The sequence below is a fragment of the Fusarium oxysporum genome, chromosome 6 (genome assembly GCF_000149955.1).
Source record: "Fusarium oxysporum f. sp. lycopersici 4287 chromosome 6, whole genome shotgun sequence".
Taxonomy (NCBI): domain Eukaryota; kingdom Fungi; phylum Ascomycota; class Sordariomycetes; order Hypocreales; family Nectriaceae; genus Fusarium; species Fusarium oxysporum.
In genome coordinates, this window is record NC_030991.1 from 3960070 (window position 1) to 4030510 (window position 70441).

The following is a 70441-nucleotide window of genomic DNA, read 5'->3' on the forward strand; positions in this document are numbered from 1 at the left end:
TCCAACTCGCACGACTTCGTGCTTATCAGCTTGAGTGTTACGGTAAACAGAAGGCTTTCATTACACCAGCCATCACTCGTTGGGGAACACAACTCGGAGCTGTTATGTCTTCACTGGCGAACAAAGATGCTCTTCGAGCATATGCACGTGATGCTATGGTCCTCAATTCCCTAAAAGCTAAGGCTATCAAAGGGGAAGAGGAGGAAGAGGAAGATCAACAAGTCCTAAGGGCAATACTCTCGTCCATCAACAACTTTGAGTTTTGGCATGAGGTAGAGATGTTGGCTAAGATCCTTCGGCCTATCGAAAACGCACAACGTTGCTCGGAGCGAGATCGCTCATGCGTTGGAGAGGTTATTCCCCGTTGGTTGACTATCCAGAGCAGATGGGATGCCCTTGAAGAGGCTAACCAAGATCCTCTTATCAACTACTCGGAGCTGAGGCAATGGCGAGTCCAAAGGATGAAAGGTCAAACGACAGACATCCACCACTTCGCATTTGCCTTGGACCCACGGACAACAATAGGGGAGGGCCTTGGGCTTGACACTATGGAGAGAGCACATCGCTTCCTAGAAGAAAACACTAGTAACGAAGAGTACCAACAGCTCTTTGGGGAGTTTTGTCGATTCCGTGCTCGCGAAGGTGCTCTCTTTGGCCCAACCTCGCGGATCTATCGAGAACAGCCGAAGACTCCTCATACGCCTTCTCACTATTACATCCTAAGCGCGTGGGGATACTTTGGGTCTATGGGAGTCAAGTTGGCTACATTGGCAAGGAGAGTTCTAGGATCCTTGGCAAACTCTGTTCCTTCAGAGCGTTCCTTCAGTGCTACGAACTATCTTCATTGTAAGCTTCGGAATCGGCTTAGTCCGCTTAGCACTGACAAGGTCACTTTCATCTATATGAACAGTCGGGTGCTCAAGAGGCTCAAGACGGTCAAAGATAATCCGGCAGAACCGATGGTCGTCAAAAACTGGGAGACAGTTGATGTTGCTCGGTTAGTAAAGATAGAAAACGCATTCCAAGACTCTATTGTTGTCGATGGCTGGCGTTGGGAAGAGACCGATTTGGAAAATAGTGGAGATGATATGGACATCGGCCAATGAGAGGTTTTTGACATGTAAAATACCAAGAAGTTTCAGACGTCAAAAACTTTGGTCAGATAGGTAAATTACCATTCGGTAAATTACCTCGACGGAACCCTACTACCAACTCGATGCCTCCTCATGATGAATCAGCTGCAGTAACTTCATCGCACCTCTTCTCAGACTCTACTCCGTGGCATTGAGCGGTTTTTCCCAGGTCGAGATCACGTTTCTTTCGACAGGAGCGACATTGTTATATAGCTTGAGGGACTGTGAATAATATGAATGGAAAGCCCTTGGAACCTTGTGTTGCTCAGCACCAGGAAGAGTGTTAACTGCTGCATGCCAGGGCGCAGAATTTTAGAATAAGGTTGGAATACACGTCTAGAGCCATGTTCTCGCTCTATCTATCGCCACTTCGTATGTAAGGGATGTGATAAGCATTAGCTCTCCGCTCGGTCAGAATACTGAAAACTTCGCATCGGATAATGAGCAAGCAGATATCGGGACACGGCTTACTGCTTGTGGTGATTGACTAATAGGCTGTCTGGCGCAGACCTTGATCAAGCGCGGAAACTTGCCTCTTGCTTTACATTGATGCATCATGTGATGAAACGAGTTGTTTATATTTCATGGCTGAAAGTAGAAGAACGTATACCTAGATGCTGACTAAAGTAACTACTCAAGCGAATCTTTTCTTATCACCTTCGTCTAATTTCTATCAGAGGTTCCAGTACCATGCCTTCTCCTTCACTGGTAGATCTTTGTGATTGCCGCATGCCTTGGGTCAAGTCTACTAATGATAGTGAGAGTTTTGTTGTAGAAGAGTTAGAACTTCTAACTGTACTGTTGTACAAAGAGGAAACAGGTGAGGATATGATTATTCGTGATGAAGAAGCCACTGTTTCCACTACGAATGGGAATGAGCTTTTCCACGCGGATAGTTATCTTAACCAGTCCCGTAGTGATGAGTATAGGAAATCAAGTGAAGGATATTTTCCGGATCAGCCGTCAGCGTGAATCTATCCAACGCATAAGCGGCCAACACTCGTCGATCGTAGCCGTCAGGCGTTGCTAGCCCAAAATAAATACAAATAATAAAGAGATTGGCTAGATCGATAAGTCCAATTCCGTCCACTTTAGTCTGCTTATTCCAATTGCATCAAAGTGTCCAGCTACGGCTGCTTCAAGTAGCATAACACTACAAGGCTGTGTGCTCTTGTGATCATGGCATCTAGAGTACTGCTGATATTCCGACTAGAAAGACTGCTCATCCTGATCCAATCAAATTGAGCCCCCTCTCCTATCTTTGAGGGAGTATCTCTGCGATACCTTTTACTTCCCTCCATCAACCTTCGCTCCGCTTAGACGCTCTCTTTGTACCACCAAAGGTGTCAAAGGTCGGTTCCAATATTGGCCGCATTGCTTTCCAAAAACATTCAAAGTGGCTATTTCGGATTCGGAATTAGTAATGGGGGCATTCCTAATGTTGGATTCGGTAGCGAGAATAAGCTGTGCCAACGTGGACATTTTGGCATTGTAATTGCAGTTTGCTGCGGCAGATTTTAATATTCAGATGAACGCTTTCAACTGTTTACCTACTTGCCCGGGCAGAGGGGGAGCCATGTACCTTCATCCAAAGAAGCGATTTTGGGATCCGCAACGCGGTTCCTTGCTTTGCGCTTCCAAAGGCAAAGTAGAGTGACCTCATAAAAATTTGAATACTATTTAAATACAGAGTTAGCCTAGAATCTGGTAAAAGATTAACTAGATCGATTACATCTCGAACAGGAATAGCGCCGAGCATTTACCCAAAGAAAGGCGCTAGATAATGCCTCAATCAAAGCAGTGACTCAGCGTCGCACGTTCCAACGAGTTTAATATCAGCCCCCAACGTATTAGATAGGTAGTTGGCTACGAACTCTAATGGATTCGGTCCCTCTGTTTTGACCCGGCGTGTGAATTGTTAAGCCTTAGCGCTCACAGCTGGTTTGACTGTGTTGCCAGCCTCGACGAGAACATACACGGATTTCGACTTTAATAGTTAAACTATTAATCTATCATAGCTATCTTACTATAGCTTTAGTGTAGTTCTAGCATAGCTGGCATAAGTAGTTTAATTTCTCTTCTTTGTTTATATATAGTGTTAAAATTAAAATGATTAAGCTTATGTTATCGTGTTAACTATTTTTACAAAGCTTATTTAATATTAACGTAGTTGATAAGCGAGTGTGACAGACAAGTGAGTGTGACACTACTTTATACACCTTAAAATCTAGTTTTTAAAAGCTTACAAAATACCTAATTTGAGCCTAAAATAGCTATAATTTTAATAGCTTATATATAAGTTTTAAAATAAGCTATATGAATTTTTTTAGATTTTTAAAAAAATCCTATATAGCTAGTATATAAAAACTTTATTTACACTGTATAATTAAGCTTTTTTATATAAAATAAAATAGCTAAAAATTTAACAAAAATACTTTTTAATATAGTTAGCTATACTATTTTCAGAATAATTTTATTAGATTTTTAACTATTTTATTTAAGTACTAAAATGCTATAGGGTAAGCTATTTTTAGCTACACAGTATACTGTCACACTCGCTTGTCTGTCACACTCGCTTATCAACTACGTTATATATACTTGCTTTATAATTTCAATGGATAGATAAACTTCTTTCAAGTCATTATTGTTACGATTCGTGCCCGTAACAGCGCTGTAAGGCTTCTATAAGGCAGCTGTAGCACACCCATGATTGCTTGCATAGCGATTATGGCCCGATCTTTTGCCCTGTGGTTTAACGGCTTGTGCAACCGTTACACGATAATCGCTGTTAGCGGGTGGCCCGAAGGTCAAGGGTTCGATTCCCCCTTGCAGCCTTTGGTATAGCTGCTCACAAGGGTGCCTACGTAACGCAGAGGGGCACTGCGGGGTACGCCTTGGGAGGTTGGCAGCTGCACCGCACAGGGCTTGGTTCCCCCTGTGGCGGCCGGCTTCAGCGGGCTTCGAGGACGAAAGCCCCTGAAGAGGGAGCATCGTGTTACGATTCGTGCCCGTAACAGCGCTGTAAGGCTTCTATAAGGCAGCTGTAGCACACCCATGATTGCTTGCATAGCGATTATGGCCCGATCTTTTGCCCTGTGGTTTAACGGCTTGTGCAACCGTTACAATTATAGCCATTGAAATGGAGAATTCAAGGTTTAAAGAGCATCTACCAGAAGTCATGAACTACAGTAACAAGGACAAAATAGATATAACGAAGCCCGAACCCGCCTACTCCAGTATTACTACAGCATTCTCCTCTCTTATTGACATCTGGTGCTGTGGCACTCTGTTTTAGAGCGTTACACTTCCTATTCTGAATATTAGACATATTCTACCCTATTCACCAACCTGTATGTATTGATATTCGGAAAGATGCACGTTTAGACCAAAGCCTACGCATCTCGGTCGAATGATTTTCAAACTTATAGTCATTAAACCGACAGTATTACATCTTGGCCCACAATAGTGACCTTGGTATATAGGCTAAACTCTTTACCATTTCGTAGCTCCTAATTCATTCTCATTAATACAACTTCTTTTTAACTCGTGTCTGGCATTCAATCTCGAAGTTACAACGATTAAAAAGATCCAGATTATTAACCAACAGAGTCCCATCGCTCATATGCATTTTCTCCATTTTCATCCCAGAAGTAAGGAACTTATACTTTGGAAGAAAATAATATATCCTCGTTATCTATATCAGCAGCCCGAAGTTCAACTTTATAGGAAGTAATTAGTCAACTAGGGCTAAAAGCGATATCGTGGGTATTAAATGGGCATTCCGAAGATCGTGCCTTGGAATATGTTAAATGGTAGCCAGGATAGCCAAGACCAGAAGCAGGGTTCTTCAACGAGAACCGAGATGTTTCCTGGCAAAGGAAGAAGAACATAAGAGTAACGCCATCAGAAAATAATCAACTAAGGATATTAAAATTAGACATGGCGCGAACTCGGCCGCACCTTTTGGTTTAGCGTAAGAAGTTAGCGTTAATATTTGCCTTTAGCATATGCACTTGGCTTCCGGCAAGCATGGGCACAGTGTCCCGGCGCTTGCCTACCTTGTCTTGGGATAAGAAACGAGGTGATAGAATTTGGCTCTTGGTCATGAAAGATTAACGCTAAGCAAAACAAGAGAGAGAACATCACTTGAGTAGGGGATAAGCTAGTTTCTGAAAGCCTGCGTTGGGCATGGAGTCACAATCTCGGCACAAAGCATAGGGTTATAACGGATTTCTCCAGAGGGATGCAATCATCATATCGACCCCTTTTGCAGTAGATAATACAGCCCTTAAGGGTCTTGAATAGAAACAGTTTACTTAGAAGGAATTACTTCCACATACTGGCCTCTTAATATATATATTATAACTGGATAAACAGGGAGCGGGTAAAATATAAGAGATCTACATACAATTGTAACAGGTACATGTTTTTTTTTTGGCATTAAAGCTACAGGAAAGTGAGTCTTGCAACTTTGCCACAGATAACGCGCTAACATTGGAGATGCATGCTCTACAAACTTCCCAGCAAAAGCCATGCCACTGATAGGAAAGCTAGGTGGGGATAAAACACGAGAGTGGAATTGGTGGTAGATCGGTGGATTTTGGTGTAAGCCAGTCTCATGTATTTTACCCCCCTGGAGAGGCAGATTTCCGAGAACACGGGTTACCCTAAATTCCCGGATGAGTCTTTCCATTCTAGGGTCGACAGGATGACGAGACGCAGGGGATGATGAGAAGCCCCTTCCTTTAGCTGTTCATAGAGATCAGGCATTGCATTATCTCAATCGTTTGAGGGAATCATATAATTCTTGCCCTTTTTGCTGTTCTGTGGAATGTGTTACTCAACGTATCCCATAAATATTATAAAACATAACGTATTAATTGAGTGTTTCTTTCTATTATTGCTTCATTACAAGCTGCTATTACACAACTTCTATAAGATAATAAACTCCTTGCCTACTACCCTAATTACTGTCTGGTAGGAATCTGGAGTTATGCCTTAAGATAAGGCACTACAACATAAAACATTAGTAAAAATGGTGTAGTCGCGACCTATTTTACGTATTAGCTAACCTCACCTTCTCTTAAATAGGACTTTATAATTACCAGCTGTCTTTACGACGCTTCTTAGCCTCGATTGTATTTTGTAACCCAGATAACTCCTCGACCTTTTCGTGATTCACCTGCTCATGAGCCTCTGCCAGACCTATTGAAAGCGTTAGCTAGCCTCCACTTTCCCTTAAAAGAATCGTACACTACCATCTTGAGACGGCTGGTTTGATACGTTTGGCTTTCAGACACATGGGGTGCTGCTAACCGAGGACGTGCTTGATCTAGAACTTGACCGTGGACCGTTAATGCTGCAGTCGCCATACAGCACTACCTCGTCGAGGCCTGCTCGTACTGAAATTGATAATAACCTGCCTATCCCACTGGCTGTCGAGTTTCATTCCGGGTTCTGGAACGCTGCTGAGCCGGGTCGGCCGGATGACGTGATTAAGTTTCTCAAGCCCACAGGGCTCAAACGATGGTACTTTGAAGGGGCCCGAAACGCCCATCATTCAACAGCTCGAATGATAGTCTACCACCAAGTCCGATGATGCCACTCGTGGCTGACGGCGGCAGCGCCATTTCATACAATGTACCCATGGGTTACAACATCGGCCATGACCGCAGAGATTCTTTTGACGTGGCAGGAGGAAAAGCTTGTTTGTGTTTAGCATCCTACACCAAGACTGATATCGTTCGCTCGTTTTCCTGAGTTTTAAAATGTCGCTGGCTATCCTAGATTGGAACTTTACTTTCCCCACTTGGATGCGAAGCCTCACACATATTCATGTGTCCGTACAAAGGCTCCTGAGGTGTCAGGCTGGCTAGGACACAGCGTTTTCATCAACGCCAAGAGGGTTAAATCGGGTTCTCAAAAGAAAACCAGCTCCCAGCTGTTTGGTCCTTCCTCTAAATTGAGGATAAGGATGTGATATCCAGCTGTTCCTCCGAATGATTACAGATTCGTTCCAATCTCTCCTTCAGATATTTCGAAGCTGCTGATACAACGTCATAGACAGTCGAAAGCCACTCCTCAGCCCTTCAACTTTGGACAGGCGGCATAAGACCTTGGCCATCATGGTGTGAAGCAGCTCGCGCGGAATCGGGGCTTGGTGCGCCACAAGGAGCACCTGTGCCATTACGTAGGTCACGAGGCGTTTGTGTATATCATTCGAACCACCTGAAAGGTAGCTCATGGTGAGCTTTAGATCGACGCGGGCTTTTTAGTGTTAGCAGGGTTAACGCAAGGACTAGTAGTGGAATGGCACTGTATACAAGGATAATTGGGGGATGATAAAGAGAGCATCGCGGCCATCCGGAGTTGGCGAAGTTCTTTTGTTAGCTCGTAACATCCCCACCTTAAAAAGCCAGGATATCTCTATTGTTCGAACACTTTTATATATTTTATTTTGACACCTATAAGATAAATAATAGACTTATTATAAATATCATTTCATTCTTTTTCTTAAGTTAAAAAAGCTGAATTATGATACTGAGTAAGGAAATTTATTTACAAGCCCTGTACCTAGGGATCGCGGTAACAATAATTGAGGGATTAATATGGGAGCAGAGGAAAACACTGACCAAAGTCGTGGCAAGACTTTAGCATTGTGAAGCTGGTGGAGAATACAGGACGGTTGTTTTTGGGATGACAATTTCTGAGCAGTATGGCAATCTGTCGATACAGCTGACGCCGCTGCTCGCCGAGCGCCTTGACCTTATGCAAGCGACTGCAGGAATGGCCCTCCTTGTTGGGTTACCATCTTCAACCGAGCTAGTACAGCATCCAGGCGCCAAGACAATTATGTATCTAAAGCGATATATATAAACTGCTATACATAGCTTATAGTGAAATATTTGTATTTATTATATAAAGACAAGGCTTATTTCAATAAGGACAAAACATCTCTATGCAGCTCTGGCCGATTAAAATGCGTGATACTAAATGGGATACTACTGTCAAGGAGCTTAAGCATCTCTTGCTTCCAAACCAGTATTATGTTGAACTTAGTCTTGACGGATGTCATTGTTTTTCACCATATAATGAAAACTCTAAGAGAGACTGCGAACGGGGAGCAGACTGCAACGCAGTAAGCCCGGGGCTTTCTGTAATGAGAGGAGATAAAGAAAGTGATCCTTGCGAGTCGGAACCATTCAACAAGGAGGATTATGAACTCCGACCGATCCCATATCTTGAGTATATCATCCATGAGGCCCCGAGCAGAATGGCAAACATATTCGCAGCCTTGGAATATGACCCTCTACTGACAGTAGGCCTGTGGAACGAACGAGAGGGTTCATTTCGCGGTGAAAAGGTACCATATCTACAACGCCGACGAGTAAACTCAGATGATGCCTGGAAGACGTTTCATCGGGATACGAATGATCTGTCGCTAAAAGCCTTGGGTCTCGACAATGTGAAAGCTTTAGAGGATAAGGATATCTTTATCTGTGCCGTTGCAATGAACCTAAACGAGTTTTTAAAGACGAGCAAGGCTCATAACGAACTAGGCCTGGCAAAGACAGTGTCCAACCATTTTAAAAGACTACCTACTATGGTGGACAGGGAAAAAAACATGGCCAGATCTCCTGGAGCATAACAGAAAGTTCCTTACGGGTAGTCATGAGAAAAGAAAGTGGGCTTCTTCCGACTCGCCATACTTAGGTTCACTTAGGCAAGACTGCGAAAAGGAAGAGGAATATAGATCATTGGTTCATCTCACGGATAATGGATTGTTGGTGCTTGGCGGGCAAGGACCGGATAGAGGCCCAGATTGGCGCGGTGGCCACGAATTCCGGTCCACGAACAAGGAGTACCGACGACTTCCTTGTCTTGAATTTATTGTCCAAAACGACCCAACATCCGACTTTATCTCGAACCTGCTAGCTGATGAAGAGCTCGCCGTAAATATTCACAGAGGAGATGGCTCGGTATATCAGACAGATCCGAATTGTTGTGAACATATACAACGGGGGTTGGAGCCACATGGAGTCTGGGAACAGCAGCGAATATCAAAGAGATCTCTGCGGCATTTCTGTCTCGATCACCTCCTGGTACTAAGGCGGAAAGAAGTACTTATCTGCACTGTTGCAATGAAGATCACCAAAAATACAAAGGACATACTTATGGGGAAAGTGGAAGATTTCGTTGAAGCCACTACAGCGTTTGACCTGATACACAGAATATCCATGCATATAGATAAGCTAAAGAGCTTAAATTATGTGAAAAACCTTCACCAGCTCTTTGAGGTGTATGATAATTTTATCGATCACAACTTCAATCGTCAAGACGTTGAGGATTTAAAAAGGCTGCGAAAAAATGGTCTGTTGGTCCTTAACGATCTGAAACCAGATCCACTAGCGATTGAAATGTGGAGGATTCCTCGGCTAAAGATGGCCTTCCTAAGAGATCCAAGTAAAGAAAGGTTTATCTCTAAAATATCCCGGGATCCGAAGCTCGCAGTAGGGTCTTGGAATGGGCAAGATGGCTCATTGAGAGACATGAATACCCAGAGGATATATGGAACGTCAAGCATAGATTTTGATGATTATTATAGTTCTAAGGCTAATGGCAATTTTCCTTTCGGAAACGTAGATTATGTTGACAAACATTGGAAGATATCCTTGAAAGGTACTGTTCTTGAACGTGTGGAACCACTGAAGGACCAAGATGTCATTATCTGCATAATAGCAATGAGGGCCCGTAAGCTTATTCACGACAGGGACAAGACAAAATTGATCACAGCAATTGAGAATTTTGACATTGCAGAACGGGTGGCAGCCCATATAGAGGCTGTCAACTCTGCAGATTCAGTGTCAGAGGTTGTTTCATCTATAAGATTGGATGGCTCAGATGAGGGTGACAGGTCCCATACAAGAAGGAGAAGGAATAAAAAAGGAATACCGCAACAACTTACAAGTGGCTTAGCTGAGACAAACGGATTGAGGGAGCAGCCTAAAGAAAGATGCTTGGGAGTGGGATCGCCTAATCGTTATGAACGGGGTCCATGTCATGGTCTGAAATCACAGGAGGATTTCAGAATGGGAGACGAGCTGCCTTATATAAATGTCAACGATATGCGGATCGAGGGTATTATGCCTCGCGGGGATTTGAGGTTATATGAGGAAGATAGCCCGGAAAAGGCATATGTTGTTCGCAGAAATGAATTACCCGATGCCCTGAAAAGTTTCATAAGTAAAACAAAACCTCTTGAAAGCAGAGACGCTCACTCTCTTCCTGGAATCAAAGTCCTCGATTTCGTGGTTAAAAACATTGCGGTAGGGGGTGACGGCTCAATCAGTGTACTTGGAAGACTTCGTGGAGCAGACGAGTTATTCGTGCTGTCAAAGACTACATTCAATAGGGCATTCGACAAGGACGATGGAGAGACCTTCTAGGAGAATAATTCAAAAATGCTAAGTGATGCCTTGAAACGAAGAGACTCATATGCTAAATGGCGGGAAGGATTGAAATTAACAGGAAGTATACGAAGATCGAAGAGACTCAGAGAATTAAAGGCTAACGTTGAAGGAAGTAATGAATAGTGGAAATAAAAGTAGCTATTATAAGAATGATTATTAGTACCTCTATAATACTGAATAGCATATAAACCCAGCATATCTTAAAGAACATAAATGTGAAATAGGAGGTAAGGGGCATGGAGTTTAATATATTTATGATCCATGTTTTATATGAATTGTTGAGGTATGTGTATTTGCAGTTGAAACCTATGGCTAAAAGTTTATCTTCCATCTTTGCGTTCTGGAAAAGGTCGGTAGGGTAATGATAGGTTCCGATGTCAACTCCTGGGAAAGGTTACTGTCATTGTTGTTCCTGCTGTACACTCTTTGATTGCCCCATGCGATCCATTTTTGACAAGTCGAGCTCAACATATCCTTCTTTAGCCACCTGATGACATATTCGTAATACCAGTGATTGCACGATTAGCATATCGTTATGTCACCGTCATTCATTTCATCGATCCATATTGTACACACCGCCTTGCTCTCTGAGTCCAACGCTTTCTTGTCAATCTCTCCGCGTTGAATTCGAAAGGAATTCTCGCTGCCTAGACTATCTCTATTAGCTTCTCCGGCATTAAGGCCGCGAGGAATGGCCCACGAGTAAGGGCAGACAGAGGAATGGTGACGAAGATCGTTTTAGGAATAAGTCCAGCTCATGGTAAGCAAATCAGGGATGTAGCGGTGCCAATACGAGCCGTACAATAACTCGGGATTCTTGATGTCAATTGGGACATTCTAGGCCATTTCCACCTCGATACCGTTCACTGGAAGAGTAAAAGTAGAACTGTTATTTAGGCTTTGCGATTACAGAGAGCCGGCCCTACCTGTCACCTTGATTAAGTATCTGCTGCGATGGCCCAATGATGTTATGGTGTAACGAGTAGCTAATTGCACCGAAGCGTGCTTAAGAACGAGGATTAAGAGACTGTATTATCTAAGATAAAAGCAAGGCAATCGCTTCGGATAAGGACCCGTGACTAGCCTAGCACCGTCTGATTTCTGAATAGAAGCTGCAGCTGACTCTGGCCGCATTTTCAAGGTTCTCAGTACTATATCAAGTGCTTGAAGCCTACAATAGGAAGAGAGTCTCAGTCAATTGCCACCTCCCAGCGTCAAGGTGCCTCAGTTGAGTCTGAATTGCTACCAGTTTGGATGGTGCGCAATGCCAAGTGCCACAAGGCCAAGGGAAACAAGATATGAAAATCCTTTCTGTCAAGTGACATCACACACTCCGTTAGCCCATTCATAGTAGATCACGATAGATAGAAACGATAATACATACATTGCTACGAGCGGGATTTCTTCAAAGACTTGCAGCTGTGTGATTTTATATAGTTCCTGAGGTCAGTCCGTACTATATAAGTAGGTAGCCTGCTGTATGGAGAAGTTATTACCTCGAGGAAACCTGCTCAGGAGTGAGAAAGGGGATGATTTAGCTGCCGCCCAGACGAGATATCGGCAGGCCCGTGGTTGAATCGCATGCTAGAACGCTACCAATATACCACAGCTATTTTGGGATAGAGCAAAGTTTCAGCCACAAGCCTCAGCTGCAAATAACACATGTACCACGGGAGAAGCATAAAGTAGTGTACGGCAGCGGTATATATTTCTCTTGATCTATCTACTCGGCCTCCATTCGCATTCTTTATCGACTCAGGGTCTAAGTTCTGGGCTTCAGTTGTCCTCATGGAGTTGTGGCATATATAAACGAAAGCAAGCCCACCCTTCGAAATCACTGGCACAGCAGGCGAAATGTAGGGACATATTGCAATGCATGGTTCATATAATAGATGAAAAGCCATCTTCTTCGTTATCATGATGATTTCTTGGTTTACTATCCAGTTGAAACCGCCACAACCTCTTAGTATTCACATGAATTGTTTTAAAGGCTTATAGTAGTTTTTTCGAGAGAGACAAACCATAGCTTGTATTTATACCTCTACCTCCTTTTTGCACTATAGCAGTTAGAGCTGCTGGGTCATTTTACGATCCGCTTATCGTCGCTATATGACTTGAATGCATCCCTGAGTTTGTTTTCCGCTGCGGCGAAAATACCCTTGATACAAATACGTGTCACGTGCACTGCCTTTCTCTTCTCTATAACCTATTCCCAGATAAACAGCCAGTCCACATCACCCTGCATAAACGAAACTGCAATAGGACCACCGTCAGTAAAGCTGATTGAGGTGCCATTGCAGCCAACGGGCCACTAAGCCAAGGTCCCGTGTAGCTCAGGTAGCGAAATTGAACATATTTACATCGCCAGCTAGCCAGATTGCATGGTGCGATGCCAGAATACCAGTCCTTCCCATTTAACCAACCCCTTGTAGCCAAAGGCTACACCACCAGCAACAGGTTGGATGATGTACTGGGACGTTCCAGCAACGTTAATGTAGCCCACGTCCTTGGCGATGGTCACGCCGACTCAAACTTATCGCCCGGACTGTAAGTGGCAATAAACTTGAGAATCGGCATCGCTTAAAGATCTATAACCTTTTAGTGCTGGTAAATCTTTAATAGGATTTTAGCCAGGATTAACAGCATATATTTCTCAGTAGGAATCTATTTAGTAAGACCTAATAGACTTGAGTTACTATGCATTAAGCTGGCATTTCTGTTAACTATTTGGCAAGGTCTTCTCTCAAAGCCGTTGCGCAAGATCAAGGCAGAAATGCCACCATGCTCTGCGTTCGGGTCCCCTGAGAGTAGGATTAACGATAGTCTAGACTTCTTGCATCTAGGGAGATCGACAAGGGTTATTCCAGATATGACAATATGGGCCTTGACGTAGATGCGTCATCTCCGCAAGATCAGCGTTCTTGTTCTGATGTGAAAAGGAAGGGACACAAACCACTCAGCCGAGCTCTGGTGACCCAACTGATCCAGAGGGAAAGACAGATAGATCTGAGACATTGGCGACAGAGCCAAAGGTGCTGAGCTTGGTTGCATCGGACTCTACTTGCGAAGAGCCGGGAAGGTTAGACTGGCTGGCTCTAGAGAGGTCTGAGAGCCAGGTGAAGGTCGTGGAGGAGGCTGTGAAGGACTTGTGGTCGAGTATGGTTTACTATAATATGTAGGATAGGCAAGCCTAGCCAGCCCTCGGGCAGAGCGAGGCATCCAAGGTCAGCAGTCTAAAACTCCGAATTTGGACCTTTGGGGCCCTCAGGATCTCGTTATAAGACCGTCACTAGAATCTTACTCTAACTATCGGAAAACCCTTGAAGTAACTGACAGCTGGTTCCTTCTTCGAGGGAACTACAAGCGACCTTTCTGACAAGTTACGTTTTCTCGACATATGACACCTTATATGATTGATATAAGCTTTTTTATTGACCTATTTTGAATCTCCCTTCGGACCATGTGGCAGTGGCCAGATCTTCGTTTCCAGTATGATGTCTGGTTCCATTGTCGGTCCAGTTTGCTTATTATACATGTTTCTGGAATTAAAGGTTAAAAAGAAAAAAGAAAAGCTTCTAGAGATAATGCGTTGTATAAGTAAGGCGACGAAGAATGAGAGCCGCTATAGCTATAGCCAATTTAGGGAATAGCTCCTTCTAATACCATCACAATTTGCTATCTATATAACTTAGATAAGTTAGGTCAGAGAAAACATAATAAAAGTGCAGATGCTAAACCCCAAAGACAAATATGTAAACCTGCGTATTATTAGCTATGCAAAATAAACTGCTATAACGGGCCATAATATCTAGCAGCATACCATAGCGCAACATGATATAAAGTAATTCAATACTCGCTACAAAACGTAACAAGATGGTGCACAGGATGGAATTGTTTGTGCTGATTGAACTTGGATACCCCTGGCTGAACGATGCTCTTCAAGGTTACATCGCCTCTGCATATGAATGTACTATCATCAAGCATACAGACGAACTACCCACCGAAAATCATTTACTTCTCATCCTTTGCCACATGCAACCGGAAAAACCTCTAGTCATACCGACTCATTCAAGAGCTTTATTTAGCATGTATCCATTGACAGATGCTCTAACCCGTAAAGACTGTTTGGCAACGGTAGTCGAGTACTGGTCTGCTAAGAGACCAGGGAACGTACTGTCAAGTTGCATGCCCACGACAGTTTCCTTTGAGATCGATTATGCGGAATACTTAGAGGAAGCTCTTGCAGAGTCGGACTCTTATGAGCTTTGCAGGTCATTATCCTACAACACTGGACTTGTGCTGAAAGATCGACAGTGGTGGATCTTGAAACCCGCGATGACCGCACGTGGCGATGGCATCAGACTCTTCAGCGACGAAGGTCAACTGAGGGAAATCTTCGAATCTGTCGAAGACGATGAAGATGAAGTCTCAGAAAACGTAAAGGTCGTGTTTTCCAACGATGCTCTGGCAAGCGGGGCAGTGCCTTCATCTTGCCTACGCCAATTCATCGCTCAACGGTATATAAGTAATGTTCCCTGCTTAGATAACAGAAAGTTTCATATACGAGCTTATGTTCTTGCTGTTGGTCGCTTGCAAGTCTATCTTTACCAAGGGCTGCTAGTCATTTCAGCATCAGAACCCTATTGCCCTCCCTGGGAGTCTATGAGCAGAGGATCAGCACTCACCAATACTCATTTACAGGGCACTGTTTGTTCAGAATCGGCGAGGCGAGATTTCTGGACAGTACCTGACGATCTCTTCGGACAGGACGGGTCATGGAAAGATAGAGCTTACTTACGTGTCCAGCAAATTACGGGGGAATGCTTTTTAGCAGCAGCATCTATGAACACTAACATTGTTCTCCATCCCGACTGTTTCGAGATCTTCGCTCTGGACTTTCTGATTGATCAAGACGAGCATGTTTGGCTGATGGAGGTTAACTCAGGCCCAGGACTAGCAGCTGAAGGGATTGGTTCTCGGATTGCGAAGGGTTTCTTCCAGGCAACTGTCGATGTTCTAATAAAAAATGAGCTTGGTTTACGGCCACGGTCCGGCGGCGAAGAGGAATCTATGAAAAAGGTTTTAGACGTAGCCCTTCCACATCAAAGGTTTGCCCCACTAAAGCAAGTGTAAATTGATGAATACGTAGTATGCAGCAACAAACAAGCAACTATAAGTTGAGGATATATACTTACGACTGCCAATCGCTACGCAAAACACCAATTTCTAGATATAATTATCCACTAATAGAACTATACCCTTTCAATCCAACTGTGATGCTTTCAGTTCTCAAGATATAAACCAGTCCGTACTAGGTCTATGCTGGCAGATTGCGTAGGCCCGGCGCTGCAATCTCAAGTAAACATACTGGACTCCTCGACGACGGTTTGTCTCCGGGGGGTGCCAGCGTGTTGGCGCAGCTCGGGACAGGCATGGCCAGGCTGGACGGATACCTCTTCCGGATCTGAGTGGCACTATCACAAGGTCGCGCATGTAGACAAGCGATGGAGGTCGATTAGACACACCTCCAAAGCGATCTTTTTTGAGGCTCACGACGCAAACTCATTCACAATACAACGCAACTATTTTGTCTACTATCATAAGTGCCGTCTTGACCTTTTGATCTGGGTATAGTCATTCGTTTCGTTGTGTGTATAACGCATCTGTTACAATGGCACTGGCAAGACAGTAATTGACGGGTACTAAAGATGTGGACCGCTGGTCCTTGTCGTGGGGTAATTGCATCTGCTAGACGTACTTCTCCTAGAAAGGAGTTGCACAGCTTAAAATAGAAAGCTTAACAGACACCTGACCACGCCAATTTCTTACCAAATATCGTTCGGAAATAGCGATCCGATCTGATAGGGCTGCCTAGCCTAAGTAATCAGGCTTAGAGCTACCTAATGTGCTATATTACCAGGGCCATTCTAAGATACCGTGACCTTGAGCATGTAAAAGTCTAGCATTCCTACCAATCCCTTAGACTTACTGTTTAGCAAAAGGAAATCTGCTCTCTATCTTGCGATATCTATAAACATGAAGCTCTCTGCTGCTGTACTTATAATTTTTGCTACGGGGATCCTCGCAGCCCCTATTGCTATGGCTGGAGGTGATGCTACGCCTGCGAGCTATAATTCACCTGAAGAGGTAAAATCATACGATAGACCAAAACCCGAAACTCATTTCAGGCCCTATTACACGAAGCTCAAACCCAAGCTTTATCAGCCTGTGTTCGCCCAACCTCAGAGGCCTAAGACTCGCCGTTACAAGCTCAAGCAACCCAAACCACACCACACAAATCCTCAGTCTAGGCCTAAGCCTAAGCCTGAGCCAAAGTCTCATCACAAGAAGCATAAACTCATACCTCACCAGCCTGAGTTTGCAGGACCGCAGAAGCGTAACGCTCACGGTACTAACTACAAGCCCCACCGCCGATGGCACAGGCACGCAAACTCTCAATAAAGTGAAAGATATTACTAGACTCATTCAGACTTAGCAAAAGGCTCACAACCCAAGAAGAACCAGTCCCAAGCCGAATCATCTCATATAGAGTGAAAGGCCTTCGGCTGGACTTTTGATACCTTTTTCGTTCCCGCCGCAGGGATGCCTGCTCTATAGGGCCAAAGTTGGCAAGACAGTTTGACTGAGCCGTGTTTGGTCCATCTAGGGCCCTCTTCGAAGTAACGGAATCTCTCATGTTGCCTTTTCGGTGAGAGATATTTATCATCTGTGCTAGGGATAAATACATCATCATTTGGAGCCTGTCCTATGCAACAGCAATCGGGCTTACGATGCCTATCCTGGGGGACAATCTTGGAGCCTTGTAGTTTCGTATTGATGTATGCTAGAGTATTTTCGTGCATTGTGAATCTTCAGCCTGCAACCGTCTTTGGTCCCATATATAGTCTGTAAGCTGCTAGAGGAAGCACTATGACGCAATTAACTATGGACTCGAAGTCCAGCCCTATATGTACCATTACCAAAACATTGCTTTTGACTTGTCATACGAAACAATATGCTGAAGAGCGAATCATGAGCTTCTATTTCTTCCCTTTGTCCTTTATTTGAGAACTATCCATATTGTTACAGAATATTTCAATCAATAACTAGCTGATCCGCTCGCTGCTCTAAACATCACTGTTACACCGATGCTTATCGTTCAAATTATCTACGCTATCCCCGACCTTTTGTCGCTTCGTGACAGTCCCACTACTATCTGAAAGGAAGCGCTTCTTCCCTGCATAGAACAAGGATGCACTACTCTTGCTGTGTTGTGCCGTAGATTCGTAGTTATAGTGCTCTAAGGCATCGTGTTCAGGTATCGTAAACAGAGATTGACGACGAGGTTCTTGGAGAGAATATTGAACCCTGGATGCCGGCTGACCCTCAGGGCTTGCCATCAGACGACTTTTCTGTCTATTGTCGCGGCAAATGCTCACCCGACTCTCCTCTTTTGTTGATTGCTCATATAGTGATGATTTGTATGCAGTTGACATATTTGGGAAAGACAGATAGTTCATAGGGGTAAAGAGACGACCAAAACTGTTCGAGAAGTCGAGCTGCTCCTTCGTAATCGCGAAATCAGTTTCGTTAGAGACCATTCGCGTGGAAAGTCAAAATAGTAGAGAAGTAGTGAGGTAGTGAGGTAGTCTCAAAGTAAATGCAAGCTTTGACTGGGCCCAAGCAGATATTGCAGGCTAACTATACAGATTCTTCTTGGACCAGCCGAAGAAAAAGACAGTTGAGATTTCCAGGGTTTCAGCAGTGTCCCGGCTGTGGAAAGGGTCATATGCTCGTACACTGCTTTCTGAGTTGCGCATAACCAGGTAAATTTAGGGATAAGGACCTATAGATAGAGCTAGCGTTGATAGAACCGCAGGCTAGTCATTCCGGTCAAGGTTTCAAACCCTAAAAATGGGACATGTATCAAGGCGAAGATGCTATATTTGAGACTAGAGCCGCAGAATACGATATTCAGTACACTCACTACCTTCAGGTTTGATCTGGTTTTGGATCTTCCGTGATTTCTCTTCGCTCTTAAAAATAAACGAGCTTTGTAAAAAGTCTAAAAGTACGGTAGTGTACGTGAGCTGATATGACCACCCAAAGGAATAGCGCTCAACTTCTTACCATAAAGAATTACATAAGTGTAGAATTAACGTTTCCTATAGCAAATTGACGGTTTACCCTCAGTTATCAATAAGACGTTACTGTTACTGGTCTTATGGCAAGAAGCGTCAAATTCTCATTTGTGGCCACCCTACACCTGTCCTCATGAATGCTAAGCAACTTACGAGGTGAGGATTTTGATATTATGAATAACGCTGGAGTTTCATGACTGGCCTCGGGGAGTTTCCGCGAGCAGAGGACTCGTAAAACCTCACATTTGGTGCTCTGGAGAGAATTTGGCAAGCTTCACTTGATGCAGGGCCCTACTGGTTGGTGATTTTCCAATAAGTGGTCTACATATCTATTTCTAGCCAATTGCCGGCCAATTAATAAGCTGCCACACCTTAGAGGCCTCACTTCAAAGAGAGGGAGAAGATAAAGAAACAAATCTCAACCGTACATCAGTCTGCAACATGTACGTAAGCCCAAATAAGAAAGCAATCGCTCCAGATATAACCTCCGTACTTAGGACACTGGTCTTCAATCTTCTGAAGATATGCTTGACACGTCCTGTCATTCACTTTATACTCATCACAGCCCTGGCCAGATCTACTGAAACTCACACCAAACGTTATGTCTTTTGTTTTTGACTGTCTAGTCAAACCTGCCCGAGTAAGCGGAACTTTCTTCAATTCATCACAAAATGACTGTCTATATGCCATCCAGGGTACCTCAGATGAAGCAGAACCACTATTCCCATAACATAAGGGCGTTTCTTCCTCTTGGCTACTTTTGGGCCGTGCCGTCTGACTAGCCATTTCTTTATGAGCTGAACCAGTAGTCATATGAAGTGTCGTTGCAGTCGATTTCTTTGTGGTTGATGTGGTGGTTGGGCTGGCAGTCGCTTCAGTATTTCTAGTCGATCCAGTCCTTGGGCTAACTATCGTGTACGTGTTATCACTGGTTGGATTACTTTCAGTTGACTCGATGACTGAATATACTTCTGTGGAAAGAACGCCTGTCAGGGATTCGGACGTGGACAAATGTTTGCCGGAACTCGGTTCTATGCTTATGCTTGTTGATTTAGTGCCCATTGTTTCTCCATCGGCTGTTGCCATAGATGTTATTTCAGGTACTTGAGCGCCACTTCCAGTTGGTGTGGACGACAGTGCCTGTCGTGAGATCTCTACGCTGTCTAATAGCAGAGTCTTGGGGCAATCCCCAGATAACACAGCCGGCGGAAGAACTGTCATGTTCGGGCGGTATGGAAGTCTGTACGGCGACGTAATATGATAATACAGCATATCTGGGTTTACTCCCGGGTTCATGTTCTTAAAGCCCTCTACGGTCACATCTGGAACGAACGGGATAACATCTACAATCAATGTATCGTTTTCACGTGGCGTCCATTCAGCGTATGAGTAGTTTATATCACAAGCAATGCTCGCCAGGGAGTGGATCGAGATCCAGATAAACAAATTCATATCTGCGCCACTGTGAAACTCGAGGCTTGCAATATGCTTATATGCTCGAGCTTTAAGTAGTAAATCAAACCTTGTAAAGATAGTATATGAAAGCTACTTTTAATTATAGCTATAGCGTAATATAAGACACTAACTAGACTCTGACTTTTCTTTACTTGTTGTGTCCTGTTTTCTCTGATTTATTTCTTTTTTTTTTAGTATTCTTAGCAAGCAAGTAATATATATACCGCTGGAGCTTTTACTACCTTGTGTCTAGGTCCAAAGCAACACAGCCTTCGAGTTGCGGAGGAGAATTCAGTCCGCTTGGGACAATGGGGCTAGCTGATGAAAATTCCAACTTAGATCCTAAGATCTGCCTCACTGAATGACCCTGAAAGCCTGGTGGCCAGAGAGCTGGCTGCTTTCAGTTATGGATGCCCTAGATTAGCTTATAATAGGTCTGTGACAGGAGTCATGATGGACTTCGATCTGATGTTTTGAGAGAGCACACAATAAATGCGAAGAGTGGCTGTTCTATTGTAAATAAAGTAGTTCTTGGCCAATGCCTCGTGAGGCCTGCTTAAAGGCAAAGACTTTACCGTTGAGATGTATTCAGCAGTCCATATACTTGATGAACCTTGCTTCCCTCGGCTTGCCGCCAAGTAGTCCAAGTTGTCGGGGCCTCTTGACCCGTCAAAACGAACAACAAGGAAGTAATGCAAGGCAGTGTCATTAATGCCGTCTTTAGGACAAACCAGGTCGTTAAAAAATCCCACAGGGAGCTTTTAAAGGAGATCATCGACTGTATGGATATATCATGGGGTTCAGACAGGACTTAAGAGGCACGAGGGTCGAAATGAGAGGGCAAGGTAGATTTGGTAGTTTGTAGACTAGACATCCTCATCTGACAAATAGAAAATGTTCCATGCCGCGCTGCAACACCTTGTCACTCCGTCAAATAGTCCCTCAACTTGCCTGCTACTTTTATCTCGTGCATTTTCTGCAGCCCTCGCTCCCCCCTCGACCTACAAGATGTACAGCCTAGGCCTCCCACAATTCTACTATACAGTCACCTTGTCAATATCGCTTGATGTCTCATGCTGTATCTTTCTTGCTCCCTTGAACCGGATCATTTCTGTACTCGAAAAGCCAATGCCTTGTTGGGTTCTTTGATACTGCTTGCCCCTGGAGGCAAACAGTAGTGCTCGTACGCAGTGAGCAATAGAGATGGAACCAATACTCTACTCGATCCATCGTCCTTGCATTTATTGTATTCTGCCAAACACCAAGCAAACACAGTGCCAGTTCTTACAGTTTACAAACTGCAAAGCGATGGTCTTCTCTATCTACTGTCGCAGATGCAACTGTCAATGACGCCCACAGTTTATCTTGTCTAAGCCTATCAACTTATACGACATTCCTTCTCTTCCTTAGTACTCGGCAATGAGATCCCATCATTGAATTGTGCGTCAACAAGTAGCACATGGCTCCTCCCAACGTTACCTTGCCCAATATTCCTCCTCCCTACGCTTTAACCTGCTCAATGATGATGTGTACGAGATAGGTGATAGTGCACTGGACATGGATACCTGATGCTACCCATCTATACGTACTCGAATAGCGAAAACCCCATAGACGGTACGACACATGCGCTTTCGTTCCGGCAATGTCGATCACACGGTGGAATAACTACATTTAATTGAGGAGCGTTGGCCCCAGTGTAAAATGCCTGTACCTTGGGACTTAGGTTATCATTTTCGAGAGAGAGCCCGATGGGATTCGAACTGGCATGAACTGACTCGGTAGGCGGACCTTGTGTAAGCACATCCAAATATCGAGCGATTTTAGCCACCCCCAGTGGGCTCCCGATCTCAAGGTCCTCAGCGCTGCATTCCGGAAGTAGCATGGAGATAGTCTTGAGAGAGGGTATGCTTGACAGGGCGGACAATGTGTCCATCAGTTTAAACTCTGCTGTGACAAAGAAGGCAATATGCTGAATTCCAGATGCTATACCATGGCGAATAATCTGTCTTCTTACTGACATAGGCCTCAATTCTGCTAGGTTGGGCAACAGGAAAATAGTTCTGAAGACGCAGAGGCGGACACACGTGGACCCTGAAGATAGGATCGTAGTTTTTTCCCATTCAGAGAACGCCTCCTTACACACCATAGCAACAGATGAGCACCCTGTTTGTTGAATCACTCGACATACAGGAGGTGACTTATCGCTAGTAGGGTAGAGAGAATCGGGCTCGAGAGACACGACGGCCATGCGGGCGTTTTGACAACTTGTTCTCCATATCTGTGCTCGTATCTCATACGGCAAAAGTTTGAAAGAAGTGAAAACCATATCGGTAACTCTGGTATGTATTGTATTAGCTATAACTGTCTCACCGTGGCGAAAGGAGACAATGCGGTTGGGTTTTTTTTACGGGCAGAAAAACAGGAGGAACCGTATAGACCGCTGAACATGAACGAAGATTAATTCAGCATTCAACATGAAAGTGAGAGGTTTACTATTTCTGAACCTTCATATCTGCCAAATGCAAGCTCTTAAAGAAACGACAATTAAGGGCTGTTAGACAATGATAATTCTATTTCTGTCCTTAATGACTTTCGAAACTGGTCGGAGAGGTGCTCAATAGAAGGTTCTATTTTTCAACATCTACGGTGCCCCCTGACTCATCACCAAAAGAGATTTCGTTGGAAAATGAACAAGGTCATCAGACAAATCTATTAATGGCGCTGGAAGTACGTCATGGAAAGAAGGACTCACCAGTGTTTTTCAATGTCCTATTCAGAGTTGATTTACAATGACCCTCGAGCTTGGTCACATGCATTATCCCACCGGCATGACTTTGTGGGGTAATTAATTATCCAATGCCCGACGTTGCGGCACCGAGACCAGCAACCTATAGCAGTAAAACCATGTTATTGAATCGCTTGATTATTCCAGAAGAGTTTACTATTTTTAGTTATCACTCTTAACTAGCAACGTTGACTCATTTCAGATGGCCTAAATTAGCCCGTCTTGGTTCAGGCGCAGAGCTCCTGTAGTTTCTATATAACACGCAGCATTTCCAGGTGAATCAAGTAGCGCAGTATGAATCGTCGATTTTTCCAACATATTCCTTCCTCCCCTTGAGATCAATGTCACCTGAAGGATATATACTGCATTACCCTTTTTCCTTTATTATGCATGCCGCTGAGGGTGCAGACAAGATAGTGAATGGCCAGTTTCGGCCTGAATGCGTGGAAGTATGCTGCAGGACAAGCACAATCATACTGAACTTGTACGACCATTACGTGCAACCCAAATTAACCAGGTTTGATTCGTATCGTATAGTTTTTAATACCGTCATCATTCATCCTTTGCTTTCCTTGCTTTTCCCGCTGACTGGCCGGAGCTTGTTAAGGCATGGAATGTCTCGCACTCGCACTAGACATTTGAATTTCCAAAGTTGACTCACTTAATCCTGGCGGGTAAATTTCATCGTTTTCGTGCTAATTATTGAACCTGCCCTATTGTCGACTCCTCCTTATACAATACCGATGGTAGAAGCATTAGGTATACTCTATTTACATTGGATACGCTATAACAAAATGGAGCGTCCTACCCGTGGCACAAAATACGAATGAATATTTTGACACATGTTGGTCGAAGGACTTGTCGATCTTCGGTAGATAGATATACCACGATTGTCAACCTTTCTCGATAACAGTGCTGTTAATGCTTACAGCGAATACCTCACAACGGCCTTACAGGAAGCGGTAAGGAATGATCGAAAGGAGATAGTCCAAATTCTGCTTGACATGAGTACCAGGAAGAATACTGAGATAGTTGGCTACTAGTAAAGTCACGGGACGTAGGGTAGACTGCGGAAAGTTCTTACGCTATCTCTTAGGCTGGAAAGCAGGTAGGTATCGATGGTCGAACTTGGAATTCATCATTCATTTGAAATGGCCAGGGAAGCCATCTTTATATACATACTGCACCTATCAAGTAAATATAAGTCATGACCCTATTAAGCTTATCCCTTTTTCTTTCTAATTCAAAGACCTAGCACAGCCGAATTTCTTTTAATCTCAGTCTTAATGGATAACTTGAGCCAAGTCATCTCTACGACCTGGTGGAAGGTGGTGGATACGCGAGTAGGGCTGATGTCCAATTGAAATGGGGTTAGTTTTCACACTTCAGGAACAATCGAGTTCCCAGAGGTCCTCCTTCTTCTGTCTCTGTTCTGTCATTTTGGGTTTTTTCCACGGCAGCCTGTATTGATATATCCGGGGGCCCACAAAACACATGTTACTTTTATCGAGGCGCTATCACTAATCCAGCAGAAATATACCTGTTAGTAGGGCTATAGGTCGGGAAAGTCACCATTCATTACTTGCATATATATCCTGTTTAATTGTAGCTATTTCCAACCTAGAAGCAGATTTTCAGACTTTTCGCAAGACATTGCATAGCTCTGGGGCCAAAGGGACCAAGAACTTGAATTGTTAAGAATTATTTATGTGTCACAACTGCATCCAGCCAATGTAGCGGGATGTACCAGGGCATCAGGCGCACAAGCCATCCTAACTAGTAAGATTTCCTTTGGTTTGTGTCAACTTCCGAGTCAAAGTCTTTCATCATCTTCTCCACCTCGGGGTCCAAGTTGCCAAAACATCGTATGATGACCTTTTCCAATAAGTGTTGTTATGATGCGCAGTCATGCCGGGTGCACTTGTGTGTAAGAATTCAGTTGTTCATTATTGTTCTTCTATTCAAGAATCATCAAGGTCTTTTATACTTGAGTTATCCTTGAGTTCTCGAACCTTCTATGTATTATTAACTTTGATCATGATGTGAGGGGAAACCTTGGTACTTCCAACACGCCCCTATTCGCCTCAACATCATGGGTCAGCCGCCGTGGGCTCTTGAGTGTTCCATAGGAGACGTCCACCTTCTTCAGTAGGGCTTTGGCTAACTCGTAGCGCTTCCAGGAATGTATCATGACTCGCAGCAGGCAATGGCTTCGTAAGACCATCTGCTATTTGCTCATGAGATCTGACATATTGTACATCGATGTTGCCAGCTTCAATTTCCTCTCGTATGTGGTGTTCGACTAAAGGGATATGCTTTGTTCGTTGATGTAGCTCGGGATTTCTGCAGAGTTTCAGAGAACCCTGATTATCGCCATTCAAAAGGATCGGAATGTCTAGTGATAGTTGTAGTTCTGAGAACAGATTCCGAATCCATGCTAATTCTCTGGCGCATTGTGATAGAGCAGTATACTCGGCCTCGGTGGTTGAGAGTGCTACTGTTTCATGTCGTTTCGCTCTCCATGAGACCGTAGATTCTTCAAGCTGAACGAGCCATCCAAACGTCGATCTTCCTGTGAAACTGTCGCCTTTCCAATCAGAGTCGGCCCAGGCCGTGACGCTCCAAGCGTCTTTGGGATCTTTCCTAACGCCCCCAAGCACTAGGCCGTGGTGCTTCGTCTGTTGTAGATAGCGGTAGCCTCTTTTGATCAATTGTGAATGCGCTGGCGATGGATTCGACATGTATCTTGAGAGTATCGAGAGCAGAAATGCTAAGTCAGGCCTTGTCTGGGTCATTCCGTACATGAGTGAGCCGGTTTTCGAGCTATAGTCTTCTCGCTCTTCTGGAGAAGCCGAGTCGCCGTCGTCTCTTGGTCGCAGTGTCGAGAGCGAATTTCGCTCCATGGGGGTCTTGACTGGTCGGCAGTTTTCTAAGCCGAATCTCTTCAGTATTCTAGTGAAATATGCATCCTGGGAAAGATATATTAGCCTTGCGTTCCTGTCGCGGGTTATTCTTACGCCGAGGAAGTGTTTGGCGGGTCCGAGATCAGTCATTGTGAAGATCTCTCCCAGGCGGGCTTTGTACCCTTGGATTACTTGCTTATCGCTGCCCATGATAAGAAGGTCATCCACATATGTTATGATAATCACTCCCGTTGCGGGATTCTTGTATACAGCCGTGTCAGACATTATCTGTCTGAAGCCAAGGGATTCTAAGGTCTTCTTCAGTTTCATTTGCCATTGTCGCGGAGCTTGTTTAAGCCCGTACAAAGATTTAAGCAATTTGCAGATCTTCTCTGATGAGAAGTCTGAGGGGCGGTACTCCGGGTGTTGTTCAAAGTACTCGACGAGTCCTTCCGGCATTTCAATAAAGACATCTTCATCTAGATCCCCTTCCAGGAATGCCGTGGAAACGTCCATCTGCTCAATCTCCCAGTCGAGGCAGGCTGCCACGGTGAGGAGGATCCGCCACGTCGCCACTTTAGCGACAGAGGCAAAGGTCTGATCATAGTCAAACCCAGGCTGCTGTTCGAAGCCTCTGACCACTAGACGCGCCTTGAATCTGTCCAGGCCGCCTTCCTCGTCCTTCTTGACCTTGAATACCCACTTGACCGTCAGCGGCTTGTGGTGAGCTTGGTTTCTGTCCAGAATGCGCCAGATTCCTTTCGTGAGGATGCTGCGCAGCTCATTGTGTATTGCTCTGAGCCAGTGCTCCCGATACGGACCTTGAAGCGCTTCGGTCATCGTTTTGGGCTCAGTGATCTCCTCTTTCCGGGGATCGGGCAGCTGAACTGATGTCTCTGATGTTGTCGTCTGCTCACACGGAGGATAATGCACCTCGGTGTGCTGAAGATAATGCACTTCAGACTTGTTTGACATTGGAGTCTCAGTTCGCTCCAAAGCAGACTGTGGTCGACATGAAATGGGAGCTCCGTTCGTGCGGATTGTCGGCTCAACATCATGCTCAGTTCCGGTCTGGAGATCTTTCTCTCCGACCTTTTCGTAGAATGTTACATTTGCAGAGCGGACGATCTGATGTCCCTTTCTGCGAGAGGGCACCCAGCAGGTGTAGATCTGAGAACCTTCCATGTTTATATAGATTCCAGTTTCTCCTCTTGGACCAAACTTGTGTGATCTCAATCTTCGTTCTTGCGGTATGTGTATCGTGACTTGTGAGCCACAGATTCGCTCTCCCGAGAGGTCTGGTTTATTATCTTGACCAGGTGATACCTCATTCAGGAAGCTCTCGAGCGGAGTAAGGCCATCCACGGCTCTAGTAGTAGTGCAGTTTGTTTTGCGCACCATGTCTTGTAAGACGAATGGCCAGAGCTCTGATGGAATCTGTTCCGACTCGATGGTTGTTCTGACTTTGTCAAATATGACACGGTTGGACCGCTCAGCAACTCCATTGAATTCGGGAGTATATGGCGGTGTCCGGATGATCCTGACACCATGTGTTCTTTCAAGGCCTTTGATAGATGCTCCGTAGAGCTCAGAACCACCGTCCATTTGGATCGTATGAACTCGGACTTTGTACTGGGTCCAAAGTGCTGAGATAAGCTTGCTGAGGAATTCTGAGGCCATGCTTTTTCTTGTAAAGGTATAAGACCACCTCATCCTGTGTCTGTCGTCTGTAGCAATGATCCCCCACCGCTGGCCGTTGATACCTGGAGGGTTGACCTTGAAGGTATCGACGTGGATGAATCCGGCTCTGGTGGCCCGTCTTCGTTTATTTCGTGGTGACCATCGTAAAGCCTTAGATACGTCGCAGGCCAGGCAATAGTCGAAGGATTTGTGATTGTGTCGCTTCTTGCAGAACATTCCTTTAGTCATTTTGGCGGTTTCAGACACTTGATGTGGATTGATGTGGCCAAGTCTTCTGTGCCAAAGACCAATGTCAAGGCAATCGCCTTTCGAGATGGCGTGATATGAGATAGCTGATGAGACTAGGTGGTTTTTGTATTCTAGGTGATGGAAATCTTTTTCCGTATTGACGTAAAGGCCGTCGTTTCCGATAAAGAGCTGGCCAAAGAGATCTCCAGTAGAATCATAGAGATCATTTCCATCAACCCAACCACCGCTTGTATAAAGCTTGAGTCCGGACATAATGTTGACCGGAAATTCAGGGATATAAAGAGCATCTTTGAGGTTGATGATGACTTCTTCTTGTCTTTTGTTGAAAAACGTCATCTTGACTGTTCCTCTGCCCGAGGGGTAGACTCTTCCTCCTCCGGTTATGAGTACTGTTCGCGTTGCAGGTTGTAGGCTGCTGAAGAGGTGTCTGTCATTGCAGATATGGACAGACGATCCAGTATCGAATAACCACCTCTCTGGCTTGCTTTCGTAGCTGGCAGATATCCTGCACTTCTCTACGACTTGGACTGGTGCGTTGGAGATTTCGTCCTCAAGGATCAGGAATGACCTTTCTACCGTTCTGCGATTTGACTCTCTGATGTGGAGGCTTTTGGTGTCTTCATTTTGTCGATCATGCTCAGCTAGTTCTTTGGCTAGCTTGACAGCCCAATCAGGCCGTTTGTCCTTGTGGGTGAACCAACAGTCAGTTTCATGATGACCCTTCTTTTTGCAGTTGGAGCAGACATGATCTCTGCTTTTGTTGATCCGGTGACTATTCTCGTTGCGGAATGCCTTCTGTGGCTTGTTTCTCCGATGATTCTGTGTCCGACTTTTCCTCGCACCTAGGTCATTCTTTTTGTTGGCTTTCTTTCCATGAGACCAATATGCCGATGCGATATCATCTTCTTCATCCGAAGATCTGTTCTCGTCAACGAGATCTTGTTGCATCGATCGAAGTGTGGGCGGATGCTCGGATCGTAGTAGAGCCCTCTGTCTGGCTGTCCATTCTGGATACTCGCTCTCACACGCGGCTAGGTAAACCACCTTTTTGAGTGTGTCTGAGATCGGCTCCTTCTGGTCAAGAAGTAGCTTAACAAGACGTTCAAACTCGACATTGAACTGGGGTATAGTTTCGTAGGAGCTCGTCTTGATGCGGATGAACTGGTACAGGGTTGTCTGTAGTAGAACTGGACCAGAGCCGACGCAGTATCCTTGAAGAAGATTGAACATTTCCTTTGGGTCTTCCATTCCGATGAGTTGGCTGAGAGCCTCCCCAGTGCAGTTACCCCTTATAGAGATGGCCGCTTTTGCCACCTTGATCTTCTGGTCAGTCGTCATCTGATCTTCAGAAGGATAGTCGCCAAAGACAGCATCCTCGAGACCATTGATCCTCAAGATAGCCTTCTGGGCTGGTGAGAACTGCTCCCAATTAGAAGGCCCTATGAGCTTAAGCTCTTTCGGGAGAAAGAGCGTATTCTTCTCGAAAACCGTCGGTGTGCTGTCATCATTCGAAAGTTGATTTGTTTGATGGTCTGGGCTGCCAGTTCGTGACTGAGCGGATCTGCGTGATGAGGGGACTCGAATGGTGTTGCGAGTCTGCATGGTGAAACGCGGGGTACGTTGTGGAGACATAGTTTGCCAAATAGGGCTTAGGGTAAACCTTAAAGTTTGGTTTTCTGATTCAGAAGAGAAGTTCAATACTTGCACTCCGGGCTCATAACCTGTTGTTATGATGCGCAGTCATGCCGGGTGCACTTGTGTGTAAGAATTCAGTTGTTCATTATTGTTCTTCTATTCAAGAATCATCAAGGTCTTTTATACTTGAGTTATCCTTGAGTTCTCGAACCTTCTATGTATTATTAACTTTGATCATGATGTGAGGGGAAACCTTGGTACTTCCAACAATAAGTAGATACGCCTCAGCTCCTCGTTAATCCTTGATAACAAATCCTTGAGTCTGAGATCAATGGGAGCGTTTCCAGCCACATCGAGCGAATTGTCAGGATGCACGACGAGCTCCAGTGTCTTAAGGTTGGTGCAAGATGTTCGAAGAAGCTTCAGACATTGCAACCCAACCAGCGAAAATTTTGGCTCTTGACTTTGCCCTTGCTTCGACTGAAGTATAGGGGAGCTGATAGATATCGAGGACAACAGACTTGAATAGCAGGGAGAGAGCAAGTCTAAAAAGGCTTTCAGGTCTGAAGTTTTCCATGTAATATAGGAGCCAACAGCGTTGAAGTGATTTGAGGAGTAGAAAATCGAGTTTGCCTCCCACTCATTTACGGCTTGACATATGGCTAATAGATCTTGCATCGGTACATTAGGCACATGGCAGCCGAATTTCGAGTTCTTTGGTTCACGACTGACGAATACAGGCTTCGAGGTGACAAGTATCTGGCGAAAAGACTGAGAGTGATCCTCTGGAAAGAGTGCAGTCAAACGAGCTTTAAGCTCCTCAGCTTTAAGCTTCTCAGCGAGTGCCTTGGGCTGTTCAACAACGTCGAGATCGCCTGCGCGTAGCAAAGGAAGTGCGCCATGGGGGTGATGAAAAAATGCTAATTTTGGAGGATGACAAGAAAGGTCCGTTCCAGGCAGTAAGCATCTCGCAATGATATAGAGATAGAGTATACTTGTGTAATGATGGTAATGGCTACATGTAGCAGCCAGGCTAAAGGGAGGAATAGCAGGTAAGGCGCGCTATAAGCTTCTGCTCTGGGCAGGTTCAACTATAAATGGCAATAACCCGTCACAAAAGACACTTCAGGCAGCCTGCCAACCACCCGCATAGTTGCCCAAGATGATCTTTCAAGCGTATCTTTTAATAAAGTCACTCGCAAGCAATAGAACTCTAAATACATTCCGATAGGGATAAAAGGCTCCGTTCCCTCCATCATGGATTCCAGGTCAACGGCAAAAATCCTAGAAAATCCACCACGATTTCGTACAAGATGGCGGCTCACGTTCGAATCGGCCATCCTTGGGCCTTCAAGGAAGCGCCATATGTCGTGTCGTGTGGGGAATCGCAAAATGGTGGAGGTGTGGGGAAGAAACCTTACAAATAGCGATGATAATATAATAATGGGAAGAACTACTACAATAAAGTCAAAGGAAAGCGTAGGGTTTGCTTAATATTTAGCTTAGATGTTGGCTGCCTAGAATATATTGGTTAGGTAGAACTATTGCGAGACTCCTCCCATAGTATCCAATATGATCATGAGTCCTTCGGACACTACCACTCTGTTGCGCTTGAACATTTACCTGAAGTAGGTAACATAACCTGACCTGGGAAATATCGTAGCAAGTGTACTCATTATATTTCAGAGTTGTACCCCGGACGTTGGTCTTAAAATGGTTGACTCTGTGGTCGGGCTGTATGAATGCTAGCACGCACATAGGAATGATGCATAAATGAGAAATAAAAGGCCAAACCTTACCATCTTAATACCCTTTGAGATCCTTGTGAACAATACCAGCATCGACCCATTCGCTGGGAACCAGGCGACCTAGACCCCTGGTACTGTGCATGCCTTGTTCCTTGGCGCCACCGCCAGCTTTGTGGTTAGCCACAGTGAGTATTTGCCTGGGAGTTCCAAGCTCAGCTTCACAAAGAAGGAGCGAGCCCTCGCCGCCAGGCTTTGTGTGATGGCAGGAGCTGGCTGACTTAGAAGACATCTCAGCAACATAAATGCCCTTGCCAAGCATATACCCTGACATGGGAGATTCACAGGGAGCAATTAGGAGACCATGGCTAAGGATACCAGCATAGTTTGTAACTCTCAAACCCTGCCAGAGAAGACAACGATCCGACTCCATCTTATGGAAAACCGAATCGTTAAATCGCTTGAAATCCTCTTGTCGCCTGATGCGGATGGTATTTCCGACTACGAAAACAGTTTTATGAGTACAATACAATACAATACAATTTATTACGCCCGGCGGCTTATTTTGGCCGATAGGGCACTAATCACTAATGCTTACGTACATTGCCTGATTTTCGTCCTCTTCTCCCCGAACCCATGCTGTGCTACACGTTTCTCAATCTGTGTCCGCGTTTCCTAGAGCCCAGACTGTACCTTGCTTTTCACCATATGAATTGAAATAGGTCTCCTCGAGCCCATAATGCGCCTGTTCCTCGATTGTGCTTTTCCTTCTACCCTATTGCTCCCTGCGTTTTCCCGTGATTTACTAGCATAGCCAGCGAACTAGCTTGAAGGCTTTTCTTCAAGTGTTCAACGTCCTATCTACGGCGGCTGAAGCGACGTCCGCTTGTATGAGACGGGGTGTTTGGTGTTTGGTGTTTAGTGTAAGTAGGTTAGTAAAAGTAGGTGAGATTCTTGCAATCTGGTTTCAGTATTGTGTGTCGAGTCGGCCTGTGGCCATTGCAAATCGTATAGTTGCATGGACTGCCTGCATGTTTGGCGTCCACTTTGCGTCATCCGATGGTGATTTTCCTCCTAGGTAGAACGAGAGATTTCCTCTCAATGTCTCCGTGCATTGCAGCATTTCAGTCCTATGCGCTGTCCATTTCGTGCATCGAAAGAGAAAGTGTTCTACTGTCTCTATCGCTTGTCCGCATGCGCATTGCTGTGACGCTGCTACGCTGATCCGGAAGAGGTATCCATTTAATCTGGCCATGCCTGTCCTAAGTTGTGCTAGCACGCTGGCTTCTCTCCGTGACAAGCCATCATAGAGCAGTCGGGTGTGCTTGCCTGGGAGTGCGGCATCGACCTTCTTTGAAAACCTCCCGACGTTATCTGGTAGCTGTTTCCTAGTATGCTTACCTGATTGAACTATGTTCAGGGTCGTTGATCGCATTCGGGGAAACTTCCGAGCCGGGTCGGCACCGTCTTGGCTCGCACTTCGCGCCTCCTTCTTAGCCATTTTCAGGAGCCTGTGTTCAGCACTGATGGGCATCCATACGACAGCCACCACGTTTCCTTTGACCCTCAATACATCGATGGAATCATATATGCATCCAACATACTCTTGACCGGACTGCTGGCGAGGGTTTCGGACCGTGAGCGCGGCGGCTTTGTTGCTCGCCAACAGTGCCACGCTTCGATACTCAAGGTCGGGTAAGTGTCTCAACGCGTAAGCCATCGCTGCTAGTTGTCCAGAAAATGGGTTCTGCTCCGTCCTCATGCCGAGCGTGAAGGAAAAGCGCTCAAGCTTCGGTCCTCCTCGCACCGAGGCAGGGATCTCGATGGCCCCGCCGACTCCGACTACCCCATTCCGTGCTGAACTACTCACTGCGGCGCGTACCGCCCATCCTAGATCTGCTTGTGTCGTCTCAACACTATCCCCATCATCCACTATAGCCTGCACCCGTTCTACCCAGGGTGCCAACGTGAAAGGGTTGATCGTTTCTAGTTCTTCCATCGGGATCTCATTGAGTGCCACTGCTACCTCGTAGAATGGCGAGCGATTGTATCTTCTGAACTTTCGAATGCGAGATGTAGAGCTTCGGAGAGGGTTGGTTGTCGGAAGGGTATGTAGATCAGTCCACATCTTGATGGCCCGTCTCCAGAACCGCTCATGTGCACTAGCGATGTGCGCCTCTGCTTCCGCTACGCTTGTTGCCACCGTGAGGAACGTTCCTACGATGGTGTTCGCTCCAATCCTCTGAACCCTGTTGATAGGACTCGCCCTCCTATATCTGCAGGCGTGCATCCATACATTCGATGCGTAATCCACTACTGGAGCCACTGTGGCTGTAAACAACTGTCGTGCTGTTCGTGGTGTAAGGCCCCTGAGCCTCTGTAGCTCCATCGCAGCATTCAAGCCTTTGGCCGCTGCTCGTGCAATGTGCTCTTTGTATTTGAGGCCCGAATCCATGATCATTCCGAGGACCTTGACCTGGGTTTTCGGTGGGACAAGCTGTCCTCTGATCTCGAAAGGCTCCGAGTTGAGCTTATACGCTTTCCGAGTAAAGTGTATAATTGCCGTCTTGTCCGTCTCGAAAGTTGCGCCACTTCTCTTTTCCCAGTCTAGTGCCTTCTTAATGATCTTCTTGATCCCATCACGATTGCCCTCTGCTGTTGGACCTGTTACCCAGGCCGTAAAGTCATCCACAAACGCTATCGCTCCCCCGTAGCAATCTATGGGCTGCTGTACGAGGTCTGCATTGAAAAACAGAAACAGAATTGGAGACAGAGGTGAGCCTTGTGGCAGCCCAGCTTGTGGTAAGCTTCGTGTCTCCGATATTTGTCCATTGACCTGAATAGTTGCCGTACGATGCGAGCAAAATGCTTCAATCCAGCGAAGCAGATCCTCTGGTATGCCTCTAGCTCTCAACCTTTGGATGAGTCTTTCTTTGCACACTCCGTTGTAGGCTCCCTTGACATCGAAACTCACTAGGCTAAGGATCCATCGACCCCGCCAGGCGGCGTAGATCTGCTCTTGTAGTAACATCAAGGCCTGCTCAGCAGAACGCTGTTTGCGAGCTCCAAAGTGATTTGTTGGCAGCAATCCGTATGTCTCAACGGCATGTGAGATCCGTTCCGCGACGACCGACTCTAGTATCTTGCCTAGCGTGGATAAGAGTGATATGGGTCTCCATGCCTTCGCAATCGAATAATTTTCTTTGTTTGATTTCTTGAGTGGAATGATCTTGGCATGTCTCCATTGGCTCGGCAGCACTCCTTCTCTCAACGATGCACGAAACAGTGAGAGGACTCGGTCCTTAACAGACGGCCAGATCTGCTTCCAGACTACGGTGGGCAATCCGTCCTCACCAGGTGCTTTCCAAGACTTGGCCATGGAGAGCTGTCTCTCTACCTCCTCCATAGTGATATCTGGCATGCTAATGGCAGCTCCACGCTGAGGTCGTTCGCCTTCCTCTTCGATTTGCTCTGGTAACGGGGGGAAGAAGGTGGTCAACATCTCCTCGGCTTGTTCCCTGTTGTTGGTCGTGCGGGTGCCATCAGCCCTTGTGAGCTGGGGTACCTTGCCAAATGCTGTATCTTCTCCAGACTTGAGGTACTTTGCTGCCTTCCAGATGTTATCGTTGTCAGCTAGGAATTCGTTCCAGTGTGTCTTTTTCTGCTGTCTGATCGCATCGTGATACTGCTTTGCTGCTCCTCGAGCTGTCTCTTCCAGCTCTTCGCATATTCGCCCCGCTCGTCTCGATGCTCTAGCGCGATTCCTCCAATGCGTATGTATCTGGCGGAGCTGCGTGAGGTCTGAAGTCCACCATCGTTTTGCATAGGGCGACGGCTTAGCTCTGGGTGTCAGCGCGCGGATCGCCTCTAACACCACGGTCATAAGCCTGTCGGTCTTCTGCTGTACGGTACATTCCTCTGGACTAGACTTCAGTGCCGTGGCGATCCGAATGTTGATTTCTTTCCATGGTGCATTCTTGAGTAAAAGCCGTTCTCGAACTTGTGGTACTGGGACAGAGATATCAAACTCCGTCTCGATAGCGCGATGGTCAGATCCGTGCTCTGTGCCGTGTACCATACACTTGACCGTTGAAGACGCTATATCTGCGGAAGCGAGGACCAGGTCGACTGTTGTCTCAAAGTCTCCGCCATTCCACGTCTTCGTTCCTCTGGGAAGCAGGCTCGTGAGATCAAGCTCACTCATAAGATGGATGATCTGATCAGCTTCGCCTTGCCTAGTAAGGGAAACATCGTCTCCTCCCCACAATTGGTCGTGCCGATTGAAGTCACCGACAACCACCACATCCACCAGTCTATCGGCCTGTCTTCTTGTGCCTGAGATGACCTGACGCAGAAGGTTACAGGTGTCTTGCAACGCTTGATCGTCTCGTCCTGGTACATAGACGGACACAACCAGGACCAGTCGCTCAGGGAGTCGTAGTATAGCTGCCGTCATGTCCGCTGTCTTTATTGGTATCTGCTCCGCCTCTATATCCTTGTTCACCCATAACATGCTTCGGATCGGCCATCTGCCCTTCTCCCAAACTGTAGGGACCATCTTAACCCATCTGGGGTGACCCATAGGAACTGTTAGTAGCTTGCCGTCCTTTTGGTGTGCCTGGGGCTCTTGGATCGCTATCACTGAGTAGTCTTGGAGTTGATCATCGTTCATGAGGCTCTCGTGCACTGTATCCTGCTTTCTCACATTTAGTTGCATTACTTGGAACACCTTACTCATGCCGCCTAGGGTGAAGTTTTAAGCAATTTCTGCTGAATGACTCATGCGGACCGCTACAGAGAGCGCACTTGGGTATCTGTGCCTGGCACTCACTGTGATGGTGGCCTATGGTAGCGCACCTTGCACATACTCGAGTCTTGCTGCACGAGAAAGCCTTGTGACCGAGCTCTTGGCAGTTATAGCATTGTTCCGGTCCAGTAGTCTGCTCAAATACACTCGTATATGCCGATTCACCTGCGATGAGAAAGTAGTGTTCCTGCAGTAGCCTCTTGGCATCGCTGCTCTTAGTTAAGTAGACTACCATAGATCCATATGACTTGGGGTTGACCTTCCGGCTCAGCCAGGCTACCTTGGCAATTTGGACTTCATTCTCCTGGTTTAAGGCTTCTATTGCTCCGGGGAGGATGTTAAACTCCTGGTCAAAGACAGCCATACGATTCATGCTATCAACTTTGATAGGATATAGTTGGTCCCGAAGGACTCTTGCACCTGGAGCTTTCCTGGTTTCGAGGATGGTCTTGATCTTTTGTATTTCTTCTTCGTTCCTACCTATAATCCTGAGGCGGTTGGCATTCCGTCCATCTCTGGTCACTGCGACACATCGCCAGTGAGGTTGGTCACTCGACTGTCGCATCTCCTGCTCCACGGTTTTACGAATCATTGTTGGTGTAACGCCTCTAAGATGGTCTTCAGGAACTCTGGATGTGTCGACTGTGCAGAACACCGGTTCTGGAGTGGCCGATCGGGCTACAGACGAAGATTGACTGGACATGCTGGTGGATGTCATCCTGGCTGCGTCTGCATATGATTGAATCGATGACCGTGGTGTTTCAGTCTTGTTCAGCATGTCTAGCTGTAGTCGAGTCTGCTCCAGCTCGCCGCAAACCTGGGTGAGCTGGTCTCGAACTTGCGATAATTCTTGTGCCATCTGGGCCGTGGCCCTGGCGACTTCCTCGGCCATGCGATCACTGAGCTTGGTGAACTCGAGCTGAAATTCGGTCTTCATCGCTTCGATTTTCTTGTTCAAGTCCTGCTCCAGTAGTTGCTTCAAGCTATGGACTGCCTCGACCATACCACCAGCTGACTTGGGGGCAACCTGCTTCCGAGCTCGGTTCTGTCCCAGAGCTCCCTCACTGGTCTCACCTTCCTCCTGCCATTCCATATCGCCATTTTGCTGCTCCATCTCCAATACCTTCGTCGTCCTGACCCTCTTCCGCTGAGGGCGATGATATCCCCTGCCCGAACCATCGGGGTCGTCTCCCATGACGATGATGACGTCTGATGCGGGGTTCGCAACACCAGACATCCACCAAGGGCCTGAATCTTCGCCAGGCAGTCCTCAGGATTTTTGAAAGTGATAAATAGGATAAATAAAAGTTATTTTTAAAAAGAAGATCGTTTTCCGAAACGTTTTTTTTTAGAAAAGTGCTCTCCGTTCTCCTTTTATGAGTACAGTGATGAACAGTTGTAGCTTCCTCTTTTGTAACACTATCAGATTCTGCTTGGGTCTCCACACAGTGTCATTAGCCTGCTTATAAAAGCTGTATACTTCTGCCTGAACACTCACTAGGCTGTAGCTGTCGACGCGACTTACAGTATCTGCCTAGTCTGCCTAACGGCTTCGGCACTGACGTTTTTAATGGGAGCACTTGCAGGGGTCTCAAACCGTATGATTGGTGGTAGTCCGGAAATTCTTACAAGCAAAGGAGTGTGCGTTGCGGGGCTGATTTTCGACCCCGCGAGATTTGATGGTTGGCGACGTGGCCACTTTGATCTTGGTGGTGCCTTGTACTTTTACATTCGCGACCCCAGGGTGGCTGCCTGGCCAGTCAGAGCGGCATAAATACATACATAGGGGTCGTCCCATTCTGTATCCTTAGTTATGGCTGAGTCCTTACTTCCCGCCGTTCATTTCGAAGCAACCATGACCACCAACATATTTTCTTTACCGCAGCCGCCCATGGTCTGTATGGGGAGTGTCAGTTTATCGACCTGCCTAATTTAATCTTGCTAATTTTTACTAGATTAGTCGGGTCAATACTAAGCTTTGTCATTTGGACGTTACGTCCCGACATAAGTTTATCGAAGCTCTTGGTATCAACGCTCCTGTCGACATCAGCAATCTTCTCACCAAGGATTCAACAAAACTCAGGGCTGGAGATCATCAACGTGAGCCCTGGCACTTTGCTCTCTTCGCAATTCCGAACAAGTCTCGTCTACGTATTGGTGAATTCGCTACATTGGACGATGGACTATCGTCGATTCTTCACGATCTGTTGTCATTGGGCGAAAACATATGCCGCCTTGGCGTGACTGTCGACTCGTTTTTGCCAGTGGAATGTTTACAATTCACCCGGTGTCCAATAGCGATCAACATATATTCTTCACCGGACCCGGAGTCTAAAGCACGCTGTGAGAGGGTTCTTGACGGGTGGAAGATATATCTTCAACACCCACTCTTTGTGCCTCCAGGTATCCAATACAGTAACCCGCACCTCTATGACGAAGTCGATCTATCTAGGGTCGGACTGAGCGAAAGCCTCAGAGACGATCAATCCATGGTCGGGCCGAGGAAAAACCTCAGAGAAGTACAATTGTGTTATCTAGTCTTTGAGAATCTGGCTCCCCCGGAGCTAAAAGAGGGGCTCCGATATCTACTCCAAAAGGTATGGACGTCTGACAGTATAGAAACTATCAGGTGGAGCATTGGTGCAACAACGGAAAAAGAACGGAAGTCCTTGGAGAAATTGTTGAAAGGAGCCGAGCTGGAATACGCGGATAAATCATACCATGAGGAGAAGGGATTGGAATGGCTAGTAGAACCATGCCCAGAGGCTTCTAGCAAAGACCAGCTATTAGGAAAATGGGAGGAGAGGATACTACAAACTGTCTAGGGATGGATTTAATACCGTATCATTAAATAAAATGCGCTTTTTGTATTAAATATTTAAAACAGGCGCGTTTTATAGCTCCTTCCAGAACTGGCTTAGTGTATAGGATCAATGTAACCTTAATCCCTGTTCCGACCTCCTTTTCTCCACAGCCTTCAACAGCCTATCGCTGTATCCCCTGAAACTTCCCAATCTGACTTCCCACTACCTTCAGACCCTTCATGCTTCTTCTACAATGCCTCGAACCTCTGGAAGGCCAGCCGACCACCAGGTCCACCGAGAATTTATCACGATTTCCTCGGACGCTAGCTCAGGGTTCAAGAACTCACGAGTCAAGTGCAAGCACTGCGGCCACGAGACAGCCAAAGGCACTACTCGTCAGAAGAAGCACTTACTTCGCCATTGCCCCAATTACAGAGGGCAGCAACAGTCTGAGCAGTCTTAACTTACTCAGCACTTTCCTGTGGTAGACAAGACTTTTAAGCAGATGCTTGATGAGCTTGCTGCTAGAGCAATTTTCGCTGATGGCCGTCCATTTAACCTATTCGAGTCCAAACGAATGCGGATTCTGTTGAGCAAGCTGAATACTGCTTGGCAACCACCGTCTCGTCGCCGAGTGCAGCGGCTGCTAGCCCCGACCTATTCTGAGTACCACAACCAAGTCCAAGATATCCTCGACCAGACAGAACGTATCAACGTGATCTTTGACAGCTCAGACAATATCACGAGTAATCGAATTATCAATATCTCGATACCGGTGGCAAATGGTCTGGCGTTCTATTGGAAGACGTTTGATACGGGACAGATTCAACACACGGCTGAGCACTACATCGATCTTTTGTATCCTGAGCTGGAGATAATTTGCAAGGGTAACTTCTTGCGCATTAACTCGTTTTGCACAGATACGGATAGTGTGATGAGGAAAGCTCATGTGCATTTGGCTGCAAGAAAGGAATTCCAACATTGCTTCTTTTCGCTCTGCGATTCACATGGGCTACAGCTACTCATCAAGGACATCCTAGAGCAGCCGTTCTTTGAGGAGGCATTCAAAAGCGCTACATTAATTGTCACCTTCTTCAAGAAGTCGAAACTGCAGTTGGCTCGATTGAGAGAAGCACAAAAGGCAGCTTGGGGCCACCATAAGGCGTTTTTATCTGCGTGCGTCTTTCAGTTTTTCTGACTCTTAGCTCTAACTAACCGCTCGCTTTAGCGCAATCAAACGCTGGGGCAGCCAATTCAATGCTTTATGGTCAGTTTTACGCTGTAAAGAACCTCTCCAAACATACGCTCGCCGCCCTGACGTGAGGGCAGAGCTAGCCTCCGGGTCTCTCGAGCTTCTTCCGAGGGTGCTGGAGTCTGTCAATAACCCTCACTTCTGGATACGCCTGGAGACTGTTTTGGCTATAGTTAAGCCTGTTAGCAGTCGTCAGCATGCCTCAGAAGCTGATCGGGCTCACATCGGCCATGTGATTCCTCATTGGCTGGAGATTAAAGCAGAATGGAAAGCACTTGACGATTTCTCAGCAACATAAAGAGGTGAATTTCAGCGAGCTGTATTCAGTATGGTTAAACCGTATGGATAAACAGATATATGATATTCATTATGCAGGATTTGCATTAAGGCCTGACACAGTCGGGACTAAGCTTGAAGAACAGCTGATGATGAAAGTGCTTCAGTTCTTTAAGTCAGCAGTCAATCCTGCTGACTACCTTCATATTGTTCGAGAATTTAACCACTTCCGAGCACAATCCGGGGGCCAGTTTGCTGCCGGGGGCTTGGTCTATTCAAAGGAATGGACGCCATTAGATGCTTCGATGCTTCTTGATAACCAGGGCAGCAAGCTAGCTGCACTTGCAGTCCGAATCTTTGGAACCATAGCCAATTCAGTTCCCTCAGAGAGATCATTCTCGGCGGTTAACTTCCTCCACAGCAAGGCACGCAACAGGCTCACACCAGCCAACGCTGACAAGTTGGCCTTCATCTACATGAACGAACGGGTGCTAGAGAGGATAACGCAGTCTCAGAATCAACCTCTTGGTCATCGCGATGAGGTTGATTCTACAGTGGTTAGCTGGGAAGATTTGACAGAAGACGGTTGGCTTACTCTCGAAGATATGTATATGGAAATCCATTGCGCATCAAGTCTGGAAGTTGACGCTGTTATCGGCGAGTTCACTCACCAACCCGCCTCCGACGGAGAGGAGACGATTGTGGAAAAATTTGAGGTCCAAGATGGGTCAGAGAGTGAAGGAACAGGGGGGAATTGACCTAATTTAGCTTGGTTATCTGTAGTATATGACTGTTAGGCGGCTTCATATATGATAGCAATATTGCAATAAAAAACGCGTTTTTTATTCGGAATAAAATACAGTTTCATTATAATAAAAAACAGTTTAATACACACTTGTATTAAACACGTGCCCATCCCTACGCCGCAGACGAGAACGGAGAGCCTATACATGTCTTAACACTGGAATCTGTACTCACACTTAATATTGCTCAGCGTGAAGGGCGTTATTTCTACTATTATCAGGATGAGGAGGAAAAAGTGCTGATAACCGAACAGATTCCAATCTATGACATGGATGGCAACGAATATGGATATTTCGATGGATTAATCTGGAATACTGGCTCTTCGTCAGGCCCGTCATAGAAGACCAAAAAGCAGGGGAAATCCAACAGCAGAAGACAAGTCTGATTAGACAAAATGTAGTCGGACGTGAAAATGACCTCAAAATTGCGATTCATAGCAATTTATGTAATGGTGATCGAGATTCCGAGATTGATCATCTCGTCCTATACACAGACACAATGGCATACAAGTCTCTTGCACTCTGTAAACCAGCATTCGAAGGCCTCTGAAACTGGAAATGCATAACATCTCTCTGGTGATTGACTTGTATGGAGTACTTACCAAGCACTTACGAATCTTTCCCTGCTCTTTCTAGCCCAGTCCTCACTCTTCTCCTCGATCTTCCTAAATGTCAGTAGGAGCAAGTCGGCCTGAAGCCCATTTCCTCCAAGTATTCAGTGTGCTATCCTCGGCTGCTGAATCAATGTCTTCTTTTATTATGGGAGGGCTAGCTGTCCTTAGATGTATTTAGAGTCAATACCTTGGCTGTGTTCTCCATAATCTTTGTTCCAAGCGGCCTGCAGCGGTCGTAAACCTCATTGTGGCCCGCAACGCTTCGATGCCTGCCGTCTATTTCACGTACTGGATGTTGAAATGCCCTTTACTTTTCTTCTTTCTTCTTCCTCCCTCCTATCCCCTGTCCCTCCATACGGACGCTCGTCTGTCGGTGTTGTCCTGATCCGGTATACAGCATTGTACATGTGCGCCTTCCTCTTCGCAATAACATCCTCTTTATAAGTTTTGGAGCAGAGACTTATAGGTATATGTTTCTACTTTCTAGGCCGGTCTAATGTCTATTTTAGGATGTGAAAGCTGCCCCCAAGCCATTTTTAGCTCATGAGGAAGTGCGATGAGGCGTTGCAAGGTACCTGCAACCTGCTGCGTCAGGTCATTTCAGGCACAAGAAGACAAGCCAGTGGGCTGGTGGATGTGGTAATTGTTGGAGACTTCAACCGACACGACCAATTATGGGGAGGAGATGAGATATCCTTGACGAGGCAAACCGAAGCGGATCTAGATCATCCGCCTTATGACTGAGTTTGATCTAACGAGCCTGCTTCCGAGGGGAACGAAGACGTGGAGTGGCGGAGATTTCGAGACAACAGTCGACCTGGTCCTTGCTTCGGCAGACCTAGCGTCCTCGACCGTCAAGTGTATGATACACGGCACAGAGCACGGATCCTGTTGAATGTTGGAGGGTTCACCCTCAACTTCAGGATTAAGGTTCAGGATTAAAGTTTGACGCCCTAAACTTAGATCGTAGGACTTTCATCTAGGACTTTCCAGGACTCAAGTCCTAGAAGGAACCAGTCAAAGATATAAGGTCTCAATGGCCCTTCGATTGCGAAAGGATCAAGAAATATACACAATTCACCTTAGTATCTGACAGATCCGATCATCGTGCTATCGAGACGGAGTTCGACGTCTCTGTTCCGATGCCGCAAGCCCAGGAGCGACTCTTGCTCAAGAACGCACCATGGAAGGAGATCAACGCCCGGATTGCCGAGGCGTTAAAATCCATTCCGGAACAAGGCACCGTACAGCAGAAAACTGACAGCCTTATGAGAGTGGTGCTGGAGGCAGTCCACGCGCTAACACCCAGAGCTAAGCCGTCACCATACCCGAAGCGTTGGTGGACCTCAGACCTCACGCAACTTCGGCAGATATACACACACTGGAGGAACCGTGCCAGAGCCTCGAGACGTGCGGGACGATCATGCGAGGAGCTTGAGGACACGGTGAGAGGAGCAGCAAAGCAATACCATGATGTCATCAGACAGCAAAGAAAGACGCATTGGAACGAGTTTTTAGCCGATAACGACAACATATGGAAGGCAGCAAAGTATCTCAAGTCTGGAGATGATACAGCATTTGGAGAAGTACCCCAACTCACGAGGGTCGACGGCACACGCACGACCAACAACATCGAACAGGCCGAGGAAATGTTAGCAACCTGTGGCTAAAATCAAGAAGAAAAAAAGGAGGTAGTTGATTTATAATTAGATCGGTAAGCATAGCAATAGCTGCTCATGGTCATTGGCAAGGGGTTATGAATCAATGAAAAAGGTTGCAAATCGGAGACTATTTTAGGCTTGAAAAACCACGTACGAGAACAGCACAACGGATCGAATGGCACTTTCAGTCGAGGAAAAGTGAGCACACATACGCGACGACCGCTTTTGCAATCGTGCAGTCTAATTACAGCACCAGAGGCTGGTTTTACGCGGCAGCGCCAGCAGAGCCATTACTTATCTCGACCGTTGAGCGCAACTACTTGGTTTCTGTTCAGCAGAACACGCGCTCGTTCCTCTTGCTAGGGCCTAGTCATTTCGACCCATCCGAGGCAACGCTGGTGGAAATATAATGTTTGAATTGATGATTGATTATACGCAACTAAAGGCAAATATGTACGTCCATGCGTGTGATCCACCGCTCGGCATTGATGTTTCGTGCTAGATGTAGTGCACTGCAGCTGCTTGAGGACAAAAGCAATTCATCATCGGATGAAAACATATGAAACGGGCTCCAGATAGGCTGCAGCGGTCGGCCGACGATGCAACAAAGTTTTTGCCGTAGTAAATAATGCCCCGCATCGTTTGGCGCCTCAAGCGTCGATAACAGTAACCAGAACTCGTGAATTTAAATTTATCAAATCACTCAGGTAATGTCACTTCTTGTAGCTATTTCGGTAAAGTAACTCGTTGCAATTCACTGCATTTTATGCCTACTTGGCCTTGAGCAAACAATATAAGCATATTTATCTCAGAAATGAAGAACTACCCTGCATCTAATTATGGAATTTCTGCACCCTAAACCCTGACGGTTTACTGTCCCGCTGGCCGCTTTAAACCGACTTGTGCTGGCTCTGGCGACTCACCTGTGTCTTCTTCCCATTTGGCTCTCATCTTGAGAAACTCGGACTTTCCAATAAGAGCTCTGAGACACTCTGCGCTACTCGGTCGTGGCTGTTTCTGGCTTTCAATAGCCGCTTCCGAGAAACGGAATGGGGCAGTTTTCACTAACCCCTTGACTGACACAAATCCTGGCCTTTACTGTAGGGAACTCAGGTTGAACCTCGGCAAGGTCCTGTAGTGCAAAATGCTCTCCAATCCATTCCTCTCTTTCATCCTGCTTGATATTGGCTGACTCGATTCCTGCTTGTCCCCGCCAGCTGCAGACGAGGACCAGGCGTACGCCTCAGTGAGCCAGTCTTTGCGCTTAGACTGAGGGTCAGCAAGCCATTTTAGCTTCATAGTATCAGTTTTTCTCGTTCTGGCAGCTTCTACTTCTTGTTGGAAAATCCGGGAATCCCCTTCCCTTCAGGATTCAGACTGTTAGTCTGAAAGTCCTAGATTTAAAGTTCAAAGTCCTAGATACAATCATCTAGAGATATAAACCCGAGAATAACTCTCAGCTCAATAATGAACAACCAAGTTTCATAAAAATACATTTTCACCCAGCACTACTGCGCAATATAAACAACAGGTTATGAGCCCGGGTTAGCAAACACCGGGTTTCTCTTCTGAATCAAAGAACCAAACTTTAACTTCAACTCAAGATGACGTCACGACGAGCCCCACCTTCCACCATGCGAACTCGCAACACAATCAGAGTATCGCCTGCATCCGAATCGTCGCAACCTGGTGCTTCAGGTCAAGACCACACACCATCCTCAATGTATGACAGTACCACGGTCATCTCTGAAAAGAATACTCTTTTCCTTCCGCAAGAGCTCAAGCTAGGCGGCCCCTCCAATTGGGAGCAATATTGCCCAGCTCAGAAGGCCATTCTTCGGATCAATGGCCTCGAAGATGCTGTCTTTGGTGATTACCCTCCCGAGGAACAGCAGACTATGGATCAAAAGATCAGGGCGGCAAAAGCTGCCGTCTCCATCCGAGGTAACTGCACTGGAGAAGCACTCAGTCAACTAGTCGGGATTGAGAATCCCCAGGAGATGTTCAACCTTCTCCAGGCCTATTGTATTGGCACGGGCCCAGTTCTTCTGCAGACAACACTTTACCAGTTCATCCGGATCAAAACAAGCTCTTACGAGACAATTCCACAATTTAATGTCGACTTTGAACGACTCGTCAAACTTCTCCTCGAGCAGAAAGAACCAATCTCAGATACCCTCAAAAAGGTTGTTTATCTGACTGCCTGCGAGAACGAGTACCCTGACTGGACTGCCAGACAGCGCGCTCTCCTACGCTCGGAGCATCCGCCAACACTACGATCAATGCAGCAAGATCTCATTGATGAAAACAGGTCATCAGATGATGATGACAGTCATGGTACTGCCTCCACGTACTGGGCTCACAGTAAAAAGACTGGAAGGAAGGGCCCGGCCGCAAGAAAGCAAGAGGCAAGTGGCCGGAGGAGAGGATCTTCAAAGAACCAGCGAGCCGCGAACAAGTCTAGCCAGGAAACCAATCATCGAGTCGGCAAGAACAAGGAACATACCTGCACGAACTGCAAGAAGAGAGGACATCATGAAAATGATTGTTGGTTCGCCCATAAGGATAAGCGACCCGACTGGGCAGTCCGTCTCGCCAAGGAACTCATGGAGCATGATCTTCAACGCGACAGCACCAAGAATCTCCATATCAAGGAATCAAATCACATGACAGTTGAGCGATCTTTTCTGATTCTTGAAGACAGCGTCTCAGACGAGCTACCTATGGACAATACAGAGACGTGTAAAGTCTCCCTTGATAACATCTCTTCAACCGCAGAATGGCTGTTCGACACAGGTTCATCAGTCCACATCTGCAACGACCAAAGCCTATTCACAGAACTGCAGCCTGCAACCCGAACGGTCCTCGTTACGGGCGGTGGGAAGGTGTACCCATTCGGTAAGGGGACAGTCAAAATTTGCTTCATAAACAAATGGGGTGAGCAGGTCACAATTAACCTCAAAGACACGCTGTTCATCCCTGAGTTTCCGGTAAATGTCATGTCAGGACTCAGGCTATACAAGAACGGCGGCTGGATAGACGGGAACGACATGTACGACCCAACAGGAGATGTCTTTGGTCTCCTCCGCATAGGAAGGGACGGTCTGTACGTGAACACTGAGGTCGGAAAGACTACTGTTTCAAACCAGGCCGTCTCGGAACTCCAGCCAGAACCATGCAATCATCACACTGCTTCATCAAACCAATGCCTGAATGTCGACCTTTGGCACCGAAGACTCGGCCATGTTAACGCATATCAGGTGTCACAGACTGCCAAAATGACCAGAGGAATGTACTGTGACGGCCACCACGACCATCAGCCTTTCAATTACTGCCTCGCCTGCGACATCGCAAAGGCCCTACGATGGACTCCGCGAAATAAACGGAAACGAGCCTCCAGGGCCGGGTTCATTCATGTTGACACCTTCAAAGTCAATCCACCGGGCATTAGAGGCGAACGATGGGGAATGATTGCCACAGATGACAGGCATAGAATGAGATGGGCCTACACGTTCACGAGGAAGGGGATGGCTTCGGAACTTCTAGGCCAGCTCATCTCCAAGATACGAACTCAGTATGGCATCCGAGTGTACGCAATCCAAATGGATGGCGGCTCTGAGCTCTATGGTGCGTCTCTCAAAAACCTCGAGTACACTCACGGCGTCAAGATCATCAAGACGACACCATATACTCCTGAATTTAACGGAGTTGCTGAGCGCTCTAACCGCATCATCTTTGACAAAGTCAGAGCAACCATGGAATCGGAAAGAATCCCGATAGAGCTCTGGCCATTGGTCCTGGAAGATATGGTGCGCAAGACAAACGTGACAGCCACCAGGGCAATTGATGGCCTCACTCCCATGGAAAGCTTTCTCAACGAGGCCTTCCCCGGACAAGACAACAAGCCGGATCTGTCCGGAGAACGAATCTGCGGCTCACAAGTCACGATACACATACCGCAGGAACGAAGATTGAGATCACACAAGTTTGGCCCAAGAGGAGAGGCTGGAATCTACCTATGCATGGAAGGTTCACAGATCTACACCTGCTGGGTGCCCTCTCGCAGGAAGGGACATCAGATCGTCCGTTCTGCAAATGTACAATTCTACGAAAAGGTTGGGGAGACAGAACTCCTGACCGAAACTGAGCATGATGTTGAGCCGGAAATCCGCAAGAACGGAGCTCCCATCTCAAGCCGGCCACAGTCCGTCACGGAGCAGACAAAGACTCCAAGGCCACAAAGGTCTGAAGTGAACAATCTTCAGCATGCTGAGGTGCATAATCCTCAGCATGGACAGACGACAACATCCATGACATCAGCTAAGCTGCCCGATCTCCGAAAAGAGGTGATCACTGAGCCCAAAACAATGACTGAAGCGCTTCAAGGTCCGCAAAGGGAGCATTGGCTCAGAGCAATACACAGTGAGCTGCGCAGTCTCCTCACGAAAGGAACTTGGCGCATGCTGGACCGCAACCAAGCTCACAATAGGCCACTTACCGTCAAATGGGTATTCAAGGTCAAGAAAAACGAGGACGGCAACCTCGACAAGTTCAAGGCGCGGCTGGTGGTCAGAGGCTTTGAACAACAGTTCGGCTTTGACTACAACCAGACCTTTGCCTCTGTTGCCAAAGCGGCGACTTGGAGAATCCTCCTCACCGTTGCTGCCTGTCTTGACTGGGAGATTGAGCAGATGGACGTGTCGACGGCGTTCCTGGAAGGGGACCTCGAGGAAGAAGTCTTCATCGAAATGCCGGAAGGGCTTGTAGAGTATTTCGACCAACACCCAGAAGACCGTCCGCCAGGATTCTCAACCGAGAAGATCTGCAAACTGATCAAATCCCTCTATGGACTCAAACAGGCGCCTCGGCAATGGCAAAAGAAGCTGAAGGAGGCCTTGGAATCCCTTGACTTTCGACAAGTAACGTCTGACACGGCCGTATATCACAATCCCACAACGGGAGTGATCATCATCACATATGTGGATGACTTCCTCATCATGGGCAGCAACAAGGAAGCAATCCAAGGGTACAAAGCCCGCCTGGGAGAGATCTTCACAATGACTGATCTCGGTCCCGCCAGCCATTTTCTTGGAGTAAGAATAACCCGAGACAGGAACTCAAGGCTGATCTACCTTTCCCAGGATGCATATTTTACCAGAATACTGAAGAAATTCGGCTTAGAGGATTGTCGACCGGTCAAGACCCCGATGGAGCGAAATTCACTCTCGACACTGCAACCAAGAGACAATGGCGACTCGGCTTCTCCAGAAGAACGAGAAGACTATAGCTCGAAAACCGGCTCGCTGATGTATGGAATGACCCAAACCAGACCCGATTTAGCTTTCCTACTCTCGGTACTCTCAAGATACATGTCGAATCCATCACCAACACATTCACGAATGATCAAAAGAGGTCTCCGCTATCTACAGCAGACAAGAGACCACGGCCTGGTGCTTGGGGGCGTCAAGAAAGATCCTGAATCCGCTTGGAGCATCACAGCTTGGGCCGACTCGGATTGGAAAGGCGACACTGTTACGGGAAGATCGACGTTTGGATGGCTTGTTCAACTTGAAGGATCTACAGTCTCATGGAGGGCCAAACGGCACGAAACAGTGGCACTATCGACTACCGAGGCTGAATATACAGCACTCTCCCAGTGTGCCAGAGAATTGGCCTGGACTAGGAACCTCTTCTCTGAACTGCTCCTTCCGCTACATATGCCTATCCCACTGAACGGCGACAACCAGGGTTCCCTAAAGCTATGCAGAAACCCTGAGCTTCACCAACGGACAAAGCACATTCCGTTAACCGAGCACCATATCCGAGAAGAAGTTGAAGCCGGGAATATTGATGTGCAATACGTCAGCACACATGAGCAGGTAGCAGACGGACTCACTAAACCATTGAACGCCGTCAGCCACGGTCACTTTCTAGAAGCAATTCGAGTCAGTGCATGTCCGATCGAGGAAGCAGGTCGTATTATTTGGAGTACTGAAGTCCACGATGACTCTGTGCCCTGAAGACAAGGTGGATGGGGGCGTGTTGGAAAATCCGGGAATCCCCTTCCCTTCAGGATTCAGACTGTTAGTCTGAAAGTCCTAGATTTAAAGTTCAAAGTCCTAGATACAATCATCTAGAGATATAAACCCGAGAATAACTCTCAGCTCAATAATGAACAACCAAGTTTCATAAAAATACATTTTCACCCAGCACTACTGCGCAATATAAACAACACTTCTGCAGTGCGTAACTGCGAAGACACGAGAGAGGAGTCGTGTTCACAGGAATATGTAAGCGGCGATTCATCCATTCTTTTACCCTTTCAGCCATCATTTGATGGGGGTATTCTAAAATCTGTTTCTAGAAGCAGGTGACCAAAGTTGGGCAACTATCTTAGTGAGCATCTCTACAGTTCATCGTCGTGACGTCGATAGCTTGGCCTGTGCGGCGACTGAATATACTTTATAATTAGGCGTAAAAAGGGACGTGAGATATAGGAAACTTCCTACCTCTTTCATATAATCCTCAGTGACCTTAAGTTTTGTATCTTCCATACATATTTCAACCACCTCATTCTGAATACCTTTGTAAATATGCTGTTCTTAAAAAGCAACACGTTTCGTCGGCGACTTGTGTTATGGGAATCTAGAAAATAAAGTTAGATAATTAATTTTTATACTATGCTTTAAAGTGATTAAATGCTTAGCCTTGCAGTAGAGTCATACACAACGTATTTGGTGAGCAAGCGCCGCGCCGCATAGTATAACCGAAAAGAGCCTCCCAGATACGTATATAAATCTTAAATAAAATATTTTAAAATATAAAGAAACTATTTCTAATAATAGTGTGTTATAAACTGTATAATATATATTTCTTTTTAAAATTTTTAAAAGTCTCCTTTGAATAATTATGCTTAGTTACCCAGTGTAAAATGCAATGTAAATATACTTCAAGCTATAGACCTATAGAAATTGTTTAAAAATTCTCAAAAACAACATACTTTCCTAAAGGTTATTCAAAATACAGCTATTTTTAAAGCCTTTTAAAATCTAGATTTGGGTGCATAGTGTAACGGTTGTACTGTACAAGCCGTTAAACTACAGGGTAAGAGATCGGGCCATAATCGACATGCAAGCAATTATAGGTGTGCTACAGCTGCCTCATAGAAGCCTTACAGCGCTGTTACGGTAACCAATTGCAACAAATAGGGTAGTGCGACGCTCACTTATCAAACAGGTTAGTAATAATAATAAGTATGGAGTATAAAGAGGTATACCACTTGTAGAAACTACAAAAATAGAAGTAAACTAGTAAGAAGCGGTCAGATAATAAAGTTAGCAATATATTCTACCTAGCTATAGATATATCTTTTGCACATATCAATCCATTTATATCACTTAGTAGCCTATGTCTAGAAATAAATACGGCCAATTCTCTCAACCGGACACTTTGGTTATGTGACTATGTGATTCAAGTAAGGCTCTCCTAGAGTGGTTTTTAATCCAGCGTAACACACTAGCAAATTAGCAAACATTACTCCCGAACTTTGACTACTCAGTGCTATAGGCAAACCACATATAAGCTCCATCTATATTATAGAATTCGTTACTAATCTATTGCATTCATCGACCTTGACTAATCCGTTACCTTATCCAAGGCCTTATTATATTAAGCAGCAGTACTTGCTTTTTCGATTATGTCGAGTGTATCCTCGTTTGACACTGAGAGCGTGGAGTCCGACTTACAGGAGACGGAGAGCATAAAGTCAAAGACTCCAGACTCCATAAACCCCTTCGACACAGAAGATAGCTCAGTTTCGGGTCAGTCGGAACTTGAGAATTCTCCAACAGAGAGAAGAAACTCTACTCAGGAGCGAAAAACTGGACTTATCGTCGACAAGCAACCAAGCGACAGCAGGGGACTTTCAAGAGCATTACTCAGTAGAGTACGGAATTTCCGAACCTTCATTCTCCAAAACCCGCAGTACAGGGAAGAAACGAGCAAATGGAGTTCTAAAAGCGAACCCTACAGCCGACTCCAAGAACTCAACATCCTTGCCGCCTATGACTATGACGAGGATAAACAGGGAATATGCCGTAAATCCAAACCAATCGAAGGTATTGTTTCAAGCCGGGATTTCGACGCAGCATCGCTGTTTAAAGAATGGTCAATCATCCAAAGAGCGCTTAATACAGCGCGGAAGAACAACCTTTTATCATCAGAGCTTGAAAAGCCCGATATAGATTCCTCTGAGGAAGAAAGCAGCGATGACGACGACACTAGGTCATCTACGAGCCCAGAGCCCGTCAGGCCTGAAGTGAGAAACCAGCACCCAAGAAAGCTCCAAAGGAGAGTCCTGCCCACAGTTCAATCAAATCATGACAGTACCGAATACGGGGGCGAATGGAAGGGAGTTTCGGAGCTTCTTAAAGCGCAGAACAGGCAATTGAAGAAGCAGAGACAAGACATGGAAGCGTTACAAGAAATAGTAAGGGGCCTTCAAGTCAGGGCACAGCCAACTGCTTCGACACCAATTACCACAGCTGGTACTAAGAAATCGTCGTTGTTTCAACCAACCAACCACTTGTCTATGAGAACGCAGTTTAAACAATCACCTCATCATAGAAACCCGCAGACACCGCCTCTAGGGACGGACTACCCTAGGGCGGACACCAGGTATCACTCATCCAATGAGCAAACACCGACAGCGGCACCCCAGACGCCTACTCATATTGGGGGGTCGACACCCCGAGAATGGCCGCCAGTTCCAGGAGCACAGTTTGGGGGGTCGGCACATGCCATCTCTGTAGGGAATCTCCAACGTCAACCCAACCTACCTGTTGAGTTGCGACAAGAGCAAGAAAATCGTCCCCCGAAATACTACGATAACGTATTAACCGCCAGAAGCGATATACTCAATTTCAAAATCTCCGATCTCGGAATATTCGACCCGAGAAAAGAAACAAACCTTGATCGGAAAGAGCAAACATGCTGGGGAGGAGAATATAATGTATTTTCGGACGTGCATTCGTGGATACAAGCCGTTGATGATAACTGGTCTAGGATCAACCCCAGTGAACAGCATATAGTCACCCGAAATCTGTGGACGCTATTAAGAGGACCGGCTATAGGTTGGTGGCGTTCCCAGCTAAGTCAAAATGATAGGGAGGAACTGCAGGCCTCGAAAGAAAAAATGTTGGAGGCTGTTGAGAGAGAATTTAGGCTGGACGTTTCTGATGCGGTTGACATACTTGAGACATCCAAATTCGACCGTCAAGATATTATGGGTGACGCCTCCATCCATTCATTTGCCTACAAGATTTTCAAAGCAGCGAAAGCATGTGGAGGAACGTCGAACGAGCACCTATTAACGAGGCTATATCTCGCCCTCGATCCGGATCTACAAGTCTTCGTAAATTCCCCTAAAAGCACTGATACTCTGTCCGAATACGTTAAAATGCTCGCGGAAAAGAGAAAAGCGTACCGAAGGAAAGAAGATACACAAAACGCTCGAAAAGTCCACTTGGTTGGTGAAAATAGCTATCCTCAAGAAGGAGGATCCTACGACGAGCGCTTGCACAGCACCGACAATGGCCTCCGCACCACAGAGGAGAGCAACTGGCGGAGTCAGCAACACGCCAATAAGCGGAACGACTTTGACCCCAATAACTGGCCCTATGAACGCCATGAACAATATTATCAGAATGGCCGGTATTTTCCCCGACGGAACGCGCCGAGATTCCAGCGAATGGTCCCTCACTCCTATAATCATGATCATAGGAGGGACGTGGGCGAGAATTTAATAGGGCAACAACAGGAACGCAACCGAGGGGGCGGATACGGATACTATGACCATGAATTCGACACTAATAATCTAGAAGCCTACTGGAACCCCCATGTGTCGGGACACAGAATAGACGAGCAGGCGCCGTATGGTTTCAATCCCCAGCGAATGGAATGGAATCGCTCAAGACATCAAATACAAGATCAATCCTTTCAAGGAAGATACCACGGACAACACGAGCAAAATAGCTACCAACCAAACGAGAGCTGGACCACATTGCCCACCAATGAAGGACTGAGATATGATTCTCATCCAAGGCTCCTAGGGCCGGCAGAGGCCGGAGTGAATGGTCATTAAGGTCGCTCTCGTCCGATCTTGACTGGTTGGTGCTGCGCCCTGTAGGAAGCGCCGCTTACGAAGTCGATTCAATACATCGTCAAACATATTCGCGCCGATCATGAGGATCTCGATAAGGAAACCGCAAACGGAAATACGAGTGGGGCAAGGACAAAAAGGATAACAAGGCAAGGCTAAAGGTTTCGGCAAAGGAAAGTCGTCTCATGCGAACCACCTAAGCCAATGCAGTGTACTCGCCGGAGTCAGAAATGGTGTCGTCAGATGCTGCTCCAAGCATATCTTTCCAGTAATACGAGAACACACAAACACCATTGCGTCCAGGATAGTTACTGCTAATAGCGAAGTTTATATGCCATCTTGGCCGTCACCTCGCGGTTGGCCATCGTCGCAATGGAGAATGACTGCCAGCAAACATGACGCGAACCCGGCCGCTCTCGCCGCCTACTGCAGCAGGGCCACAGGCGAAGTAAGCGTGAATTCCCCGGCACCTTTACCGTTCCAAGTAGCGTGAAGTACTTCGCTGCGATTTTTGTCATTTAGCCACCGCCAGGCAATGAGGGGTTCAGAAATCGTGGCGTTGAAAGCCACTTCCTTCGCCCTTAAGCTGATAGTAAATATTTATTGCATGGTGAGGTATACTCCTCACCACGTGCAAATGATACCCTGATATTTTGGTATGAGAATAGGAGAAGATAAGCGCTGCTACTGTAACATATTAGGCGATGTAAATGTTCTTACAGATGTTGAGATTGGTTATATGTTCTATTTGTACAATAAATATTTGGCTTGGTCATGGACATACTCCCAAGCGCTAGCAAGAGTCTCGGCGACAGTTTCGCTGCAGAGGCTAATGGTTGTAACCCGTCTCTTAATTGTTGTGAGAAACATCAACAGCCTTCTGATGCTCGATGTTATTGCTCATGGTGTTGCATGAAATTCTAGTGTAAATCAGAACGACGTGCGCAATTCACAATAAAGAAAAGAATTTAGTTGATCACAATGTCGTTATTTCCCACTCACTTATACTCCATGCCAAGTCCAACTATGAAGATCGGTAGGAAGTCTAGATGTAGTTCCAGGGCAAATGTGGCCCTCTTGTGTAAAGTCCAGGAAAGGACGTGACAGCTAACCGACGCAACTGGACCTTGTATAAACCTTTTCGCGTCAAGAAATTGAGCAAAATGTCAAACCTCTTAGTACTCACATTCCGCTGAGCAAGCGGCCTTTTCCAAGTCAGCCAATATGACCCGTAAGCGCTACTTCACTGCCTGGCTTGAATCGTAATGTAAGGCGTATTTCATATTAGACCAATGGACGAGTTTGCCTCGCCTAGGATGACAGCCTGTCAGCATTTAGTTCAAATAATTCATAAGCCAATAACTGCGAAATCCTCGGATATGGATGGCCAAAACATCGCTGTTTTTCTGGCTATACTGAAACGCTCTCGAATTATTTAGTATAAATCACAGGGCTCGAGATAATAGCATAAGTCTCTGCGGCAGAAGTTTACAGGACTTTTTTAGCAAGCATTAATACACCAGAGACTACCAAGAGGATCTCAGGGTGACAAAATCGAATGATAATTCTTTCATATTTATTAACATAGTACAGCGAAATGGTTTTTCGCAATGTCCGATATTTTCTATCGTTTAGCTCTGGCAATAAATTTATATTCAGGGTTTTGGAAACACAGACTTATAAGCCCTTCCATTCCCAGTAAAAAGTTCAAATTGATAGTTTTATATTCATAAGGGGCAAACTAGGTAGCCACCAAGATATTGACACTGGAATGGAAAGACTCATCCCGGAATATAGGGTAACCCGTGTTTTCGGAAGCCTGCCCCTCAGGGGGGTAAAACACATGAGATTGGCTGAATAAATGCCCCATGTATCCACTAATAGATTCTAATTGGTTGTAATACCCGGGGGTCGACGACAAGGCTAACCTCTTCGAAGCGACAGCACTCATGACTCGCACTGTCAATCTGTCTCCACTTCCCGCATTGGTCCCCTAAACTTTTAGGCAGCAGCGGTACTCTTAAATACCTCATTCGCTCTTACGCACCCATCAGGCGGCCGATTTCGATCACTACTATCATAAAGTTTGCAAAAAGGCTTTGTTACGACATCTTTTTTTATGATTCTTTCTTTCCTAGCGCCTCTACAGTCATCATGGGCGAGGTGCTAAATCTAAAACAATTTTACCAAGCTTCGGCTCCACTATCAACGAGCGAGAGTGAAGCATTTATCCAGACTATATGGAGGCCTTCCAGAGAGTTGGACATGTTCACATTGTCGAGCTACTTTGAGTTCCTTGAAACAGAACGCAAAAGAGAATCTAGAGTCGACAATCGGGCATACTCTCAGCTTTGCTTTAAACATGTTTTCGATGTTCACCGTATTATCTATGAGAATTCCGATAAACCCAGGCCAGACCTACAAGCCTTGGTTCAAAACAGATTATCCCCGTTTAACTTAGAGCCCGAAGTGCTCGAGGACGTAATCGTCCTTGTCATCAGATTAGTATTTATGGTTAGGATCGAGTTCCAAAACCCCTCGCATCCTTCACCATTCCAACTGCAGATGCAAGTTACCCAAAGCTTTCAAGAGACGCTACGTACACTACAAATTGGGCCACCGTTGAGAGAGTGGAGTATGCAACATGAGTTACCATCATGGTTCAATGTTATTGATCTGAAGAGAAAGGCCAACGTGAGAGTCGGTTGGACTGACTATCTGAATGAACATCTGACTTACCAAAGCGGAACTCTTATGTTATTTCGGCACATCGAAGTCCTTAAGTATATGGAGGCATCAGCAATCCTGTGAGTCTGGGTCTGATATTTCATGGTTGCATACTGCGAAAACAAAGACGCTAATTTTGAAAACAGTGGCAATTTCTTTTCCTTGGAATTCCTAAGGGAAACACAGCGATCACTCCTGTTATTTTTTCCGGTAATCGAAGGCAAATACGACGGTCAGGATTACCTTGACTGGCTTCAGAATCGCTGGCCTATTGAGGAATGGCAGGGATCGCTCACAGGACACGATCCGAACTCACATATTAGTCGATTCTATAAAGACTTTCCTACCTGGCATCATAATCTCTCATGTCTTCTCAGTATTTCTAACAATCAACAAAGTTGGAACATTCAAAGACTGTGGTATGATGATCGTGATCAGACTTTATGGTGGACTAGATGGTGTTCCGTCACGGTCATATTTCTATTTATCCTATTTGGGCTGATAAAATCAATTACGGATATTCTTTTGGTTGGCATTGCGGCTCACTCTTAATGAGAAGCATACTGTATATAGCTATGAGCTGATTTTCTTTTGAAGTAGTCTTAAAGATGAATGAGTGATGTCGGAACCGAGGTCGACAGTGAAACAGCTATGGGAGGAATTGTAAGTGACAATTTATTAATGTACAAAGAGAGTCCGATCAAGGACTTTAAAGGCATATCGATCAAGGAAGCATCTGATAGGGTAATATCCTAGACATTTTGAGCACACGAGACGAAATGCGTGACGATGTTACAATATACCTCCATTTGTTGCATATGCTGCATGATATCGTCAAGGTAGACACCACACGTCAGTATATATGCAATGAAAATTTTGCCCTGCTCGATTGACTCTTATTCTTATCAGTCGCCCACTTTTGCCATAATGTATTAACTACTCTGGCGACCCTAACTATCTTCATCCAAAGCTCTGTGACCATCAGGCTCATGGCCATGATGTCGAAGAGAATGAAACAATTCCATAACTACAGTATACTGTTAGGCATGGTAAACATCTGTAACATGGCAGTGAAGCTAGAGTCTCCAGTTCTCATATTCGACTGAGATCCCTTGTATTGGATGTATTGCAGCAGTCAGGGACTCCAGCACCAGCACAAAAGATGCATTTAATGAGGCCGGCGGGTTCTGTCACATTTGTAGCCCAGCTTGTGGTAGCGTCAGTTGGTTGAACGATACTCTTTCGCCATGGAGCCGTAATCAAGCTCTTGTGCTTCTGATGGAAGACAGCTCTGGCTTACATGGCACGGTTCATATTTGTAGGTTTAGCCATGTTGCAGCTGAAGAACCACGCCGTGAGCTCTGAGACCCAGAATATGGGTCTCCTGAACGTTGCACTAGAGGTTTACCAATAGCAACATCGCAATTATATGGATTATGGTGGTAAGGCTCTATATCCCTGTCCAGATAATTGCCATGTGTTCATGCAAGGGGCAATGTTGCAGGTCATAATGCAATCGGCAAGAGACCCAATTTGGCGATATGATCGCAGTCCTTATAAATGTCGATAGATAGGAACTGTGCCCCAGGTTCCCACCTAATATCGGCTTCGGTTCCTGCATCCTAGTGACTGGTAGAGTGAGGAAAGTGCACGATCAAAATTTCTTATATTCGAACCCAGGCACACAGGGGTGATGATGTTGTTTATATTGCGCAGTAGTGCTGGGTGAATATATATTTTATGGAACTTGATTGTTCATTATTGAGATATAGAGCTCTTCTCGGGTTTATATCTCTAGATAGTTTCATCTAGGACTTTGAGCTTTAAATCTAGGACTTTCAGACTAACAGTCTGAATCCTGAAGATAAGGGGGATTCCCGGATTTTCCAACACTGAAGAGACCTCGGGTCACGAGGTCTTCCAAAGAAACCTGACAAGATCTCATGGGATCAATGACAAGTTTTCCCTGAGAGAGATATTCTCCAGAAAGTAGATCACCATTGCGCCATTCATAGAGTTTGCCTAATTTATGCTCCCCAGAGACTTCCTTGAAAGCAGCAAGGATCTGCAGATCACGAGCGAAGGCGTGGCGATCAAACTGTCTAGTGTCGACCATTAGAATTTTGATATCAGACATCTCGTGAGGGGTCTGTAGACTTCTATGTCGATAGACACCGTACTGGAGGGCGATAAGAAGAGAGCTGGTCCACGACATGAGATTGCATGCGCCTGGGCCAGAAGGAGTACAATTCCACCACAGGTGGCCACTGAGAGCTTGGGCGGCCTCCTCGGTCGGCATCTTGTAGAGATCAACAGCCTCTATAATCGTGGCTTGGGCGGCTGATGAGCATACCTCGGCCCGACTCGTTATGCCATACGATGAGGGATCTGAAACACGGAAAAGATATCTTGGAATAGCCTTTACGGAATCGTTCAAGTATGGTTGAAAAGATTGGGGGGTTTGAATGGAGTGCCGACTCTCGGCTCGAACGGCTTAGACATTGGGGTCTATTGCCACGCTTGGGTTGTACTTGAATGTAATGACTTGACCGATTGGCGACAATGAGGGTTGGATAAAGGAAAATGGAAGATTGTATGGTCAGTATTATTATGATATACTGGTAGTTGGAGGGTGCTCAGCAGGAAGGTCTTCAAATCATTAGCGATCGTGATTTTGGTTCTGGTGCACATGTCGCATATGCGGGAGTCCGTTCAAGCTAGTCATCAGGCAATCGGAATGTGCACCAAGCATGCATGGTAAAGGTGTGACGTGGGCAAACAGCCAACAATGAAATTCATCCAAATCTTGCAAGCGATAACCCTAATTTATAGAGCGTGTTTCGGGTTGCCTCATCGGATTCCGCTGGCACCCAGCAAGACTATCTAAACAAACTCAGTTGGCGGCTGGAAACTCGTTCTCGCTTTACTAATAATTTGCTAACCTAGTCTATTGACTTTGTCAGAGAAGCATAAAAGCGCGAGAGTAATCGAATGCGACATGGACCAGTATGACGCGAAGTGGACCCCTTGTCGCGATTGACGCAAGAAGGTAGGGCCTCAAAACAGAATGCCAAAAGCTCTTTCAAGATGTGTTTTCTTGTTGCTCCCTTTGGTCATAAAAGTGAATGATCTTGTCCAGAAGTGCTATAAAGCCTAGCTGTCTATTCACCGCAGAGTATTAGCATCGTGAGACGATGATAGACGCAATTGGAATTCCACAGGGGATTGCGAGCGATATCTGCTGATAGTAGTGAGGTCCAGCTGAGCTCCATACTGGTGGTAAATAGTGGCGGTGAATGGTGGCAAACAGTGTACAACGTGGAAAATGGGAAAGCTGAGCTGTTTACCCCTCAATATGCGAAGAGTGGAACATAGCTCAAGCGCCCACATATGGAAATTGGCTCGCCCTCACAACGATTTATCGTGGTGCAGAGCCTCATTCACCAATGTGCGAACCACAGATCAGCGGAAAAGGCGCCCGCATTTTAAGATAACAGCAACGGACCACGAACGTAGAAGTGGCCTGAGGCACCAGTAGGAAAGCGAATAGCATTCAGCGCATTTGAGTGGACGGAATGGGAAATTGAAGGGACCCATTTAGTTAGTTGCTTGGATAGCAACGAATCACGAGAGGGACAACCTTTGTGTGGTATCCACCGACACGTGGAAGGAGACTTCAAAAGTGGTCCTCGCCCTTCTTCGTGGAGCGAAACAATGTTCTGGTGAACTCGTCCCTCATGTTGGCTTGGCCTTTGGTCGCCCTTTAGGCGAACTTGACATTATCGGTACTCGACCTTTGTGTTCAGGTTGGAACCAGGACATAGCTGCAGCCGTATGGCTAAGTCACGAACCAGGCAGTGAGTGTTTTAGCATTGTGACTCAGTAGAGTCCTTCTCCGTGAATACCGTGAGGTGGCAGCGCTTGGTACAAACCGACGTTTGGGCTCATATGGGTCCTTGTCTTCGTCGTAGACGTAAGCAACGCAGGCTGGAAGTTGTCTTCGTTGTATGCTGATACGGTACATAGCAGCGTGAGATAGGGATCGAACCTCCTTCTTGTTCCATTCGGTTTCTGTAGCCGGGAAGTCGGAAGCAATGGATTCTTCAAGTCTTGCTCGTGAGGAGCAGAATGATGGTCGGCAATGCGATCTGGACGAGCATGAGACTTGGGTTTCCTATGATGTATCCATCCTTGACTCGATGGTACGGCTTGGAAGATGGACACCTTTTGCTGTTGTTTACGTGCCTTTTCAGGTGACGGAGGAAGTGACTTGCATGGATCTGCATGGTCTTTGGAGAGACATGTTCGAGTCTTGCTATAGCGAGGATTGGCTTGGCCTAGGAGCGCTGCGGACCCGCAAGATCAAGCTGGCAAGCTTCATGGACAGTCAGGACAAGCCTGGTGGTGCGAGACTTGTAAGAGCTTTCTTTGCGCTCGATTTCGGAGGAGAGAGCGTCCTTGTCTCTGAACTCTTTTCTTTCCTTCGACGTAGAGAAGCTCGTTCTTGTCAACTTCAATCCAGGCGGCATGTAAAGGCCGCATTCGCACCGGAGGGTATTGAACGAGTTGCTTTCTTTTCTGACAAGTTGTCGTATTTTAGGTTGGATCGTCCAACAGCAGAAGTCTTCGGTGACCCTGAGGTTATTCAAGGTATAGATTACCTTGTACCATTCGATAAGCGACGTCGGTACCAGTTTTAAATTGCGGAATGATCAATATAAAATTATATATATTTTAATTATGTCCTACATCCTTATGGTCCATCCCGTTTTCAGTAAAGAGGAAACTCACTGCCTCTCATCGGCTTGTACCCCTGTAAAATCCTCTTTCACTAAAAGAGGGACCGTGTTTTGGAGATCCTTAAATTTGAAGTTCGTCATAAACCTTTTCATCGACTGGTTTGTTCCTTCGCTGTAATCCTCGCAGCTAGCTTTACGTTGGTGGAGCAGAGCTCAACAACTTGGCTACCCCAGACCTAAATAACAACATTCATGGCCATCGTCTGCGCATGGAGCCGTCCAGGTGCTTTGGGTGCCAGGACACTCCGGTGTCCCCGGCAACGAACAGGCCGACATACTGGTAAAAGCAGCATCAGCACTGCCCGAGCCCGAAGATGCTCAACCGACGCTGGCTCACCTACGAAGAATCGCAAGACAGAAACCGAAAGAAGCATTCGAGGCATGGTGGTCCACGTCCGCTCCCGACCAGTACAAGAGACTCAACCTCAAGGCGACCACAGGCTGCCCGTCGGAGCTGTCGCTCCCGCGCGCAGCCTTACACCACTTGCTGGCAGCGAGGTCCCTCCACGGGGACTTCGCCGTGTATCACGAGAGGTTCAACCAAAATGACGCACGCCTGGTCTGCTCATGCGGCCGACGCAAGGCACCGGATCACATCTTCTACTGCAGAACAGTACCACCGCGTCAACGGGTGAGGCTGACCTCGTCACCGAATGCAGCAATCAATCTAGCAATAGGGAGAGATTCCACCAAATTCGTCGACCTTGCCAAGGACAGCTCGTTCTTTGGAAAGATATACCCTCGTTATTAGGCATCGACGACCAAGGAAGCACTCGCGACTCTCCTACCGTCCCTATCTTCTGCACGTCTCTTTTGTATAGATTTTGTTTCTTTCTTTGTCTCTCTCTCTTACCTGTTTCGAAACTGACACTGATAAGGTATATTGAGGTTCTTACCTCGCTGGCGAAAAAGGTCAGGCCGAGGATTAGGCCTATAGCAGAACCATTACAGTACATTATAACATGTACCAAATTGTTTCACGCTGGTGGTAAAACGCATATTAATTGTTTATCATGCCTTATGTTTGTATAACCTACAGTAGTACGTTGGATTTATCAACCCAAAACCGATAGTTGTCGTATCCTCCCTGCTTTACATGGGAGATCCACTCGGCTGTAGGGTAGACATCATCATTAGACCTGCCTAGCTTATGGGCTCAGTAGTACCATAAACCTGGAGGAGAAACTAAATATAAGCCATTTAGTTACTCGCATTTTGGAAAATATCTAAGTATAATCCTGAATGCTTAAAGACAGTTTCATAGAACCTGAAATTAAGAAAAATGATTCATAGTGTTAAAAACTGTTATCTAGTTTGTATCAAAAGAAATGAATCTACTGCTGTTACGATTCGTGCCCGTAACAGCGCTGTAAGACTTCTATAAGGCAGCTGTAGCACATCCATGATTGCTTGCATAGCGATTATGGCCCGATCTTTTGCCCTGTGGTTTAACGGCTTGTGCAACCGTTACAACTACCATCCACAACCCCTCTTTCGGCATAACCCCTCTTTCGGCAAGCAAAATAAAAAAAGCTTCACCAAAACTCATCAACTTCACTTACACAAATATTGGCCAAAATAAATAGCTACTTGGAGGATAATGCCTTTGCTGATTATATAAATGATTGGAGTTAACGATTGTAGCCCTCTAAGGCTGTGCGGGGTATGCGATGTATGCATACCGTGCTATGGAAATAGTGTTAATTCAATCATCAATTTCCTCACCGCTCTTTTCTCTGTTTTTTGGCATTTTTCTGCGACAACGACAAAAAAATGCCTAGATCGAGACTTCGATGGAAATATACAGAGGAAGACATGGCAGACGCTATATTGGATGTTACTGATAATGGCTTTTCGCCCCCTCAAGCCGCTCATAGACGGGGAGTACCTCGGAGCACTCTAATAGACAGACTTAACGGCCGCGGGGCCGTGAAAGAGCAGATCCACCCTCATCGACGCTTGTCCAAAAGCCAAGAGGATAGGCTGACTCTCTGGATTCTCCGTCAGGAGTCCTTGGGCTATGCTCCGTCCCACAGTCAGATCCGCGCTTGTGTCATGGGCTTGTTGAGGCAGCAGGGCGAACGTCCCAACTTAGGACGCAACTGGGTGGCCAAGTTTATCAATCGCCGTGCAGACCTAAAGACCAAGATGGGTAGACGTCAAGAAGCCAAGAGGTTCGACTCTTTCACACCTAGAGCGGTTCACTGGTACTTTGATATCCGGGAGGGCCAATATGGTTGGATCAAGCCTGAAAACACCGTCAACGTTGATGAGGGGGGTATTATGACTGGTTTCGGCAAGCATTCACCTCTATTCCTTGTCAATTCTTGAATTTTGGCCGACTAACCCTCTGGGTTCAGGTCTAGATAGCCTGGTTGTTGGAAGCGCAGACCCGAAGCGCAAGGCGTTTCTCAAGGGACCACAAACTCGGAATTGGACTTCATTCATCGAAGCTATCACTGCTGACGGCCGCGCTTTGACTCCTGGCATAATATTCAAGGGGAAACAACTCCAGAAACAGTGGTTTCTTGATGAGTTCAAGCAGATAGCAGACTGGTATTATATAACATCGCCCAACGGGTGGACTGATGACCACATAGGCATTGAATGGCTTGAAAGAGTCTATCTGCCCCAGACTACGCCTGCCGACGACTCTGATGCGAGACTGATCATTTTAGATGGCCATGGAAGCCATGCAACAGTATGTTCTCTATTTTCCCCACCTCAAGATCAGTGCTGAGTGATGGAAGGATGAATGGATGGCCACGTGCTTTTTAAACAACGTTTATTGCTGCTATCTACCAGCACACTGCTCTCATGGACTCCAGCCACTGGACAATGGAGTATTTAATGCGTCGAAAGCTGCATATCGACGAGAGTTGGAAAAGTTCGCTTCGTTGACTGATTCCGCTCCAATGGACAAGGTCAATTTCATCAGGGCCTACGCCAAGGCTCGCCGAGTTGGAATGACCAAGAAGAACATACTGTCTGGCTGGAGGGTCACTGGAAACTGGCCAATTTCACGTGCGAAAGCGTTACGGCACCCAGAAATCCAACAAGATAGGCCAAATGGCAGCCCAAGAGTGACTCCTGAACCAAGGCTGTATCTTGGCTCGGACGATACGCCACAGACGAGCCGTCAAATTCGTGACCTTGGACTGAACAAAACACCAAAGACACGGAGACGATACAACGTAATAGCCAAGGGCTTTGAAGCTCACCAGCAGACAGTAGCGGCGCATACGCAGAGGATTGCCAGCCTAGAGGAAGAATTGGCTCGGCTGAAAAGAGGGAAGAAGAGGAAGGCGGTGCCGAATCCTAACAAACGTTTCATGACTCTTGGAGAGACTCTAGCTAGTAAAGAGTGCATACCAGAAGGGGCGACTCGTCATATGCCTGTTGGGGTGGAATTTGTCTCTTCAAGCGAGCAAGAGTCAGAATCGGAGGCTGGTTCTGTCATCGAAGTCAGAGAGGAAAACATACCCCACCAACCACCCAGGCGGTCGCGGCGGGTGGCGAAAAAAACCAGAGTACAATAGATAAACCCTATTTATGATTTATGAAACGAAAAATTTCACGGATTTCTATCAATTCGGTCAAATTCTGTGTAAGTGAAGTTGTTGATTTTTGGTGGTGGCTTTTTTATTTTGCTTGCCGAAAGAGGGGTTATGCCGAAAGAGGGGTTGTGGATGGTATGTGTTACAGCTAACAAGTGACCAAGTTTTTAAAAGAAAGGACAAACAGCAGAATGCCGAATCACAAGGTAACTCAAGACTCTCTATTTCTATCGCTGCTGCTTTTCATTAAAGTATGTGACATCACAGGTATGATAGCGGATGTGTTTTAGTTTTACTAATAACGGATAGTCGACATGAACGTCGTGACTAGCCTAATTTGACGGATACCCTTTGGTAGTTAGGGCTCATATTGAGAATCACCCTATTCACACCAGATATGAAAGATCCTAGTTCAGCTGCAGATTTCCTGTGGTCTTGTTAGCGTTGAAGCATATGTGTTTTATGTAGAAGTCCTGCAGTAATACCTTGCGTTTCATTTGGAAGTCTGTATAGAAAGAATTCCAAATTATTCTTGCTGTGCAGTCTACGACGTCACCTGTTGTATTTGTACAATTAGGCTGCAGTTCTAGGCGAAGCTCTTCATCTATATGCAGCCATGGCTTAGGCAACGGCCAATCGGAAAAGTGGACAAGCTTAGCCTCGCTATACGCTCTGGCAGGGTCCCAGGGCTCTATTTCGGAGCCCAGATACTTGGCATGGCTCTCGCTGCGAAATTCGCCCGTCAACAGGGCGTAACGACGATGCGGGAGGACCATGGCGTTGTTGCGATACAAAGAGTTAATAATCTCCATATCATAGTCGTTACTGGATGCCGCATCCATCTCGCTCATGATGCGGGCAAACTCTACCTCGGAAGGCTCAATAAGCATGAGCATAGTGGAAAGGATCTCCTTCATTGGGAACAGCCAGTAAGCCCGAGGCATAGCTACTGGTATAGACGGCAGAAAAAATAATTCATCCATAGATTCCAAGAGAACAGAGTCAGAGTCAATACAGAGAATACGACTATATTGAGTCTGGTTAAAAAGAAGGAGCTTGGTAAGAGAATCAGCCCACGTAGCTGGATCCGTGGGTAGCAAAGGTCAGTTTTGCCCTGGACCGATAACACGTCTAGCCTGAGGCTCTCAATATGATCACTTACGATCCGTATTATCCTTATGTCGAACCGTAATAGGAACAAGCTTGACATCGTACTTGTCGCGAGCTTTTGCAAGCAACCGAGCATTGCTGGATTTGTGATCTGAATCTAGCATGTGGGAGGGATATATCATCACGCGATCCGCGCGACTGCGAAGGTGTTGCAAAGCCTCGAACAGCATGACCGAATTGCACAGGTACTCGCTATTGGTCACATACTGTGCATACGCAAAACGGGACCAATTGGTATTTATCACCATCTGATCTGCGAAAGGCTTGAAAGGATGTAGTAGGTGGGTAACGAGAACAATAGAAAAAATGAAAGATGTAACTGTCGCCCACTTAAGGCATCTTGATGTGAGTAATCGGGCGACACCTATCATTGCGGATTGCAATAAACAAGTATGATGCTCAGTCAATGCAAAGCGCGCCAGCTCAACAAGGTAATATGCGCTACAACCTCCGTTTTGAGAACCATGCCGGTCTCTTTATAGCAGTTTCGATGGCCCAGTGGGTCTATGCTATATGCTTATGTTAAAACTGGGAAACAAGCCGTCGCCAACGAGGTCTCAGAGGAGGCTGCTGCCTTTGACTGACACCTCTAATACTTATGATCTATTCAGCTACCTGCGCCATAAGGCAATCTCACCCAAGTACACTGACAGCTCTGTCTGGAAAGGCCAATTGTTTTCATATTCCGTGCGGAGCCTGTTGGCAAGTGACCGGAAGGTAACTTTTCGACTTGGAAGCGGCATTTTTGTGGTCTCTTTGTGACAATTTGAGAACAGGCTTTTGGTCTTCAGCTCCTAACAATGAAAGATCAGTTGAAGTTTAACTTTTGAAATAGTAAGCCTACATGTATATATGGCAATTCTGTCCCTCCTTTGTGAGGTCCGGGAAAAAGCGTTTTAACCGACGCCTGTGGGTCTCAAGAAGTCGGAACTTATTTGCATTCATCTTGCTCACTGCTTTAGCGCGGTACCCCATCGGCACTACTTGGCTTGGCCTAAGAAGTCAGTGCCAGCATTTACCTTAGCATGTGAACTCGGCTTATTGGTAGAACTGGCTACTACCTGGTATGAAAGTAATCTGAGGGACTCAGAAAGAGCGCCAAGCTGCTCTAGGACATATTTCCGCTACGTGATGACAATTGGGTACTAGCTGATGTTGCGAATCCACATATTTAGCAAAGTGAATGGATCTGCTGGATAAACTCACGAGGTTGAGTAAGAGATGGTGCTGCAAATTACAGGAGCGCTACTCATTTCCGAAAGTTTATGGTCGATCCAGTGCTAACAGATCATAGCAAGGGCGGTGACTATGTCATTCTTACATGTAACTCATCTTTTTATTTCATGCCAAGGTGAAATGGGAATCCATGTTAGCTGGAAAATCATATGAAATCATGTTCCCAGGGCGTTTACAGGCACGCTCTGCTCCAGATTAGTATCTTCGAGATGTTCAATATTTAAGCCATCCACAATTTCAGCTAACCTATACAACTGACCTCCCCAATGGCAACAGAGAACGTATACGTATAGCGACAGCTACCCATCAGTTGACTTTAAAAGTTAAAAGGTCTATGTCTGCGTCGAGAGGATCACAGAGATTAGCCAAGGTGTTGAACCTGGGTTAAAAAATGGCCGCTAAGTCAATGGGCTAATTGCCAGCCAAATACTCCACAGGGTGACGAGAAGCACCTTCTTTGACCTATATCCATATTCGTCCAAAGTGACTCCCGGGACACGGAGAATCAAAGGTACGAACTATGGCCCGGTGCCATTCCAGCTGGAACTTGTTGTCTTCCCACTTTCCGTCGCCTTCCTTAAGCTATCCATATAGATCAAGGAATGAATGATGTTCATCGTTTAAGGTAATCATATAATTAGTGCCCCTTTTGCTGTGCTATGGAGTATGTTACTTAACATATCCTGTAAATATTATAAAATATAACGTATTGATTTAATATTCTTTCTATTTGTTCCTTCATTAGAAGCTGCTATTACACGATTTTTATAAGATAGTATACCCCTTACCTACTGCCCTGATTACTGGTTGGTAGGAGTCTGGAATTAGGCCTTAAGATAAGGCACTAAAACATAAAACATTGGTAAAATGGTGTAGTTTGGACCTATTTTACTTATTAGCTGGCCTCACCTTCTCCTAACTGGGATTTTATAAATACCATTGGTCTTTACTCCGCTTCTTCGCCTGCTCTATATGCCCCACCAGATCGAACTCTTTGATCTTCTTCAGAAACATACGAGGGTCTCTTTCCAGATAGTCGTTCCAGTTGATCTTCATGCCTACTACACAGAAGTAGGGATTGTCGTTTTCCAAAAACTCTTTTACCCTCTTATCCTCTTTAGGGTCATATGAGAAGGGCTCCACTGGAGTCCGATGCCAGCTTGGATCCGTGTCGTCCCAAAATTTGTCTATACACCATTCAAAATTCTTTCCTTTCACGTTCTTGTTTGATAGTCCAACCGAAGAACTAGCTGTAAATTGATCCTTTGTATCCCAAACACAGACATCGAGCTTCGTATTGGACTCTAACTTGTCGATAAACCTATCTGACTGTTCGCCTCTTGGTATAAGAAAGTAGACTATGGGGATTGTTCGTGTTTCATGGTTTAATGCACTTTCCTCTATCTCATGATCCCCTTGTAGCAACGTTGAAAAACAAACTATCAGTAAGCCTAGACCGTGGAGCCGACGTAAGGTTTTGTGGTATTGAGAATACTCAGGGCCATTATGAATAAATGAATCTTTCCAAAGGGTATGGATGCCATGAAATTCATTTTCATTACACCCTAAGTCGTTAGATAAATTGTTAATGGCTTTTTCGCTTTCCCCCATAAAGAATTCGAAAGCCCTTTCACGGCGAAAAGTCTCTTGCAAAAATCGGGCACCCATTGTGCCTATAGTAATATGAGTTCTAACAATACAAGTATTCAGGGATATATACTTGTTTTTATACATGGGAGATAAAAAGAGGGCTCTTTTGTATAGTTAATAATAATTATTTTTATTTATAGCCTTTGCTTCAAATTAAGATGTTTTCTTCTTTAAATCCTTAAATTAGTAGTTGTGCAGCCACGTTATAAGCTACTAAGGCCACCTTAACCTTGGTAATGGATCGGACCTTAAGATACAAACAACAACTCACAATATCGTGTTCAATAACTTAGAGACTATAGGCAGTCGGATAGTTATTATATCAGCATTAGCAATCATACATAAGCGCAATTTCTAGTATGGAAAGTAGAATAAATGAGTTAATATTCACTATGGTTAGGTGCTAGTTCAATGATTGTAGAAGCTTCCGTTTTAACGGCAGCTGACCTAGAAAATGACGCTGGGGAACAAAGGTGGCTGTCAGATTTCTGCTGTCTATCTACTAGGTTAGCAGTTATTAGGGCTCCTGAGGCTCGAGCTACTGTGTCTTTCCCTACAGGGATTCACCTCACCCGCTCATTCTTGTCAAAAAATGTTTTTCTTACATTAGCCCTTTCCTTGGAATGACGGAGGTCCTGTTTACCTCCTATGCACTGTGGGCATCCGTCTGGCCTTCTCAACCATCGCCCGGAACTCCCTCCATCTTGAACATACTGGCAGAACACCATGCCTCTGTCTACGGGCTTCAAAAGACACCTGGGGCGGAGAGGGGGGGGAATTGCTTCGACATTATCTGAGCTCGCCTTGCCAGAGAAGAGGACATTGTGTGCTAAAAAGTTCCGAAGGAAGCAGAGCAAGCTTCTTGGCAACACATGTCCACCATGAAAACAAGTTCCTCTTTACAGACTCTTCGAGACAAGATAACAGATCGTCTGACAGACCAACGTTTCGGAGGCGTTGAAACAGATGAGATGTTCGAAAGCGATCTCACCGTAATGCTTCCAAAGACAAAAGAAGCTGCCCAACAAGCAAATGATGAAGACCCGAGAAAATCGTACATCATCCGTTTGGAGTGCCGTGCAGCGTCCTAAAGGCCTGATGAACCTGTTGCGTACATGACATCTCACCAAAAAGCCTTCCTCGACTCCTCCCACGAGGTCTTGCTCGCTTGAGCGAAGAAAATGACCAGAACCCACCTCGCATGCCCTAGCCATCATGACCGCGATGATAACTGACTCTTCCCTACAGATGATTCTGTCAGGAACTGTCTTTGTATCAACTATTTATAGTGCAGCAATTGTGTGGTACAGACTCTACTTGCACCCACTATCTAAGTATCCAGGCCCCTTTTGGTCATGGATCTCAGCGTTCCAGGATATTGCTACACTTCTAGATAGGATTGGCATATATGAAATATGGTAAATACTATGAAATATGGTAAATACTATGAACTATGGTAAATACTATATGTCCTTTCTAAACTATCTCCTCTAGTACTAATACATGCTCTTTCAAGCCTAACCTTTCGCATCACCCCGAATAGTGTCTTGATAAATACTCCTAGTGGCCTTAAAACAATCTACAATAATAAGGCGAATGTCAAAGAGGCGGTATGCTACAAAGTATACCATTGTAATGTCCACGTTATGACGACTTGGATTAGTATCGACAACGCAACACATGCTCGAAAGAGGCGCGCCATGAACCAT

General features: G+C 45.9%; 13 protein-coding genes across 13 annotated transcripts in view; 9 read left to right on the top strand and 4 right to left on the bottom strand.

Annotated features, from left to right (window-relative positions):
* Positions 1-6319: 6319 nt before the first annotated feature.
* FOXG_21408 (uncharacterized protein) lies at positions 6320-6693 on the bottom strand (the record flags this gene model as incomplete). Its single annotated transcript, XM_018401743.1, has 3 exons — positions 6320-6338; positions 6387-6465; positions 6537-6693. 3 exons carry the CDS (start codon positions 6691-6693, stop codon positions 6320-6322), a joined length of 255 nt encoding a protein of 84 aa, XP_018253668.1.
* A 3529-nt stretch (positions 6694-10222) lies between these two features.
* FOXG_14096 (uncharacterized protein) lies at positions 10223-10579 on the top strand (the record flags this gene model as incomplete). The annotated part of the gene is made up of 1 exon (XM_018394159.1): positions 10223-10579. The coding sequence occupies one exon, from the start codon at positions 10223-10225 to the stop codon at positions 10577-10579; it is 357 nt and encodes a 118-aa protein (XP_018253669.1).
* A 3897-nt stretch (positions 10580-14476) lies between these two features.
* FOXG_14097 (uncharacterized protein) lies at positions 14477-15736 on the top strand (the record flags this gene model as incomplete). The annotated part of the gene is made up of 1 exon (XM_018394160.1): positions 14477-15736. One exon carries the CDS (start codon positions 14477-14479, stop codon positions 15734-15736), a length of 1260 nt encoding a protein of 419 aa, XP_018253670.1.
* Positions 15737-16639: 903 nt separating this feature from the next.
* Positions 16640-17065, top strand: FOXG_14098 (uncharacterized protein; the record flags this gene model as incomplete). The annotated part of the gene is made up of 1 exon (XM_018394161.1): positions 16640-17065. The coding sequence occupies one exon, from the start codon at positions 16640-16642 to the stop codon at positions 17063-17065; it is 426 nt and encodes a 141-aa protein (XP_018253671.1).
* A 14210-nt stretch (positions 17066-31275) lies between these two features.
* On the bottom strand, positions 31276-31650 carry FOXG_21409 (poly [ADP-ribose] polymerase; the record flags this gene model as incomplete). The annotated part of the gene is made up of 1 exon (XM_018401744.1): positions 31276-31650. The coding sequence occupies one exon, from the start codon at positions 31648-31650 to the stop codon at positions 31276-31278; it is 375 nt and encodes a 124-aa protein (XP_018253672.1).
* A 6265-nt stretch (positions 31651-37915) lies between these two features.
* On the top strand, positions 37916-38849 carry FOXG_21410 (uncharacterized protein; the record flags this gene model as incomplete). Its single annotated transcript, XM_018401745.1, has 2 exons — positions 37916-37918; positions 37980-38849. 2 exons carry the CDS (start codon positions 37916-37918, stop codon positions 38847-38849), a joined length of 873 nt encoding a protein of 290 aa, XP_018253673.1.
* Positions 38850-51130: 12281 nt separating this feature from the next.
* On the top strand, positions 51131-53575 carry FOXG_14099 (uncharacterized protein; the record flags this gene model as incomplete). Its single annotated transcript, XM_018394162.1, has 1 exon — positions 51131-53575. The coding sequence occupies one exon, from the start codon at positions 51131-51133 to the stop codon at positions 53573-53575; it is 2445 nt and encodes an 814-aa protein (XP_018253674.1).
* A 1881-nt stretch (positions 53576-55456) lies between these two features.
* On the top strand, positions 55457-57137 carry FOXG_21411 (uncharacterized protein). Its single transcript, XM_018401746.1, has 2 exons — positions 55457-56400; positions 56467-57137. Exons 1-2 carry the CDS (start codon positions 55748-55750, stop codon positions 56870-56872), a joined length of 1059 nt encoding a protein of 352 aa, XP_018253675.1. The 5' UTR covers positions 55457-55747; the 3' UTR covers positions 56873-57137.
* Positions 57138-58163: 1026 nt separating this feature from the next.
* Positions 58164-58619, bottom strand: FOXG_21412 (uncharacterized protein; the record flags this gene model as incomplete). The annotated part of the gene is made up of 1 exon (XM_018401747.1): positions 58164-58619. One exon carries the CDS (start codon positions 58617-58619, stop codon positions 58164-58166), a length of 456 nt encoding a protein of 151 aa, XP_018253676.1.
* A 1795-nt stretch (positions 58620-60414) lies between these two features.
* On the top strand, positions 60415-60853 carry FOXG_14100 (uncharacterized protein; the record flags this gene model as incomplete). Its single annotated transcript, XM_018394163.1, has 3 exons — positions 60415-60522; positions 60574-60724; positions 60813-60853. 3 exons carry the CDS (start codon positions 60415-60417, stop codon positions 60851-60853), a joined length of 300 nt encoding a protein of 99 aa, XP_018253677.1.
* Positions 60854-61311: 458 nt separating this feature from the next.
* FOXG_21413 (uncharacterized protein) lies at positions 61312-61668 on the top strand (the record flags this gene model as incomplete). Its single annotated transcript, XM_018401748.1, has 1 exon — positions 61312-61668. One exon carries the CDS (start codon positions 61312-61314, stop codon positions 61666-61668), a length of 357 nt encoding a protein of 118 aa, XP_018253678.1.
* A 3415-nt stretch (positions 61669-65083) lies between these two features.
* Positions 65084-66016, bottom strand: FOXG_14101 (uncharacterized protein; the record flags this gene model as incomplete). The annotated part of the gene is made up of 2 exons (XM_018394164.1): positions 65084-65757; positions 65839-66016. The coding sequence occupies 2 exons, from the start codon at positions 66014-66016 to the stop codon at positions 65084-65086; spliced, it is 852 nt and encodes a 283-aa protein (XP_018253679.1).
* Positions 66017-70378: 4362 nt separating this feature from the next.
* The window catches only part of FOXG_21414 (uncharacterized protein), a gene marked incomplete at both ends in the record, with an annotated part of 1056 nt that continues 993 nt past the window's right edge, over positions 70379-70441 (top strand). The window contains one exon of the mRNA XM_018401749.1: positions 70379-70441. This exon is cut by the window's right edge and continues 253 nt beyond it. Coding sequence (XP_018253680.1) covers positions 70379-70441 — 63 coding nt within the window.

Excerpts from the sequence above, each read along its gene's own strand:
- FOXG_21411 (XM_018401746.1), top strand. The coding sequence starts at position 55,748 with ATGGGCGAGGTGCTAAATCTAAAACAATTTTACCAAGCTTCGGCTCCA. Across the intron at positions 56,401-56,466 it reads ATGGAGGCATCAGCAATCCT|TGGCAATTTCTTTTCCTTGG; the intron begins GTGAGTCTGGGT and ends TTTTGAAAACAG.